Source organism: Panicum virgatum, chromosome 8N, assembly GCF_016808335.1.
Source record: "Panicum virgatum strain AP13 chromosome 8N, P.virgatum_v5, whole genome shotgun sequence".
Lineage (NCBI taxonomy): Eukaryota > Viridiplantae > Streptophyta > Magnoliopsida > Poales > Poaceae > Panicum > Panicum virgatum.
The window spans coordinates 34,869,079-34,940,302 of record NC_053152.1 but is presented as its reverse complement, the minus strand read 5'-3'; the positions used below and the strand labels follow the sequence as shown (position 1 = coordinate 34,940,302).

The 71,224-nt window shown below is 46.3% G+C and overlaps 3 protein-coding genes and 1 pseudogene across 7 annotated transcripts; 1 reads left to right on the top strand and 3 right to left on the bottom strand.

The window, feature by feature from the left end:
• Positions 1-20,256: 20,256 nt before the first annotated feature.
• Positions 20,257-24,539, top strand: LOC120685970. 2 transcript variants are annotated; one of them, XM_039968123.1, is made up of 2 exons: positions 20,257-20,925; positions 23,408-24,539. In XM_039968123.1, exons 1-2 carry the CDS (start codon positions 20,353-20,355, stop codon positions 24,083-24,085), a joined length of 1,251 nt encoding a protein of 416 aa, XP_039824057.1. In that variant the 5' UTR covers positions 20,257-20,352; the 3' UTR covers positions 24,086-24,539. The 2 variants fall into 2 exon arrangements, 1 of the variants encoding a protein (XP_039824057.1); XR_005679908.1 differs by lacking the exon at positions 20,257-20,925 and adding an exon at positions 20,932-22,814 and having other exon boundaries at positions 23,408-23,820.
• Positions 24,540-34,932: 10,393 nt separating this feature from the next.
• LOC120686935 (RNA polymerase II C-terminal domain phosphatase-like 3) lies at positions 34,933-40,599 on the bottom strand. Of its 2 annotated transcripts, none has more exons than XM_039969136.1 (11): positions 39,650-40,599; positions 39,417-39,555; positions 39,286-39,341; positions 39,143-39,203; positions 37,779-39,059; positions 37,046-37,612; positions 36,828-36,974; positions 36,469-36,737; positions 36,270-36,381; positions 35,875-36,179; positions 34,933-35,752 (listed from the first exon to the last, which is right to left on the bottom strand). In XM_039969136.1, the coding sequence occupies exons 1-11, from the start codon at positions 40,303-40,305 to the stop codon at positions 35,683-35,685; spliced, it is 3,663 nt and encodes a 1,220-aa protein (XP_039825070.1). In that variant the 5' UTR covers positions 40,306-40,599; the 3' UTR covers positions 34,933-35,682. The 2 variants fall into 2 exon arrangements, 1 of the variants encoding a protein (XP_039825070.1); XR_005680448.1 differs by having other exon boundaries at positions 34,939-35,752; positions 35,875-36,203; positions 36,293-36,381; positions 39,650-40,596.
• Positions 40,600-47,148: 6,549 nt separating this feature from the next.
• On the bottom strand, positions 47,149-47,664 carry LOC120684978 (annotated as a pseudogene).
• Positions 47,665-50,884: 3,220 nt separating this feature from the next.
• LOC120686218 (acyl carrier protein 4, chloroplastic-like) lies at positions 50,885-54,351 on the bottom strand. 3 transcript variants are annotated; one of them, XM_039968401.1, is made up of 4 exons: positions 54,182-54,351; positions 53,200-53,242; positions 51,413-51,462; positions 50,885-51,316 (listed from the first exon to the last, which is right to left on the bottom strand). In XM_039968401.1, exons 1-4 carry the CDS (start codon positions 54,254-54,256, stop codon positions 51,071-51,073), a joined length of 414 nt encoding a protein of 137 aa, XP_039824335.1. In that variant the 5' UTR covers positions 54,257-54,351; the 3' UTR covers positions 50,885-51,070. The 3 variants fall into 3 exon arrangements, with proteins under 3 accessions (XP_039824335.1, XP_039824332.1, XP_039824333.1); XM_039968398.1 differs by lacking the exons at positions 51,413-51,462; positions 53,200-53,242; positions 54,182-54,351 and adding an exon at positions 52,393-53,138; XM_039968399.1 differs by lacking the exons at positions 50,885-51,316; positions 51,413-51,462; positions 53,200-53,242; positions 54,182-54,351 and adding exons at positions 51,836-52,182; positions 52,393-53,132.
• Between the last annotated feature and the right edge of the window lie 16,873 nt (positions 54,352-71,224).

The window sequence follows — 71,224 nt, the reverse complement described above, 5'->3', positions numbered from 1 at the left end:
TCGGATGAACCGATGCCTCTGGCAGGGGTAGCGTCGGTTCATCCGGTCACTCTAAGACCCGAAGTAGCCGTTGAGCTCAGACAGCTGACAAAGTGAACATCGATTGAACCGATGCTTGCCCGTCGGTTAAACCGGTCACTCACAGCACTCAACAAGCCGTTGACCTTCTTCTCTTCTGCTGACGTCATTACACCGGTGCTTTGCTCTGATGCATCACCGGTTCATCCGGTGCTAAAGGATCTTCTCCTGGGCGCTTGACATCGTCTCTGGAACATAGTATGCCCAATGCACCGATGCCTGTCGTGATGCCGTCGGTTCAACCGGTGCCTCACAAACACCAGGGCGTCGGATCTTCTGACAACCATCGGATGCACTGATCCTTAGGCATCGGTTCAACCGGTGCTACTGATTTCTGCAGAACTCGTCCAATTCAGTGTTTCTTTGAGTTCTTTCTTCGTGTTTTACTTTGCATGGCCTTTTTACTTCATCCCTAGGATCTAGAAATATTCACTTAACAATACCATCAGTCTCATTGATTGTGTTGTCATTCGATCACCAAAATCACTCGAAATGGCATGAACAGTGCCATGTTCATTACAATCTCCCCCTTTTTGGTGATTGATGACAACACAATCAAAGCAAAGCATAATATTTGCAAAAATTGACAAATTTAACATCTTGATACCAATTGAAACCAATTGAAACCGCTTACACTTGCTTGGATGCTTACCATCATCCAATGATGACTTGGCCTCCCCCTAAAACCATGATTCCCCCTTTGATTTTCCCTCTTTTTCGCTACTTCTCCCTCATGACTTGATTCACTTGGCATGTCTCCTTCTTTGAGAATATACTTTTCCTTCTTGGGAAAACATTTCTCCCCCTTTGTTGGAAAACATGTCTTGCTTTGATCCACATTTCTCCCCCTTTGGAATCAAATCACCTAAAAGGTCTTGCAAAACAATATAGCTCAAGAGAAGATTAGTAGCCTAGGGATTAGTTCCATGACTCATGATCCATTTGTATGATATCAATGAAGATACCAATTGAAAAAATCACTACGGTGGATAACAAAATCACGAAACTAGCATGACATGAGCTAAGCTCTCCATAAATATGTGCACAAAATGATAATGTGAAAATCAAGTGCACAAATAGATGTTATAACTAGAGAGCTTAGATCATATCATGCACGGAGGTAGCTCTAAAAATTATAAGGAATTGACAATGATATCAATTGAATGAATTTAGAACCTTGCATACCTCCGGGGGTGTAATTTGTTTACCTTGCATGTACCAATTTGAAGGTGACTTGCATATGGTACCAATTGAAGTTGAATACCAATTGAAAGTCTTTGAAAGAAGAGCACTTGGTACACCAAGAATAAGTAAATGTATGAGCACATAACCTATGAACTTAGATATGAACATTTAAGTTCAATAGAGCATGGCTCAATATGCATGAAAGCACAATTTATCTAATCACTCTTATAGAGTTGTTTGTTCACATTGATCGTGAGAAACATTCTCTTAGAGTGTTAACTCCATCGTGAGACTACAAAAGATAAACTTGGAAACATGTTAGTCTCAAAATTACAAACCATAGGATGAACTCCCCCTAAATGTGTGCATTTAGTGTTTGAATCATCAAGCAAATGTATGCACATTGATTTTGACACAATTAGGAAGTTTACCCTATAACTTGTGTTCATGGTACACATATGAAATACATACCTCATGAGGTCCATATACCATGAAGAGTAAACTTGTGTAGCTTTCTACACACTTATCAAACCATGTAGGTTGCTCATGGGTTAGAATCATGACACAAGCAACCCACCATATATAACACTAGGAGATGCAATGCATGCAAACATCCTAGCCAGAGCAATGGAGCTACATGATGCTTGAATTGAAATCTAGCTACCATTACCTTATGGGGGACTTGGGCAACAAATGTCGAAGTTGTGAGCTTAGCTTGTTTTGGCTTGAACCTTCACTTCCACTTTTAAGCTAAGCCTCCAAATCCCCCGTAGCCGTCCTTGGCTTTAAGTCTCCTTTGGAACCCACACCATTTGAGGCCCCTTCATATTGGTGATGATATCTTTGGGCACCCAAATGGAGTGGTTCCAACTCCTTTCCTTCTTTCCAACCTTGTGAGAACCACCTTTCCATTGGTCTTCTTTTTGATCACATAGGAGGTGCTATTGCTTTTGTTCCTCCGGTTGGGCTTGGTGTAGATGAGAGAACTCTTGATTGTAAGCTTCTTCTTGTTCTTCTCATCCGAAAGTTTCTTTCTTGGTTGAGGACACTTGTTGGATTTGTGGCCTTCTTTGTGGCACTTTGAGCAAGTCACGGTGGACCCATTCTCAAGTTTCTTCACCATGTTTTCATGGTTATCTTGAGAAGGTTGGACATTGCTCTCTATGCCTTTGCCCTTCAATCTATACAAGTCCTTCATGAGCCTTTCCACTTCTTGCTTGAGCTCATCATTCTCCTTGGCAATGAGATCATCACATGATTCTACAACAACATTCTCATTGCATTTCTCATTGCAAGGGTTAGAGCAAGAATCATCAATTAAATCAATGCAAGAAGTTGAAGCATCTACCCTAGAGATAGGAATTACACAAGGGATAGTTTGCTTCATTTCCAAAGAGTCATTAGTATCATTAATGCTCTCAAATTTTAATTTGAGCTCTTCATGCTCTTGCTAAGCAATTTGAATTTGCACATTAAATCTTCAAAATTTATAGCAAGAGAAGCATTTAGATCTTTGAGAGCACCAAGGTTTTTAATTTCTTTTGATTGCTTCTTAATGACTTTTTGGTGCTAATAAACAAGGTCAAGAAGTTCATCAATTGAAGGAGAGTCGGAGTCATCATCACTTACATCGCTATCCATACCTTTTGCCATGAAGCAAGTGTTGGATGATGATCCCATGCGGGTGGTGAATTTCTTATTTGATTCATCACTTGAACTTGCACTTGATTCTTCACCACCGCTTACCAATTCACCAAATACGGCATATGATTCATGCTTGGGCTTCTTCTCCTTCTTTTGCTTGGTTTTTTTGAACTTCTTCTCAACCTTCATAAGTTGATGGTGAGGCCCATCTTTGAGGAAGACCACATACCCCATGGAGTTGATTTCCTTCAAGCATTTGTTCATCTTCTTTACTTGCTTGTAAAGGTAGGGGTTCAATTGGTATCAGAGGGGACTCACTCCTCTCACAAAAGAAGCCAATTCCATTGGCAATTTATATTTACCGGCTAACTTGATCAGTTAGGCTTCACCGCCTAGTGAGTTAGCTCTTTTAGGGGAAGGGATGGATTCTCTAGGACCTCCTCCACGTTTCGATGGCACGGGGCTTCCAACGATGGAAGATTTTGATGCAATCACACCTCCAAACTAAGGGCCTAAATGTTTGGAGAGTAACAAGTGAAGGAACTAAGAGTAATAGTCAACAAGAGAAGCAATATGATGTTATAGCCAAGTGTGCTATTTTAAACTCTATTGGTGAAAATGTGTTCAACCGTGTGTTTGCTTGCGAAAATGCTCAAGTTTTATGGAAAACTATTAGTGAGAACCATGAAGGCACAAAAGATGTTGCAAATGAAAGATATCATGTTCTCATTGATAAACTTAATAGCTTCAAGCAACTTACGATCATGAAAATGCCGAAACTATATACTCACGGTTGAATATTTTTGTGAATAAGATTAACTCTTTAGATGTGAAGAAAATTGAAGATTTGGAACTCATTCGCAAGATCCTTCACTCACTCCGAATGCCGGATTATGATTTGGTGACCACAATTCTATATGAGAAAGATATCAACACAATGACACCAAATCAAGTCCTCAACAAGGTGATTGCCCATGAGTTACGTCATGATATCAAGCCAAGAGCACCACCTTCTTCACCAACACATAGTGCACTTGCATGCAAGCAAGTCAAAAAGTTGAAGAAGATGGCCATCAAAGGTAGCTCAAGTGAAGAGGAAGAATAGGAGGTATGCCAAGAAATATTCACTTAACAATACCATCAGTCTCATTGATTGCGTTGTCATTCGATCACCAAAATCACTCGAAATGGCATAACGGTGCCATGTTCGTTACAAGTACTAACGATCCGTGTGTTTCTCCGTCCTTTTATTACAGCAGCTGAAAGACGCAGAGGCTGAGCTGAGAGTGATGTACAAGGTAACGACATGTCTTGTGCTGTTTTGTGGTTCATCCATTTGCATTGACATGTGACACATGATGGTGTTGGTCGTTAGTCGTTACCTGAGCGATTATAATTCTTTGCTCGCTCATGTGTTTAGGGCCTCGACGATCGACGTGTTATTGAGAGACTATTCACGCTACCGCCGGGGGTAACTATTGTGCGAGACTGAAGAGGAGGTGTCGAGGAACCTGGTGGGCACTGGAATTAAATATCAGCCGAGTAGATTAAAGGCTCAACTGACTATTGAGACCATTTCAAGGAAGCCTCAGATGTGTTATTCGTCCTATGAATACAAACCGAGTTTGTAATTTATTGTTATAAGTTTTCCCAACCCATAGTAGCTAAGTGCGGAAGTAAAATCAACCCTTGTTCATACATGGGCTTTTCGCTTTTCTGGTTCGAAATAAGCCACTTCAAATAGGTGATGTATCGCTGTTAAGATGCAAAACGTTAAATGTATATTTATTGAAAGATCAGCGTTAAACCTGTTTGTTTCATGCTCTCGACATCACATCTCTATGTGGTCGTCGCCAGGGTTAACCATTTCATTTTCCGGTCAAATCCCGGTGTTTAGCGGAAACGGAATTCCGTTCCGAAATTTCGGTAAATTTCGGCGAATTTCGTTGAATTTCGGTCGAAATTTGTTGAATTTTGAATTTGAAAACGAAATATACCGAAAAATACCGAAATTTCGAATCCCGGTAACTAGCGGAAACGAAAAATTTTCCGAAATTTCGGCGAAATTTCGCCGAAATTGTTAACCCTGGTCGTCGCTGACGATCGGTATGATTTTGCTCAGGATATTAGCTTGAATAGGTTTAACTGCTGTTCTATGAGCACTATTAAGCGCATGGAGAATATAGGCACTCATTCCTTCTAAAGGCACCCACCACGTCGTACGTGGTAAACACTATTGAGCCAGATGGTGTCCGCCTACCTGTCCCTACCAGTGTCCTTAATGTCCTTAATAGGTGTCGATACATTGCCGTCGATGAAAACTACCTTGGACTGGCAGTTTATGTTGGGAGATTAAAGAAGAAAATGTTTGAGTACATAAAGCAGAAGATTTGGATTAGAATTCAAGGGTAGCAAAAAAAAGCTTCTTTCAAAAGCGATGAAAAAGAAATTATGATGAAGGTCATGGGCTCATGGCCCAAGCCATCCCTACTTATTACATTTCTTATTTCAACTTGACTGAAGAGTTGTGTGAGATGTGTGCTGTGTGTCACAGGGATGTGGAGGACGGAGGCCATCTGTTCTTTCATTGCAAGTATGTTAAACGGGTGTGGCAGGCCCTTTGCATGGAGGAAAGGAGAGTGATGTTGGAGTTTGATTCACCACTTATGGTGATTGTTCAGATATTGCAATTGGAGGAAAGGGAAAGGCTGCAATTATTAATGGGTTATTTGGATTGGTACGATTACAGCTTTCACAAGTTGAAAATATCCTACTACAATTCACCAAATTGGAGATATAGCATCAAGATACCTTTTTCCCCTCCTTAGGCCCACTTGCAGTGTATTCATTCTATGTATTTTCCGTATGGACATTTGTACCCCCTCTCTCAATCTACCGTATACCCTCTCCCAAGCCAGGGCACACGCTGCCTTCTCTGCCGCCGCCACCCAGACCCCTTCTCTGCCGCCGCCACCCAGACCCCTTCTCTGCCGCCGCCGCCCAGGCTGAGCAGAGCAGGCGCGGGCCCAGGCCGCCGCGCAGGCTCCCTGCCGCGCGCGCAGTCTCCCTGCTGCGGGAGTACGTAATTTTTGTTACTGAGCACCATCACTTAAGTTTGTTACTGAATATTCAGATTCTCAAACTAACACAATAATCACAGCCTCAAATTGGCAGAGACATTTAATCATCTCAATCCATACTGAGCGACGGTCTCGATTCACATCAATTTACAATTTTATTCTGTTACATGTATCCATGATACGTGTACAGCTACTAGCTCTTGCATGTATGGTAGTCCTGCCAAATTGCCTGCCACTTCATGTGCATGAAAAGCTAGCAATGAGTCAGCAGCAGCTGATCATCTATCTGCTATCTGCTTGTGATGGATGAATGCCGTACAGGGAGGCTGGGCCCGCGGCAGGGAGCCAGCGCCCGCGGCAGGGAGCCTGCACAACGGCCTGGGCCTGCGCCTGCTCTGCTCAGCCTGGGCGGCGGCGGCAGAGAAGGCAGCGCGTGCCCTTGCTTGGGAGAATGTCCATAGGGAAAAATACATGGAATGAATACCGGAAAAAATACATGGAATGAATACACTGCAAGTGGGCCTAAGGAGGGGAAAGAGGTATCTTGATGGTATATTTCCAATTTGGTGACTTGTAGTAGCATATTTTCAACTTGTGAAAGTTGTAATGGTACCAATCCAAATAACTCATTAATAATTATGCTATGGCAATGGTGGTCTGAAAGAAATAGAGTAAGGGAAGGAGAGAAGATGAGATCTGTTGACCTGATATATGTGGTCGAGAAGAATGCTGCATAATTTCAGAGCATGGAGGTCGCCCCTGCTGTAAACACCAGAAGGTTGGAGCAAAAATGGAAGAGGGCAATGGGTGATTTGATCAAAATCAACGTAGATGATGGTTTCATGGCACAATTGGGTAAAGGAGGATGGGGTTACATCATCAAAGATAGCAGAGGAGATGTCATTTGTGCAGGTGCAGGCAAGCTGCAGCATTTGAGAGAAGCGATCCAATAGAGGTACGTGCATGCACTGGCCCGGGCTCCCATGAGAAGGAGCCATTAGCAGTTGAGCAGTTACAACGTTGCAGTTGAGCAGTTGCAACCTTGCAGGAACACATTTAAGCCAAAAGCAGGAGCCAATAGCAATTGAGCAAGGCACAATAAGAGCAGGCAAACAGCACGCCTTCGTTGCATATGAGTAACAAGAGATAGACCAATCAATTTGCTAGTTATAAAATCTCACGGAGCCAAACAGCTTATTAAAGTTTGTTTTACTCTTTTTTTGTCAATAGTTATGTAACGAACATGGCACCATTTATGCCATTTCGAGTGATTTTGGTGATCGAATGACAACACAACACTTGGACTAATATGATTGTTAAGATGATCATTCTCAGATTTTTAGGTTCAAGTGATGACAAAGAGAAAGAAAATATAGGCGTAGCAAGGACCGGAGGGCCGCCCCTACGGGGGTTCCGCTACCCGGTTAGCGGACGGGGGTCGAGGGGGAGCCGCCCCTCGCGGGTCTCAGGGCAGCGCCCTGAAAGCTCTTCGGATCAGGAGCACCGGAAGAACCGACGCCAAGGGCATCGGTGCATCCGATGGTAGTCGGAAGAACCGACGCTATGGAATTCTGGTGAAGAAGGGAATCGAAGCCAAGTCAGCCTATAGGCACCGGTTGAACCGACGGGTCAAAAAGGAGCATCGGTGCATTGGGCGTCCTATGTTCCAGAGACGATGTCAAGCGCCCAGGAGAAGATTCTTCAGCACCGGTTCAACCGACGGTGCATCGGAGTATTGCGTCGGTGCAATGACATCAGCGCCCAGAAGAAGATTCTTAAGCACCGGATGAACCGGTGATGCATCGGTACAAAGCATCAGTTCAACCGGTGGTCACCGCGTCAGCTGTCAGGACTTCAACGCCTACTTCGGTTTATGAGTGACCGGAAGAACCGACGCTACCCCTACCAGAGGCATCGGTTCTTCCGGTGATACGCAGATTTTCAGCTGACCGTTGGAGCAACGGCTACAAGACTTGGTGGCCTATATATACGTCTCACCCCGGCCATTTGAAGATTGCTGGAGTCCCAAGACACCTCATACACATCCAAGAACATCTCCAAGCCATACTCGCTCATAGATCATATCCTTAGCTTATAGCACTAGCTTTGTAAAGTGTGAGTGCTAGATTAGCTCTTAGTGAGTGTGATTGCAAGGCCTTGAGCCTTTGTGCTGTGGTTCTCTAGTGAACCAAAACAAGAGCTTGGTGCGCCGGCACTTTGGAGCGTGAAGCTCGCCGGCAACGTCATCGACCCTCCGACTTGGTGTGGAGCGGCGAAGACACTTTGTGCGGGGGACGTGGAGACCCCCATCCTTTGTGGAGAAGCTCCTTAGTGGAACCCGGGGCCAAGGTGACCGTGATTGTGTTCACGGAAGAGACTTGGTGGCCGAGTAGCAATACTCTTAGTGAGTGCTACAACAACGTGGATGTAGGTGTGCCTTTGTGGCTAACCGAACTACGGGATAAACACCCGCGTCAAGAGTTTGCTATCTCCTATCCCTCTCTTCAAGCTTCCGCATTTCATACTAGCAATTTGTGTGCCTTTACTTTCATAGAATAGTTTCTTGGTAGGAAAGGCTATAAGTTGCTAAACTCCTTTGGGATAGGGGTTTCACACTAGAACAACCTAGTTGCACATCTAGATAGTATGTTTTAGTTTAAGTTTTGTGCAAACTAGTTGGAGCCATAGGTCTAAGTTTTTATTAGTGCCTAATTCACTCCCTCCCCCTCTTAGGCTAGAGCACCCGATCACTTTCAAGTTATACTTAACTGATGAGATCATCCAAAAATGACTAAAGCAAGCAAATACAACTTTACCAATGTTAGTAGTCGATATGTTTGTGTAAACTTATTATCGACTATTATATGTGCCCAGGCTCTATAAAATCTCTGGGTCCGCCACTGCGTGCATGCTATGAGGGAGTGAGGGCGGCGGCTTGAGGGATCAGCAATGTGATACTCGAGACAGACTCTCTCATCTTGACACAACCTATGAAGGACAATTCATATAGGCTGGCAATGGTGGGTGGAGCAATCCTTGAACTGAAGAATTTTATCAGAGAGAACTTTAGTTTTTGTGAGATATCCTTTGTGGAGGCAGCAGGATAAAGTAAACAAAATTCATTTGGTTACGAAAAGATGACTAGATCTATGAAAAACGACAATTGGATTATAGGGGCGGCCTGTATGTTGGCTAGGCATGGAGGTTTCTGGTTTGCCATGAAATATTTCCCCACTGGAAGTATTTTGGGTGCCAAGCCAAAAGGAAGAATTTCATACAGGTGGATTGTCCTGAAAGAGGTGCAACTTTTGAAGAAGCTGATATGGAGCGTGGGACATGGAAATTCAATTAACATTTGAGTGATTCATGGGTCCCTACAGGAGCCACAAGGAGAGTCATCACTCTTAAGGGAACATCAATTATTCAAAAAGTTTCTGATTTGGTCAAACTGGCTACTAAAGATTGGAGTGAATAGCTCGTGCTAGGATGAACTGCTTCTGTCGGACACTTTCTTGGAAGTGGACGCTAACAATGGCAGACCCAGCCTTGAAAATTAAGGAGTTCTCCTTCATCTTTTCTTCTTTCCTCTCCTTGATTCATGTTAAAATTTGACTGGGAGAGGGGCTTAGGGGAGATCCATGGGCATTAGGCTAGTTGGGGTGTGGGGGGGGGGGGGGGGGGGGGGGGTTGGATCCGCACCTGGACGCAAAGGTCAAATATGCATTCTCTCATATATGCAATAAATGGCTAATGCCCATGGATCACGTGGAGCTGTGCATGGCAGGAATCCGGCGCTCCGGCCCTCGGCTAGCGCTCTAGTGGCTTAGCTCGTTGGTAACCCGCTGCCAGCTCGGCTCTTGCAGCCTGATTAGGGGACGCCCTCGCGCCTGGAAGCTGGGATCACGCGGCAGGATGGGAATCGTGAGGGGTCCTGTACGGTTGGATGGCCTGGACACAGAATAAGGTATTCCGTGGCCGGCTACAGCAATCTAAAGAAGTAAGTTTATGCTTCGAAGACACTAGTCTCTCCTCTCAGCTCCTGTAGTCCCAAAAAAACAGCAAGCAAAACACCTCATACTACACATAGCACTGAATTTTCTCACAAGAATATGGGAAAAGCTCACGCCATCTGGTGTGATTAGGTGGATTATAGGCTCTGGAGTTAAAAATGGCTATACCTTTTCTCCAATGTATGACTTCGAAGAAGAGTCTTGGTGTGCCACAACCTTTTTCCTTAAGAACTGTATGGAATCATAAAGGTTGTTATCTGCATTAGAAAATCCTAATCTTGCAATGACATTTTGAAGACCAAGACTTGTCTTGGACTTCAGTAAGTCCTCTCGTGCCTTTTTGTCATCAAAGCACCAAAACACTTCCCTAATGAAATGAATCGCTTTGTGTACACTGGCCATAGTCCTGGCTCCCAAAGCAAATTATTGTACCTACAGAGATTGTGCAACCAAATATAAGAGTAACAAATTAAACAAGCTGCTAATTCACCTTTTGGATTAGTTGCATGCATGTGTATGACTTTTCATTAATAAAACATGTGTTTAGGATTAATGGTAAGAGGATCAGACAACTAACCTCATTGTTTCATCACCCTTAGGCAATTTCCTACTCAACATGATGACTAACTGTTTTAATTCCTCATTAGGTTGAACACCAAAGCTCTTCCAAAGGCTTCTTAAGAATGCAGCAAAGGTGGCCCAGTTAGCTGACCATATCTCAATGGCTTTTGGCTCTGTTGAAATTTTGATATGAGATATGTTACAAATATATAGAAGAATTATTTGGCATGTACAGGCTCATGTTGTGTAGTAACGGACATTTATTTCCCAAAATAAAGATTTGTACTAGGAAGTCTTGGAAGTATAAACCGACATATTACCAATATATGTTACACTAGTTTTCTAACTAAATTGAATATAGGCAAATTTGTACAGCAAGATTTAAGACACAATCCTATTTTGATAAACAATTGGAGTAAATAAAAATATTTCTGACACAATCATGTTGTACTTCTTCATGTATCTAGATTGATGAATAAAAACGCCTAAGAAAGCCAAATACAGAACAATTGTTGGAGTCCATAGAATATTACAGATTTATTATTTCCTCCGAATTTGTATTCCTGAGGGAGATACCTCTTTTATACTTTTTCTACTCTTAATCTTCACTAAAGAAGTCCGCCCATAACAGAACTTTATATTGTCCATCTGCCAGTTGGTTATAGACAATTCTTCCAGGGTTAAATAATCTCAACGAGCACAGAGAGAAAGGTTCTTTTGGGGCCGGGTAGAAGTAGATTCACCACCAAGTGTACTAGCAACCTACTCATACAACTCATTTATATGCTTTACAGCACCCAAAACATCATTGTGAAATCAACTGGATGTGCACATTAGCAGGGACATCGATGTTGTGATTAGAATATAAATCAAGTAATGGATAATCAGTTTACTATGTAACATATACTCATGATAATAGTTTTTGGAGCCTTCACATGTGAGACCAAAAGCAGTAGATTGGTTGCTATCCTTCTCCACCAAAAATATATCTTCTCTTGGCACGTCAATCAGGGAACCATCAATGAGAGGAAAGGTAATGAAGGGTTCAATAACCTTCTCCTCCGTATCTCCATCACTCTTTAAATGACAATCCTTAGCAGTCTCAGCCTTCTGGTTCTCATCAACGATTCGCCCCTCAGCCTTCTCTTTCTTACCCCTTTCACTTTTGTATCAGATATCCACCGACCAAGAGGTTGCAGAATATTGGGGTGTTTACAACAACTCACTCTAGAATCGGTTAGCTTTCTCAATTTCTAGTTAATTAGTGTATAAGGTCCTTTCGATGGCAGAGCCGCTTTCTCATTTCCATGAGGCAGAGCCTTCCTATGATGAAGCTCATACCCTTTGTAATCCCGAGTGGCAGAGCCAGCCTACGATAGATCACAACTTATACACTAAGTGCTTAGAAACTGAAAGACTAACACTTAAAAGGGAACTCAAACCTTTATTCACAACTCATCTTGATACAACACGAGATGACACTTACACTCTTTATGTGGCTATCCTACCATGACACCACTACACTACATGACAACATTGTCATGTTCTACTTGAGACCTCTTATGCCATGGTATATCAAGGGGGAGGGGGACACGCCTATTTATAGGACTCCATGGTTCATATGGTGTTGCCATGTGTCCACCTTCTACACTCTTCTACATTTCTAGAGTTTTCTCTATCTTTATCCTATCATACAAATATCTTTCCTCTAGAGAATTCTACACTTCACCATGAAGCATGATAACTATTACTCATACTTGCTCTCCACTCTTCTGGAACCTTCTTACTTTGGCATGATCTTCGCAAAGTTAGTTTCTTGTGATTTCCACAATCTTCTAGAATGTTACAAGTATGCATTGCATATTTCAACATTCTTCTTTAGAAAACTAGTATGCAAAGGTGGGCCTTTTAGTAACTGCTGCTTCTTGGAGGTGGAGACGGACGCTGGGCACAAGGGCGGCGTCGAAAGAGCTTGAGGTTGATATGTCCGTGGACACACACGAGCCTGGAGACCGCACCGGACACTGGCCTGATGGCGCCGACGGACGGTGGTGAGCTCGCAGGGGGCAGCTGCTGCTTCTTGGAGGCAGAGGCGGAGACTGATGCCGGGCACGAGGGCGGCACTGAAGGAGCTGGAGCTTGCTGCGACCATGGACGCGCCCGAGCCTGGAGACCACGCTAGATGCCAGCCTGATGGAGCCGGCGGATGGTGGTGAGCTCGCGTGGGGTAGATATAGAGGCACCGGCCGCCTGGCTCTCCGACTTCCCCCACTTCCAGTGCCGGCGGAGGGAGGGGGGTGGGGGACGAGGTGGTGAAGGCGGAGGACGGTGGAGCCGCCAGGTGTGGCCGCTGGGCACCTGCCCCTCCCCTGGTATTCCACTACCCTTGGGAGGAGGCCGGCCGGAGGAGGCGTGGGTGCTTAAGAGATGGAAGGGAGTGTGTCCGTACGGCTATTTAGGTGGGTCCTAGTTGTCAAAGAGAATATCTATAGAAAAACAAGTTTCCTCATTTTTCTTTTTCCCACCCTTCACACACCCACCCATAATTGTGTTTTCTGCGCCATTTGGATCCTCTTATTTAAATTGAAATATACTTAATAAACTAGGCTATTTGGCTTACATCCTACCACTTTCCAGTTTAGATATAAACCTATCCTAAATTAATAGAGTGGTAGATGGAAATTGATTTTATACACCACCAGACAATATTTTTATTCCATAACTTATAGCACGCTCTTTGGCTCACTCCTCTATGTAAAAATGTAGCATAAAAGTATCTCCCTCGTATGACAAACAATAATATATAAATATATTTCATATATAATTATATTAGCTTAATAAATTTGTGTCTAAATTATGATTATTAGAATGGAATTAAATTCCAAACAGGGCCCTGGCACATTTGGATACGGAACACCATTCAAACATTGTTTTTGCTATAAGCCATAAAAATGATGTCTTTACTCAAAGACACTACACAAGAATGGTAATTTGTTGTAGACACGGCACACAAGAGCTCGATTTAAGCTAGAGATTTACATTGACTACAAAATCATGCCTAAAGTTGTTCTCTTTGTATTGTTAGCATTATCCAGCTAACAAAGTTTCAGCTTAACTTAATCTCACAAGCTATATATCTCGATTGGTTCAATCCAGTGGCGGATCCATGAATGGATGAAGGGGACCCACTACTAGATCCGCCTCTGGTCCAATCAGATTTATCTTTTTTTTTTCCTCTGTGTACTAGTTGATTTCTTTAATTAGTTCAAAAATATAGGGTGATATAAGTGACATGATTTCCTATGAAGAAAAAAATCATCATAATTTTCATGAATGTTTCATCTCTAACGTTGGTTTAGCTTTAGATGCACAAACCAGTGAAAGTGGTGATGAAAAATTATGTGTTTTTAGCATAATTTATGATGTCATCTTTGATCCTATAATATTTAAAGTTTGAACTCATATGTATGTACACTCTTATGCCGGAAGAAATCCAAGCAAGGGGAGCAACTCCCCGTTTTAGGCCTACCTTTACTTCACACGTGAGGTTTTCTTAGGGATTTTTGTCCACAAGACATCATGTAAGTGTGGTTTTGTGTGTAGCACATTTCACTCTTCATTTTAGATTGATGCATGGACACTGCAAAAATATAAATTTGTGCGTAGCACAACTAGCCTCCATTAAAAAACTTTTTCCTAGCTTGGGAGGAGAGAGCGCCTGGTTAGAGGACCAAAATACCCTTGGGGCAGCAGGTCCCAGCTGTCAGCCCCTCATCTCGGTCGCTGCCTCTCCCATGCATGTCTCTGCCTCACCCAGCAGGCAGCAGCTAGCGCACCATCAAACCGATGCCGAGCCTGCCTCGCCGCTTGTGCGCTACTGGCCGCATGAAAGGGGGGCGTCTATTCCTCGCATGTGCGAGGAATTGCACGTGCGTAGCCAGCGCCCCCGTCTCCCTCACCTCCCCTGGCTACTGCGGCCACCACCGCCTTCACCGCGTCCTCCACTGCCGCCGACCTTAACTAAGCATGCCGCCGCATCGTCCGTCCACCGCCTCGCCCCCGCCGCTGGCCCCCACCCACCGGGGCTTCTACCTTTCCTGGTCGGCGGCGCTCCCGCGCCACCTCGCCCTCCACCGACCAAACCATTGACGCTGCCCGTCCTCTGCCGCTGAAAGACCAGATCGGGTTCTCTAGCCTAAGAGGGGGAGGGGGTGAATTAGGCAAGTTAAAACTTTAACCTATGGCTCCAACTAAATTGCACAATATTATACTAAAACATGCTATCTATATGTGCAACTACGGCTTTTCTAGTGTGAAACCTCTATCCCAAAAGAGTTTAGCAACCTATAGCCTTTTCTATCAAGATACTACTCTACAAAAGTAAAGGCACACAAGGAATCTAGTATAAAATGCGGAAACGTAAAGAGCGGGATAGGAGGAAGCAAACTCTCGACGCGGGTGTTTATCCCGTGGTTCGGTTAGCCACAAAGGCACACCTACATCCACGTTATTGAAGCACTCACTAAGAGTATCGCTTCTCGGCAATCAAGTCTCTTCCGTGGACTCAACCACGATCACCTTGATCCCGATTTCCATTAAGGAGCTTCTCCACAAAGGATGGAAGTCTCCACGTCCCCCACACAAGGTCGTCCACGCCGCTCCACACCAAGTCGGAGGGTCGTTGATGTTGCCGGCGAGCCTCAAAGCTCTAAGGGGCCGGCGCACCAAGATATCTTGTTGGTTCACTAAAAAACCACAGCACAATGGCACAAGGCCTTGCTCTCTCACTCTCTAAAGAGCTAACCTATCACTAACACTCTCAAATATGTGCTAAGGACTAAAGATGTGATCACTAAGCTCTTGAATGGCTTGGAGATGTTTTTGGGTGTGGGTGTGATGTTCCTGAACTCCAGCAACCTTGAAATGCCCGAGGGAACCCATATATCCACTTTCTGCGAAGGGCACCGGTTAGACCGGTGGTAGGGCACCGGTGTAACCGGTCACTCACGCCTCTATACTAGCCATTGGCCTTCTAACACACTGACATATTAGTCACCGGTTAGACCGGTGGTAGGGCACCGGTGTAACCGGTCACTCACGGCTCTATACTAGCCATTGGCCTTCTAACACACTGACATATTAGTCACCGGTTAGACCGGTGCGTCGCACCAGTGGTGTACCGGTTCAACCGGTCCTGAAGGGATCTGACTTAACTTCCTTGCAGCTGACGTGGCATTGCACCGGTGCCCCATCGGTTCATCCGGTGCTGAAGACCTGCTTCACGACCATTTGACATCGTCTCTGAAGGATAGCACAGTGAATGCACCGATGCCTCAACTTGGCACCACCGGTTCAATCGGTGCTACTGTGATTTCTTGACTTGGCCTCCATACGCACTGTCCAATGCACCGGTGCCTATGCTTCAGTTTATCTGGTGACCATCGGTTAGACCGGTGCTTTGTCATCAGTTAAACCGGTGCAACTAACTTTGCATCCACTTGTCCAATTTGTCGCTGCGGTCATTTAGACACCTCAAAAAATATACTATCTCTGCTTTTTCACTACGACTTTTCATCTCAGCGGTGGATTGGACACATCTCTGCGGTGAATTGGACACATTGAATTTTATCCATGGGACCTAAAAATCCTGCAAATATGATCTCTCAAACTTGTTAGTCCCATTGATTATATTGTCACACAATCACCAAAATTGCAAACAATGGCCTAATGGGGCCATGTTCCTTACAGCCGCCCCAGGCCCTCTCCTCTTCTATATCCGGAGGCCATAGAGCCGCCCCGGACCCCGGCAACCCAGAACCTAAAGGCCGCCGCAGCCCGCCACCACCCCGGCCGCCGGCGACCTCCCCCCACCCACCACCCCCGGACCCCGGCCACCGCCTCCCCCAACCCCGCGGCCATCACCATCGCGAGATCGAGAGGAAGAAGCATAGTGCAGAACGGGCCCACCTACAGCGATGGCCAGTCCTCTTCTGCGACGCGTCCGCACTGTTTTCGTGCGCGATGAATAGAAATCGACGCATGAAAGCATCAAATTACAGCTCCCGCACTTTCAAGAGGTCGTACAACAGGCTTGGTCACAAACAACAAGCCACACTGAACCATTCCACAGACTGGGACACAAATTGTTCATCACTGGGAAAGCACTTAAAGCTTGGAGTCGAACCATCATCTCTTATGCTAGATTAAAGCTCCATATGGCCCAAGAAGTCATACTATGCCTCAACACAACCCAGGAGCACAGAGCGCTATCTAATGCGGAGTTCTAACTGCGCGCTAAACTCAAAAGAAGAATCTTGGGCTGGGCAGTTATCGAGAAAGCTAGACGAAAACAATGCTCTAGGATTGCCTATCTTAGGGAGGGGGATGCAAACACAAAATTCTTTCATCTTAAGGCAAATGCAAGAAGATGGAAAAACTACATACAAAGGCTGAAAACTGGACGTGGGTGGGCGATCAATTATGAGGATAAAATGAGGATCATCACGAACCACATCTCTACGATCACGGATACCCCACTGGCAAGAACCTCAGATCTCAACTGGGAGCAGCTACATGTGCCGGATGTTGACATGTCCTCGCTCGATGCGCCTTTCACTGAGCAAGAGATCCACACGGCCATCTCTCAGCTCCCAAGCGACAAAGCGCCAAGTCCGGACGGCTTCACGGGCCTCTTCTTTAAAACATGCTGGGAAATGGTAAAGCAGGATATCATTGCAGCTCTAAACAGCTTCCACAGCCTGCTTAACTCAGCAAGCATCATGCTCATCCCTAAGAAAGATGGAGCTGAGACAATACAGGACTTCCGACCGATCAGCCTCATACACGCTTTTGCGAAAATCATCGGCAAGATCCTGGCTACCAGACTGGGGCCCCGCATGGATGAACTAATTGCACCCTGCCAAAGTGCTTTCATCAAGGGACATAGCATCCATGATAACTTCCTTTACGTGCGCAACATAGCACGCCGTTTCCACCGGAATAAAACACCAACACTTCTTATGAGGCTCGACATCTCCAAGGCCTTCGATTTGGTGCGCTGGGACTATCTTCTCGACTTACTCCTGAGAAGAGGCTTTCCAACAAGATGGCGGGATTGGATAGCGGCCACACTGGCTTCGTCAACCTCCCGGATACTACTAAATGGTGTGCCGTCGGAGGCCATCCTGCAAGGACGGGGATTATGACAAGGGGACCCACTTTCCACTCTCCTCTTCATCCTCGCAATGGACCTGCTACATCGTCTACTCTCCAGAGCCACTGACCTTGGATTACTTAGCAAGGTGGGTGGGTGGCTTCTGCGCTTCCGGGTGTCAATGTACGCCGATGACGCGGCTGTCTTTAATAAGCCAACCAAGAAAGACATGGACAACTTGACGGAAATTCTAAAAGAGTTTGGCAATGCCACAGGCCTACACACAAACATCAACAAAACGACTGTCACTCCGATTAGTTGCGCCACCATTGACCTCGACCACTTGTTTCAAGCACTGCCAATGCCGCGTGGAAATTTCCCAATCAAGTACCTCGGTCTACCACTCTCTGTCCAGCGATTACGGAAAATCGAGTTTCGACCTCTACTGGATAAGGCGATGGCAAAAATCACTGGCTGGTATGGACGACATCTAACCCAAAGCGGGGAGGGCTTGCCTCACCAAATCGGTCCTGACTTCGCAACCGGTCTATCTACTCACCACGATTAAGATGCCCAAAGACACCCTTGAAGAACTTGACAAATTGCGCAAGGGATTCCTTTGGGCCGGTGATGAGGCACTCACAGGAGGAAAATGCAAAGTCAACTAGACCAGAACCTGCCTCTCAAAAGTGAACGGCGTAATGGGGGTGCTCAATCTTGAGCGTTTCACTAGGGCCCTACGGCTGCGGTGGCTCTTGTAGGAGTGGACAGCACCATAGAAAGCTTGGGTCGGTACAGAAGTCCCATGTGACAAAACTGACCGCCTTTTGTTTGCAACATGCACGACCATAACCTCAGAAAATGGGAGCAAAATGAAGTTTTGGAGCGATGAATGGATGCAAGGATGCCGACCTAAAGACCTTGCACCAAATCTCTTCAAAATCACTGAGGAAAAAGATAACAGTGCAAACGGCTCTCACGGAAAACTCCTGTGTCGGCGATATTCCCTTGCAACTCGGCCTTACAACAACCCACCTCGCAGAGTTTGTCATCCTCTGGACTAGACTACAAAATGTCCAATTACAACCAAATCAAGAAGATCAAATTTCATGGAAGCTTACTCCCTCTGGGCAGTACTCAACGGCTTTAGCCTACAAAGCGCAGTTTCTTGGTTGTACCAAAGTCAGACGGTCAACCTATCTCTGGAACTTATGGGCGCCCCCTAAATGCAAGTTCTTCATTTGGCTTGTCATGCAAAATCACATTTGCATATCTGATCGCCTGCAAAAAAGGGGATGGGCACATTCCCCGTCTTGCCCCCTCTGCCGCTCTGCCCTTGAAACGACGCTTCACCTTTTGGCGGAATGTAGGTACACGAGAGAAATTTGGAACCTCACGGCGGAATGGACGGCGCAACCGACCTTGAGGCCTCAAGAGTGGCAGCCTAGTGACAATGCATCTCAGTTGTGGCAAAATACCACTAGGACATCGTCTGTTCCGGCAAGGCCATGGCCACCATCGCCATGTTGATCACATGGGAGATATGGAAGGAGAGGAACTGTCATGTTTATTTTAAGACATCATGAGACTTCGGCGCCGGCCCTCATGTCGCTTATAAAACAGGAAGCTCTAGCCTAGGTCGCTGCTGGGACCAAAGACTTAGCGAACCTAATTTCGCGAGAGTAATTTTGTTTGTTGTGCCGGCTAGTCGGCTGTACTCTTTCTGCTTTATTAATGAAATAGGCACAATCTTGTGCCCGTTCGTTCAAAAAAAAAATTACAGCTCGGCAACACAGACCTCGATGTTAGCTCTAGCTGCGGGACTCCAGCAGCGCTAGAGGCATAGCCGGTCGGCGAAGTGGACAGGGAGCAGGAAGAGGCACGACGTCCGTGGTGGTGAGGAAGGGGCCGGGGCCAGGACTTGGTTCTCTCCATAGGCGGCACGTGGACCTGATCCTAGCTCATGGTGTTTTCTTGCAGTGATGGAGATGAATAAGCTCCTGAGAGGTCCATTGTGCTGGCGACTTGATAATCTCATACGCAAGAGAGGAGCACCAAGGGTACCAGCGTCCATTCACCACCATCTCAGCCCGGAAGAGACTAAAATAGCAGTAGGCGTAGTGTGCGGTGGACAAAGCCATGGACAAATCCCTCTTAAAGTAAAATATGTAGGAGTATTCACAAAAATTGCCTACATCTTTGACGCAAAAAGTAGTCACTCATTCCACTTAATTATCTTGTCATCCTAACATGCCCTTGACTAAACCAAATGAAATGCGTAGGAGTATTCACAAGAATTGCCTACATCTTGTCATCTTTAACGCAAAAAAAGATAAACACTTTTTTTTGGAACAGAGAATTATGGCCCCTTCCTTGTTAAATAGAGGGGTTTTTTTCATTGTTCTTGAGAAATCAAAGCGAAGTGCCTTGACTTTAGAAAAAAAAATAAAAGGAGAAAAAAAACAGAAAATGACCAAAACGGGATCAGCGGACATCAGCGCAGAAGCACGAATCTCCGCGCACGCTCCTGCCAGAAGGCCACAGGCCAAACCCGACACCCTCTCTCTCGCCGTCGTCCTCACTCCTCCCTCCCCAGCTCGGTCGCGTTCCCACCTCGTCAGATCTCGCGCGCCCCGCCGCGATGGGCTCCGCGCACTCGTCCCACTCTTCCGTCTCCACCGCCGGCGGCGAAGACGACGACGACGAGGAGCCCTCCGCCGCGGCTGCCCCCTCCTCCGCGGGCCCGCCGGCGCCGCGGCCGCCCGCGCCGGCGCCAGTGCGCGTGCCCCCGGCGGCGTCCGCGTTGTCCAAGGTGCTGGAGCAGGAGCCCGAGGTGCTGCCGTGCCTCGCCGCGGACTCGCCGCTCTCGCCGCAGCCGTCTGCGGCGGGGACCCCGCGCCTGCTCGCGGGCCCCGGCATTAAGGTCTGGGACCCGTGCCACGTCCTCCTCCCGCCCCCGCCCGCGGCGCACGCGGGGAGGCACGCCGACGCCGCCTCGGCGGTGGAGGTCGTGGTGGTCAGCCACGGGGAGTGCGCCGCCGCGATGCGCCCCGACCTCGTCGGCGGCCGGTGGCCGGCCGCGGCCCTCACGGCGCGCGGGGAGCGCCAGGCGCGCGCTCTCGCTGTCTTCCTGCGCTCCCGCGGCGCGAGGCTCGCCGCGGCGTTCGCGTCCCCGCTCGACCGCGCCCGCGCCACCGCGGCGCTCATCTGCAGGGTGAGCACTTCCTGGGTCTCCTCCTGATAGCACATTCTGATTGGGTTGCTGCTAATGCGCTTTTGTCTTGGAATGCGCCTCAATTGACTTAGCTTGTAGATTGTACATCGCAAGGAGTCAAGGACAAACTATGTGGAACTATGAAACCAACATTTTGTCTTTTTGCGTGTACATTGTACTTGTACCATTCTTCTCGTCTTGTCTTGGAATTTTCCTTATTGTGCTAAATCAATAATCTTATCAAGAAATATTGACCTCTTGTGATAGACTTTGATATTCTTGTGTCCTGTGTTTGTTCTCTGGGATCGTGCCTTATAATTATGCTGAAAGCCTGAAATCAGTCACTAAGACACTGTAGTAGCATACGGGCTAGTGGATATGCATCATCTTCGGTTCGTCCCTGTTATTGTACTCCCTCCTTCCTCGATTGTAAGGCGTATCAAGGAGTATCACAGATACCAAGGTGTGGAGTTAACGCTGCGGAGGTTAATGCAGTGGAGGATAAATGCTGCGGAGATTTTCTTGTGGTCAGCGTTAATGCTGAGGTTTGCATGGTGCATGGCCGCATGCAACGCTTCAATCAGAGACTGCATGGCCCCATGCGCCTGTTTTCAACTGCACTTGAAATTCTTTTCTCTCGCTTCGAGGTGGCGCGCCCTACATACGTAGAAAAGTAGAAAATCATCGCACGCCTTAGAAATGGGGAAGGAGGGAGTAGTTCAGGAGGTTCTTTTTTTTGTTTTTTTTTTAAGTTCAGGAGTGCATTAGTGTTTATCGAACTGCTGCTGAATGTACTTTATATGCAAGGGTTTGGTTCCCTTTGGACGACTTTCGCACTGATAATGCATGCTAATTCTTTGATTGCGTTTAGCAACTGATTGACATTGGTTGTTATGTGATTCTTTTTTCTTTTTTGTTTTTGAGAAAGCAGCTATGCTATCTTTCAAGCTCTGAAGGTTTCTTTCCATTTTATTTTCCCTTTTTGAATGATATTTTTTTCTTTTTATCTTATATGTGAATGTTAGTTCACTTAAATGGCAAGATAGCGATTACTGGTAACTTTGAGAGTCTTCCACGTTCCTATCGTGAAGCTGTATTTGCTTTCACGGCAAGGTCAGAACTTTTTGTTGAGAGCCTTTCAGCAAGCTGTGGTGAAACATATGCTGTTATCTGTTATATTGTTCTTAATAGTGATAAATCTATGCCTTAATTGTTACTTGTTAGACAAGTAGCAATTAAACCTGCATCTCACATTACTGTTCAACTTCGAGCTCAAAACAATATACTATGTACTTATTTCAATGCATAGCAGTTGCACATGGAGTACCAGTAGGGAGTAGGGAAAACATATAGATAGAAATATGTTATAGGAGGGACCAAGAGGGAATCCCTTGTTTTTTTATAATGCTCTAAAGCAATGAGTACTTCTAAAATATCAGAGCAGTAATTTGTTCCTTTACAGTGTATTCCCTTATTTCGGAAGCCTACAGCCATTTGGGTTAGCTGTGCTGGGGAACTGGTGACATTCCCCAACTTAGCATGCAAGCCACTGCAATCAAAATATTTTCATTTTTGGAACAGTGAACCTAAAAATCCATAAGATTTCTATCCTCTAAGAGTATCTTTCTGTCACAGATTACATTGAACAACTGGCCTGGTTCATGACAATCTATTGCAACTAATAAACTAAAAATTGACCACTTCTCCTGTAACCTTTTATGGAAACTTTTGCCTCTAAATTTGATTCGAACTGTACCACAATTTTGTAGAACAGATGATACCTTATACCTTGAAATGGCATTCCTCAAATGCAGACATACTGAAGTGTATATCGGATTCTATGATGTGTTGCTGTTTTGCTTCAAAGTTGTTCGAAACATCGGATACTGGTAATGTTGGACTCTTTAAACATCAAAACATCATTTTCAGACTTTTGACTCTGGCTTGATATGCTATGTGCTGAATATGTTGCTTATTTCATGGTTAAATCAATCTGTTACAATTTTTAATGATCTATTGTTTGTTTTCTGTGATATTTTAATAATATATTGTATCTGTGTTAGCATCTCTCTTAAACTGTCAATGATCATCCCTTTTCTTTATTAACCAATGCGTTCTGAGTGTTACACCATAAAGCCTTTCATCTTATGATAGCAACTCCTTCGATATTGGTGTAAAGTTCATTGTTTTTAGACATGTCTTAAGTCTGCGCCAGTAAATGAAAGCTTTCATGAAATAGGCTTTGTTATAATACGGAATTGAACTGGGACCTTCACAGGTTTTTTATGCAATACCCTAGTGCACTTTAATCAGCTTGTTATAATATTGTGCAAATGACAGTTGCATACTATTTCTGGGACAGCAAAGTTATTGCATATAACTTCTGCATAGGCACAGTTCCCTCCCTTAGACAACACATGTTTCTTTTTACTTTTATTTTGACTGGTTTGCAGTTTGTAATATTTTTTATGTTAAGCTGCAGGAACTTGATTTCCCAGAGGAGCAGATTCAACTATCAGATTCTCTGACTGAGATGAGCCAAGGTCATTGGGAGGGCTGCCCAAAGTCAGAAATTTATACTCCAGAAATGATCAATCTGATGGAGAGCTCCCAACCTGATTTCTCAGCACCATCTGGTGAGTCCCTCAGGCAGGTACAGTTTCGGATGATGGAATTCCTCAACCGGACCATCCTAAGGCTACCAGAAAAGATAGCAATGGGGGACACACTATCGCAACAAAATGAGCCCAAAGGGTTCTCTCGGCAGAGCTCCAGCAATTCTGTCCAAGATGGTCCTCCTTGGGATCTGCTGTACAGGCTTAACCGACATAGCCTCCAAAAAAAGAAATCTGGGAAGAGCCGACTCCAGTTTGTCACTTCAGGGGACAATGATCCTGAGGATGACTTCTCCCCTAAAGATATAAACCAGAGGCATCTGCTTCATGAAGGAAGTTTAGGGAGTTCTGTAGCCACCTCCATTGCGATTTTCAGCCATGCAACCCCCATTCGTTGTCTGATTGCAGGCCTGCTGGATTGCAATCCTATGATGTCACAGAGAATATGTATAGACGATTCCTCGGTTACAGTTCTTGAGCATTCATCAAGAACAGGGTGGCAAATAAAAAGGCTTAACGATACTGCGCATCTCAGACTTCTCTAGGTGCAAGATGCCACGCTGTTCAGTGAGAACATAACTGGCACGTGTATCAGTGCAAGAATTTATCAAAGACATTCTGCAAATCAGATGCTCATGCCCCTTGCTGCATGCATGTGCTATACCGCCATTAGAAGTGTAGTCTCATCACTGTATTGCATTTGTATCTATTGTAATATCTCTATTCCAAGAAGAGGGGTTGGCCTGTAATGGTGTTGTGCTATATTTGTTGTAATTCTTTTTTATAATTATTTATCAAGTGTAATTTCCAGCTGAATCTATCCCCATTTTTTTGGATGGGTGATTGGTGCGGGCATATTTCAATGCATTATTCTTTTTGGGTCAAATATTTCCTGAGTTTCACATATTGTGTATCCTTGAGGCTAGGATGGAATGCAAATACCAGTACATCTATTTTGTGGTGTAACTGCCAATGGCATAATAAGTTGTACTTTGCACACGAATATTACTGACAAGCTTATCATTTGCAATTTGTTTTCTACGAATTTCAACATTATACAGCTTCTCTATAGCAGAGTTTTCTTCTAATTTTGTTTTCTAATCCTTGAGTAAATATTCTTTGTAATCTGTCTTTCTTTATCTCGATCGTTCTCATGAGCAGTTATCTGACAAAACTTGTTTGTTCATATCAATCATCGATTAATCAAGACTTCTGTGTCAGCTTGGCTGCCGACTGCCGTGTGAGCTTGTTCTCCAATATTTGATTTTTTTTTGTTGGTGTAGTTTAGTTCAACATGAGCGATCGATACCACTTGTCAAAACTATGCAATTTCTTGCTAACGATTCCCAATTTCGCAAGTGATGCTACTATTTCTTTTCTCAAATAGTACATTTCTAGCCTCGCTATAAGGAATATCATGGTGTCTGTTCATTTTAGACACACGCACCCACCCACGCACACATATTGCATGGTCCAGTTTACACCCTCAATCTATCTCAAAACTTGATTTTCATCCTTTACTTACAAAACGGGTTACAAAGGCCATCCAACTGTCCAAACCTGACAAATTTGGCCTTTTGAGTGGTTTCAGAGAAGATTTTTCATTTTGAAAAATTAAATTATTCAAGCAAATAAAAACATTTCTCTTCTAAAAATGTAACCTATCTTTTGTTGCTCTATTCGAATCTTATTTATTAAAAATAATAGGCATAACTACAAGTAGACAGATACTAGGAAAATTAGATCCGAATAACTAACAAGGAGAGTGTCAATAGCTAGGTTATATTTTTAGTAAAACACTGGCACCCGTTTCGTATTTTATTGTTTAAAATAAATTACTTATAATTTCTTGCTTAAACTTGAAATTTTTAATTTTATAAAATGAAAACTATCTTTGAAAATCATCCAAAGATCAAACTTGTCTGGTTTTAGCAGTTGGATGACATGTATTATCCGGTCTTATAATTAAAGATTGAAAATTTGACTTTGTGATAGTTTGAGGTGTAAATTGGAACTTTTCCTATTGCTTGATGTAGTTCCCCTCATTTATTTTGTCAATTTTGCAACCTTGTAGATGGTCTTCTTGGCCGATGATATGATCTCACAGGGCAATGGCTCATTATCTTCTGCTTGATATAGGAAGAGCTAGTTTGACGACTATGATGCCACTGTCGAACTTCACCAAGCCAACGCCGATCAACGACATGGATGTTGCCACGCTTCCTGCAACGCATCAACCCGTCACAGCGCGCCTCTCTGCTACCTCGCCTTCTTCTTCTCGAGCCACCAGTGAGTGCTGCTGCCATCGCCATCACCCTCATGCTACCACTGAGCTACGGGCACCGATGAACCCTCCTTAAAGCAACCCTAGGACCTTCCCGTCATGTATGCCCGGCCGTTGAGCCGTTTTTCCTATGTACTCCATCTATTCTTAAATATATGATATCATTGACTTTTTTTTCTTTGTTTGACTATTCGTCTTTTCTACAAATATTTATGCAAATAGTCAAATCTTCAAGTTAGATTCAAGAGACTCTTGATAATAGACGTAAAGATACTCATTTCACTTCATTTAACTAACTGGTTAATTAAATAATATTGATCAAAATTGAAGGAAAAAGTCAACGGTGTCATATAAAAAAAACAGAGGGAGTAGGAGCTATGCCGTCGCCCCGCTCCACCTCCAGCAGCAAGGCGCCGCCATGTTGATCCAGCTCCGCTGGAGTGCCACGGCCTTGCTGGTTACGCTTACGCTCGCGCTCGCCTAAATAAGCCCCTGGCCACGCTTTTGGCCTTTCCAAATGCCTCGCCACTACCATCTCGCTCGCCGAGCCACTCCACCATCGCGCCGCGGCCCTGGAATCCAAGGGACTCGTGTGCGTGCCCGCACCCGCAAGGCCACGCCTTTTGCCCCTGCTCGCTCGGATCACGTCACCCTCGTCGTCGCCGTGCCAGCCTCGCCGTGGCGCGGTCACCAAGGGTCCAAGGGGAGGGTTATATGTCACTTGAGGTGATAGATTTTCCAACCATCATCCGATGGGCCATCAATCCACCAATATGCACGCATGCATGTATATTTCCGACAAAAGAGGATAGAGATCATGCATGCAGAGAGGACAACGACCATGACGTCATCCAAATACATGCAATTTTGAAACAAAAAAACTATAACTATTAAACCGAGCATCTAAATTAAATTTAGATTACACCATTGTCTTCCTTATGACATCTTCAGAACAATACCATACTTGCCTATGTTTGCATAAAATTTTATAAAAAAAAAATTAATACTAAATAACTAGTTTAGGTTACTAGGAACAAAAATTTTAACAACATGAACAAATAACTATTTTTATGAGCAAAAAATTAAACATAAAAAGAATACAAATAGTGTACAACGCAACAAAACATTAAGCAACACGAACATTTGATTGTATAAATTGAATAATAGAAAATAAAGATCACAAACAAATAAGCTAACATGGCCGAACAATTCAATCTGCAAAGCGAACAAATAAATTATACACCTAGAACACTTATATTGTGAATTATATTATAAATATAGAATAAAATATTACTATCTATAAAAATATTAATGGGTAGATTGAACAATAAGAAGTAGCAAAAGAATATAAAAGTATAAAAATCAGATAGGTATATAAAAATTAGGTAAAAAAGTGTAATAAGAATTTAAAGAATAAAACAAAAATATTAGATTTTTAATTAAAAAATTAGGTAAAAAGAGTGTAATAACTTGAATCAGACTGCTATGTGATAGTGACAGCATTGAATAGGGACAACATGCACCAGACAGATTCCTTTTTATTTTATTTGCACATGCACATGATAACCACACTCTTTATATCATGTGCATGTTATTCCTATCCAATGTTGTCACAATCACATAGCAGGCTAATTCAAGTTATTGAGCCGAATAGGCTAACAAATAGCCCAACAACGGACGCATGCTCCTTCAGACAATGGATCCGCATTTTATAGCCTAAGCGATGTACAGCCTCCCGAGCGTCCCCCCCCCCCCCTCCTCCTCACCACCGTTTCTTCCTCACCTTGCCGTGGCCGCGGCACTCACAAGCGCCACTACAACATTTCGTCCGCCTTACGGGCAGCTAGCAAGCACACGAATACCCGCACACTGTCGCACACACGCATACACGTACTACACCGCCCCAAATCCAGCTACGCTATATCAGATCTACCAAGGTTGCTGATAGGCGGACCCTGCCTGTCAGTGGGAGAGGAATGGGCAAGTCGAGCCACAAACCGGCCCAGTTAGCCAAGCCGGCCTGATGAGCCCTTGCCCAGCCTTAGCCAAGCCGCCTACGAGGCCCTAGCCAAACCATCCAGCCATGAGCCGCGCTGATCCGCGAAACCAAGTCGGCCTTCGTAGCCAAGCCAAGTCGTGTTGGGACGGACTGAGCCGGCTCAACACTTCTGTTAACCGAACCAATACCCTACCCTATTTTCCTTTTGTGTGCTGACATGTAGGGCCCTCTCGTCGGTGAGAGCTTGAGACTGACTGGCGGGTCCGCTTACCTAGTTTACCCTTTTACCATTAAATGGTCAATGATAACGTCAGCAGGGCCCATTGCTAACATCATCTGAGCCATGACCCCTGCTGACATCAGCACATAAGGTGGCATGCCCTGATGCTTCCATGTGTCACTACTGTGTGTTTTCAATTATCAAAATCCTTTATCATTTTTAGAAATAGATTTAAGCTTAGAAAATTCATCATAATTCATCAAGACCTCCAAAATTATGAAACTAGTATGATAATTCTTTTAATATCATGATGTACCCGTTAGAGTTGGTTTATTGTAGTTTGCATCTTATTTGGATACTTTTGGTGTTATTTGCATTTGTCCCTCATACTTATTCATAATTCTGATTAGGACCTATCAATGACGAGTTGACCGACGCTCGAGACTACCGGAAGGCCTGAGAGGACTTTGAAGAGCCGCAAGATTCATGCCTGTCTGCGATCTGAATACCAATTAGGCATTGCTTATAGTTATTCTATCACTATACTTTATGTTATGATGAGAGGAACATGTATGGCCTATTTGTATCCAGAATTCCTTGCAATCCTCTCACACTTGAATAATATGTGAGATGCCTTTGTTATGCTTTGCATGTGTATGTGTAGATGGGATGGATAGTAGTCTTGGTGTGTGTGGAGATCCTTTTGAGGAGTCGGTGAATAGGATTTTAGTGAGGTGGGCATAACTTAACCCGATCCCTTGGAGTGTGTATTTTGAGCACACTCTATGGAGTACCTATGGTGGGTACATTTGGTGGATACTTTGGTTGAGAAGTTGGTGGCACCATAATGTGTGCAATTGCGAACCATTGCAATAGATACGCATTTCGATGATGATGCTCGCTTCAGCCAGTAAGGACCGAGTGGCAGTACTCTATGATTCATGAAACTATGATAAGCGTGCACACCACTTACCCTTTATGCGAGTAGGTCCAGCAGGAGGCTAGCAAGTGCGGTACCAAGCTTATAGGAGGATAGAGTACCGGTGCAGGAGGAGGAGGTGATGTTAAAACTATATGTATAGTCGCGTCCGCGGTCATGGACAATCCTAGATTCTGTTACTCTTAATATTATAGTATTACTTGATTTCTACCTCCCTTTAGTGATTACTTCCTACCTGGGCAGCAGAGGTGCAAGCAGCGGGAGTTCTCGCACCGACTTAGTGGTTTGGAAGGTGTGTGTAGATCAGAAACCCGAGATGTCAGGATTGCCCGAGTCTGGAGATTGGACAATGACTATACTTATTTTGCTGCTTGTGCGTAGAAAATCCCAGTTTTATTCCTTGAAATTATTGAACTACTAGAATAGTCCGTTTAGGTTGCATATGGATGGTGATGCGAACCTATTCCATTTGGGATAGTATGCAGGATTCGATCCGGAGTTCGACTCCAACGATGATGGATGATACGACTGAGACCCACATTGTCGGTACCCTGCAACTGGGGTACCCACTCCTACTGTGCCAAGACTCGTCTAGTTATCCGTAACTACGCCCTAAGGAGCTGAGCAGTCGGACCCCTGGGGTCCGACTCCATCTCACCGGACCAACGGTCCCGGACCCACTTCCCGCTCAGGGACGGGTCCGGTGTCACCACGTGTCCCAGAGGTGGAAATGCTCAGCACCTGTGGCCGCGGACCCGGACCCCCCGCAGGTGGGTCCAGGACCTCCACGTGCCATTCGGACTCCCACAGATGGGTCCGGGACCTCCACGTGCCTATCCGGACCCCCGTGAGCTCTCGGTTCAGCTAGCTGCTCGGGAGGGGTCCGGAGCCACCACGTGTCACGCAGACGCGGGCGCGGGCGTGAGCCTTCCGCTGGAAGCTCCCTCACCCACCCGCATTAAGTGCGAGTGGTTGAGGCGGGCTCTGCTGCCTCTGGGCACGGGGCAGCTTTTGTCAGTCCACCCTGTGGATCGCCAGTTACCGAGGCGGCTCGTCAGTTACCAAGGCAAGCATTAAAGACTCAGCGCCGCGGGCATGGACGACGAGTCATGATGACCAGCTACTGACTGGAGCAACAGTGCACGCTGCTACAGTGACTGAGTCAGTAGTTCGACGCTTCATCATGACCTCGACGCGCAGCTGCAGAGGCTAGACTCTACTCTGACAGGACAGCTCAAGACCATCCCTGGTCAGAAGCTACACACGGAAGCCGGCGACAAGATCTCCGGATCTGAGGCATTGAAGGCCAAAGTGTAGTTTATAATACATCACCGGGTCCACATGTCGGGGCCCCGCTCAGTGTACGTGCTCCCCTTGGACATATAATAGGGAGAGCACGCCCGCTAGAACACATAGACACACAGGCCGGGGCTCTCTCAGACACACGCTGGACTCAGCACTAGACACAAGCTCTTCCAGACAATCTCGAGACTGAAGGGAACACAAGCAATATAACACACAGTGCACGTAGGGTATTACGCTCCAGCGGCCCGAACCACTCGAAACCTGCTGTGTTCATCGTGTTCTTCCAGCGAGATCGAACTAGTCCTAGCTAACCCCCGAGTACAAACCCTCTGGGCTTAGGCGGGTGCACTACGCCACCCGGCTATGGGTTTGCACACCACGACATTTGGCGCGCCAGGTAGGGGCATTTAGCTGGTTTTAGTTCATCTTTTGCTCGTCTCCATGGTTCGGGTGGCTGAGCACTCCCACCACGACGACGACGTAGAGATGACGGAGGGTGTGGCATCATCCAGGCCACGCGCCTCTAGCCTTCCTGCGTCAGGGGCAACCGTGCTTGTGGAGCAGCCACCGTCGGCGGCAGCGCGCGCTGCACGTTGACGAGAGTCGGGGCGCCTGTCAAGGGCCCCCTCACAAGCTGCGAGCGGCGGAGCGACAAATCCCAGCTCGCAGCATACCTCACTCATGTGAGGAAGCCCGCTCCGGCGGAAAGCCGACTCCGGTCGCACCAAGCCCGCTCCGGCGGAAAGCCGACTCCGGTCGCACCAAAGCCGCTCCGGCGGAAAGCCGACTCCGGTCGCACCAAGACCGCTCTAGCGGAAAGCCCACTTCGATCGCACTAAGCCGACTCTGGTGGCTCTCTCCGATGATAAGCCGACTCCGGTCGCACCCCCGACTCTACATCTCTGTAAGTCCTACCCTTAGAGGCCCAGCAGGGAATAAAACATTTTCCTTTGTAACTAGGTAGTACTTCCGTGTGGTCCAGTCCGGTGAGCCTCCCCCGTGGAGGGGTCCGGACCTCTGCGAACCAGGTTCAGGGAAGTGTACTCACCCTCCGGGGAGGTCCGGAGCCGTGTAGCCTCTTAGCCTGGTTCCGTACCCTAAGCCTGCATGCTCTACCTCCCTAGGGCGAGTACCGTAGTACCTAAGACTGGGGCCCGGAGGTCCGGACAGCTCCGGCCTCATAAACCCGTGTTCTGGCTTACATCACATATCTCATGTACATCTAGTTATAAAGGAAAAGTTTATTCTCAGTTCGCCTCTAAGGATGTTACATTCCAATTTCAATCTACGCATTCTGTTTGCGCTAACCCCCACATGGCTTCTTACTCTTGTGCGGTGATTGTGGTCCGAATTGAGTTGGCTAGTTAGTGACTTAGCTTGAGACCCCTCATGGAAGAGAGGGGTTCGGACCCCTGGGAACCTGCAGGTTCAGGGAAGCGCACTCATTCTCTGGGGAGGTCCGGAGCCGTGTAGCCGCTTAGCCTGGTTCCGTACCCTAAGCCTGCACGCACCACCTCCTGTGAATGAGTGCCGTAGTACCTAGGACTGGAAACCTGGAGGTCCGGACTTTCTCTTAACCTAAAGTAGTGGCCCCACCTGCAGGTTCGTTGCCTCTCCCGAGGCGGGCCCGGGGGCCTCTGTCGGTACCCTGCAACTGGGGTACCCACTCCTACTGTGTCAAGACTCGCGTAGTTATCCGTAACTACGCCCTAAGGAGCTGAGCAGCCGGACCCCTGGGGTCCGACTCCATCTCACCGGACCAACGGTCCCGGACCCACTTCCCACTCGGGGACGGGTCCGGTGTCACCACGTGTCTCAGAGGTGGAAATGCTCAGCACCTGTGGCCGCGGACCCGGACCCCCGCAGGTGGGTCCGGGACCTCCACGTGCCTATCCGGACCCCCGTGAGCTCTCGGCTCAGCTAGCTGCTCGGCAGGGGTCCTGAGCCGCCACGTGTCACGCAGACGCGGTCGCGCGCACGAGCCTTCCGCTGGAAACTCCCTCACCCACCCGCATTAAGTGCGAGTGGTTGAGGCGGGCTCTGCTGCCTCTGGGCACGAGGCAGCTTTTGTCAGTCCACACTGTGGATCGCCAGTTACCGATGCGGCTCGTCAGTTACCAAGGCAAGCATTAAAGACTCAGCGCCGCGCGCATGGGCGACGAGTCATGATGACCAGCTACTGACTGGAGCAACAGTGCACGCTGCTACAGTGGACTGAGTCAATAGTTCAGCGCTTCATCATGACCTCAACGCGCGGCTGCAGAGGCTAGACTCTACTCTGACAGGACAGCTCAAGACCATCCCTGGTCAGAAGCTACGCACGGAAGCCGACGACAAGATCTCCGGATCTGAGGCATTGAAGGCCAAAGTGTAGTTTATAATACATCGCCGGATCCACATGTCGGGGCTCCGCTCAGTGTACGTGCTCCCCTTGGACATATAAAAGGGAGAGCACCGCTAGAACACATAGTCACACAGGCCGGGGCTCTCTCAGATACACGCTGGACTCAGCACTAGACACAAGCTCTTCCAGACTCTCTCGAGACTGAAGGGAACACAAGCAATACAACACACAGTGGACGTAGGGTATTACGCTCCGATGGCCCGAACCACTCTAAACCTGCTGTGTTCGTTATGTTCTTCCAGTGAGATCGAACTAGTCCTAGCTAACCCCCGAGTACTCACCCTCTGGGCTTAGTCGGGTGCACTACGCCATCCGGCTATGGGTTTGCACACCAAGACACACATAGTTTACTTAAGTCTGCTTGACAAGAAGTATCCCCAAGACGAACGATGGCCCTGAAGCCTAATTATCGCTTCCATTTTCTTCGTGTTCGATTTAGCCCAAGGGACTTAATGTGACCGTACTGCAATCCTCGGAATAATATATTAATTAAACTCCTGTATTGACTTAATGTGTCGTACGACTGTGATATGTGTCTGAAATGAGTTATGTACGTGGTAACGACGGATTATAAACTATCACGAAGGTACAGAGTCGGATTCTCGTTTCAAAAATCCAGTTCGTTTCAGACAGAGTACAAGTTCATATGATGGTAGCCTAAAAAACTTTTCTTGTTATCATGTGAAAATGGTACCAAATTTAATGACATGTTTTATAGAAAATGATTTTACTCTTTCTGTCAGCTATCTAGACGAAAACAGATCAGATATGAATGGATATATACATGCACAAATACAAATAATTATTTTTTTTGTTATCTCGGATCCAATTCGAGATCGACAAATAGTGTTAGCTGCATTGGATATCAAATATACGACTCTAAATGATACTGTACGAAAATTGAATATCCAGACTCTGATATGAACTATCCATTTAGTGTCTAAACCCCTTGAATTGGATCAAGATACGAATAATATCCATATATTTTCACCCCTAATTTCATTCAATCGTAGAATCTCGTGTTTTCTTTCTCTTAAAGTTAAGAAGGGCTCGAATCAAGATACAAATAATATTCATATATTTTCATCCCTAAATTATTCGTATATTTTCATCCCAAATTTCATCCAACGGTAAAATCTCATGTTTTCTTTGTCTTAAAGTTTGAAAGGGCGTATCTTTTCTTACGTAATTTTAGCTCTTCCTCAAAACGTGCTCTCACAAAACATAAAAGACAAAAGTTCAATTTACTCCCTTCAAATATAGCCAAAATCTGAATAACCCTTTAAACTATAACTTGATTAAATTTACCTCTTAAACTATGCAATTTAGTTCTTTTTGCCCCATATACAATTTATCTCCGTATACAAGTTGAATTTTAATTTTAAATTTTGAAGGCATTAGCAGACATCACAATGCATAGTACAAAAATTTATTCTATTTTTTCATCGTTATTTTTCCAAATAATTTTTAGCTCCAATGAATAATTTATTATTAATTATTAAATAATTTCTAACATGTGTTATGATGTGTATTATCATCTCGTAAAATTTGAACTTAAAACTCCACCTATGTATAGAGAAATTAAAATAAAAAAAGATAAATTGAGGTAATTTGAAACAAAGAGCATAGTTTGGGAGGTAAAATGAACTAAACAATACTCCCTCCGTCATGAAAAGACTATTTGTTTAGCCTACAAATTTTGTCCCACAAAAATTGTTCATCTAGATTGTAGTAAAGTCTATCTAATTAAAGCAATATCAAATACCAAGAAAGGATTGCATTGGGAAGGACATGGAGCCAATCAATTGTATAAGTAGATGTTACTTTTTTAGTTCCAATGCATTTGCATTTATTGAGAATCTAGAGAACCAAATAAACAACGCGTTCTTCAATCACAACTGCTATAGTTAATTAGAAGTAACATGATCATTTTCTAGTACTAGTAACATGTCTGAAAATTACTAAAGGAACAGTCTTTCTGGGACGGAGGGAATAGTTTAGAGGGTCTGAAAATGTCATAATTTTTCTATCAACGTTCAAAGAGTCCCTAGTGTCTTCTTTTCTATATCTACATAACGTTTATGACTTTTCAAAACGTCATCAATGCTCTTTTCCACATATAAAGCTTAAGAAATTTTTTTAAAAGTGTGCATACGTGTAAGTAAGCATCTACACTTATACTTACGTGGACTCCTAGACCGGCAGCACTTTCACCCGGAAGAAAAAAAAAACTAGCCAGGTACGGAGAAATCTTAACGGTTTTTTGGTTTTTCATGCGGGGACCCTAAGATTGCATACACTTTGGGTAAAACGCGGTCGCGCGTTTCTTTTTTTTTTCCCAATAATCTTTCACATGCAATAACCAGTAACCAACCGATAATATCATTCGCAGCCACCATTGGCTCCCAATTCTACATGCCCTTTATCCGGACCGACTAAACCAGCCAACGAGCGCCCCCAGTTGTCCTGTCCTTGTGCCTTTTCAGCGTTTACCCCAAGAGTTTACCCTATAAGACATACATGCAAACTTCCTTGTTCAAAATTGGTGCCGCCCTGATCAGTTCAACTGCCACTTCTATGGGTGGCCCACGGCAGCTACCCAAAACACCCCATTTCTGTGGTGGCATCTGGACCTACGATTCCTACCAAAATTGCACAAATTTTACATGTTACAAAGAGCACGTTGTGAGCGCACAATGGACTTCGCTTTGGCACACATTCGGCTCTTATCTGAGATACTTCTGAACCAAGTGACTCACCACCTCTGATAATGACATCGGCTGCTTGTCCCAGACCCCTCTTTTCCAGCTTTTTATAAATTGTTTTTTGTTGCCCGTTGTATTAAAGGCTGGATTTCTGTTGGAGGTAGCGATTCTTAGATGGATCCGGTTTTAATTAGTGTGTTTGTTAGTTTTTTTTTATCATGTTATGTTTGCATGACCGGATCCCATCCCGAGAAGAATAATTCTTCCCGGGGCCTATGGGGCCTCTCATAAGGTCGTTTGGACGGCAAAGTCAAGCTCATTTGCGCGCCGGTACAGCAGAGCTGAAGCTTCTACCCTGTTGATGGCAAACATGAAACAGAATTTCAATCAAGTGATGGGTCATCTCGACAAGTTAGAAAATAAGGTTATGTAATAGAAAAAATGGCTTAAGCAAATGAAAGTAGTAATATTCCTCACCATCCTGGGTGCACCACGAATCTGCCAGTGGATAGTGCCCAGTTCACCTTGTCTGTCCCGAGGGAGTTGGCAACAACATGAGTGACACGATCATCAATCTGGTTCGTGCAGACTGCACCAAACTGCTCTGCAGTCTGCCACAGAGGATGCACGTGGGGTTTGGTATCCCCAATGGGGAAAACCCGGCTAAAGAGAATACGACAGCCAGCAAGGATCCTCTGCTGCTCAGCTGCTAGTATGCTTCGCACATCAGCCTCATTGAGGTTAGGATGAGAAAAGAAGTTGCGGTGAATTCGCTCAATGACCTACTCCCAGAGAGCACAATAATTCTGTTAGAACAATCAAAGATGGACTTCAGCCCACGTAAGCTCGATTGTGGAGAAACAAGTGCGTACTGCCAGTGAAGAAGCAAGGGTACCATCCTCTGGCCTCTCATCTCTGTCTATCTCGAGAAGCGATGGTCCAGGAAGGCCAAATTGACGTCTGCTGCAGGGGAAATAGGTGTATCTGCAGAAAATCTCATGGAAAGGGTTCAGTCAGATGTATCTACCATCAGTTCGTGCAGGAAGAATAAAAATAAACAGTGACACAAACCTCTCTACAACTATCAAATTATGTCTGTTGTGAGGCCACACTCTCACAGAATCATCTATGATTACCACTGCAGATTCCATCCCCAACACACCATCCAGATCTTTACTCTTGGGCACTCGATCATCGCTGTCAAATGGATCACCATCATCACCTCTTGAGATGACTCGCCCAGCAAACAAGGTCCCAGTAGGGTCAAGAACCTTGGCCATCTCAGTAGCATAGAGTTTGTTTCCCATGGTATACAGATGCAACTCAAAGAGCTTACTCGCCTATAGCAAGGCAACAAACATGTCTAAAAATAACAGCAGAGCAGAGACACTAAATTCACCATCTTTTTCCTTAAAAAATACACAACAAACCTTCTCAAGGAAGTTCCATATTCCTGGTCGCAGTTTCGTCCACATATTCATATGATGAAGACGATAGAGATGGCGTTCTGGCAATGACCTGTCCTGTTCCTCTTTCTGCCGTAAGATCTCTTCATGTATAGAGTCCACTTCTATAAACTGAACAAGTATGCAAAACATTAATGGGAAAACAATTAAACTTAGAACTCATAGACTAAAGCGTATAATACCTTTGCAGAATTAAGTAGTGTGTGATCCAGATCAAGCACCAGGCATAGCTTCCGCGCTGAAAACATTTTTTGCTGTTCTGTGATCCGTCTTGCCCTTTCCTTCTGTATGAGAGCTTTTTGTTGGTCATCGTAACCATCAAGGAGATGATCAACATCACCCCATGGGATAACTGGCTGCACAGCTTCAAGTGGTATTACAGGAGCATTTGCTGCATCAGCATTATGACCATTTTGTTCAACTGCTAGCCTCGGATCTGCCCTTTTTATGCTGACTGAAGTTTGTGCCATGGGAGCCATAAGAGCTGTAGCAGCTAACTGTGAATTTGAGACAGGATCAACATGCTTTGTGCTCAAGGAGAACGGCCGTGCAATGCTAGGCAGCAATGCTGGTTGAGAAACAATTGAAGCAGTCTGATCTTTGGTGCCCTGAGAATCTGGCTGAGCAGTTCCATTAGATTTGACTTGTTCCAAGCCCACTGCATCGGTTTTCTGGGCTACGTTATTATGAAGGATCCTCCTGGGATCACGGGGCTTCATGCGTAGTACACCAGCATCGTTTTGTGAGTTCTACATAAATAAACTTAATGTTAGTAAAATATCCTAACAGAGCAAAGAGTTGGCATTAAATGAACATACAGTACACCTACAACTAATAACATATAATACAAGTAAATCAAGGTAAGCAGTATGTACAGAAGATGAGAAGACCATAATAAAGTATAACGAGCTTTACCAAAGGTGGTGTCTGCATTGGAACCTGTGGCCTAATGGAGAGAACTTGTGCAGCTTCTGTAGTCTTTGGAGCGTTGCCAGGTGGTAAAACTGTGCCAGCATTTTCAATATTGGTCATACCACTAGAGATGGCATTGGCAGTAGCTACCTGCCGAGGTTCTGATGCTGACATCTTCTGCTGTTCCATTTTAATCCAATTCATCAGCACTGTTGGGTTCACAGCAATGTCCTTTAATAGAGAAGGCGGCAATGAAACAGCAGGAGGTGCACTGATTTGTGCAGCAGAACTTTTATAGGGTTGCAAAAATGGTGTATTTGTTCCGCTGCTATTTGGCAGAGCCCTCATGTTGGTCATAAGCTGATTGGGATTCCCTGTTGGCACCAGCACATTTCTTGGATCCCCAGAACCATTCCTAAATCTTTTTAACAAGTTTTCATCCACCTGAGGTTCGTCCACTGCCTTGTGTTTACGGTTAATAATTGGAACTCCAACACCCAAATTCCCATCTTTCGGATTCACACGCTGATTCGCATCTGTAGCACCAGCAGAATCACGGTTCAAAAACCTGAGCCTTGGATCTCTATTTTTGGATGTAGTCTTTAGTGCATTATTTGGACCCACAGCCGACTGCTCAGCTTGTTTACCATAGCCAGGTGGACCACCTGCATAACTAATATTGCTGCTGCTGACTGTGTTAGGTTGGGAGGCAGGCATCTGACTTTTACTTGGCACAGTCTTCTTTGGAATTGGGATGCTGGAAACTTCACCAAATATATCACCACCTTTGTCTGCAGATTTACCCTCATCACCAGAAGGAGTTGGACTTGGCAGATCATCACTTGGAAAGACAGATTTATGCCCGTATTTCTGCTGATATGACGAAACAGCTTTCAGAGGATCATTTAAGGATGGATATATCGAATTCCTTCCAGGTTCAGCTCTCTCTGGGAAAGATGGATGCTTAGGTACCATTGGAAATGATCCAAAAGGCTTTGGCACAGGAAAAGGAGGTGCATTATCCCTTGTGGGCGAAGGTAAGCTGTTCTCGTCATAGTCTGCATGAAGATCCAACAAGGGACTAATCCTTTTTGCAGGTACTTCCAACCTCTGCAAGCTAGAGGCACTGAATGGATTTGCTGCTCCTGATTCAAATGGCAATCTCCCTGATGAAATCTGCCCAGATGTATCCGGTACATTTGTCACTTTTGTGCCACCACTGGTACTTGGGTCACTGACGTTGTCTTTTTCCTCAAAAACTAACTGCCTCACACGGCTGTCCAGCTGATGCACAGGAACAGGACAGAAAATTGAGGTTGCAACTTCAGAATTCAGCTCGCAAGTAGCAAAACAGAAAAATTACTGACCTCATCTCTCTGGTCGGGTGACAGCATGTATGAATATCTGTTCTTGATGTGGAACAACAACCTACATCATTCAGAGGAGATCATTTCAGTCACACAAAAAGTGGCAGTTTTCTTCTGTAATTAGCAGAGGATGAATCGCGTACTTCAAAAGCATTGTCTTATTCTGCTCCCTCCTCGGCAAGTTGAACGACTTCGCCACCTGCAGCAATGCAATGCGAAGGGTCAGCCTTGAAGTCAAGGAAGGGAACCAACCCACACTTGGTCCAGGCCTTACAGTGGTGAGTGTGTCAATGCCGATGAACGCTTGGTGCACTAGGGGATCAAGAATTTGCACTGGGCTCCCATTCTCAGGGTACAGCGGCTTCAGGTTCTCAAAGCATGTACGCAGACGTGCGCACGTGCCCTCGAACGACCTGCAACACGGCAGCACGAAAACTAGTTTTTCTCAGCGTCCAAAATCGAAGCCGAAGCCACCCTTCAACAAAAACATGAAGCATCCATCCATACTTCTCAGCTTCCTCAATGGAGATCATCTCGAGCTCCTCCAGGATACTCCCCACGCGCTGGTCATAGTCCACCTCCACCTCCTGGAAGGCCGCAGAAGGTGCCGCGCCGCCACTCCTCTCTGCAAACACCGACTCCGACTTCTCGGGCGCATCGGAGTCCAAATCGATGGTCTCGGGAGGCGGTCGAGGGGGCGAGGACGAGCCCTCCACAGCCTCCCCCTCCTCAATCTCACCCTCCTCCTTCTCCCCGTCGGAGGCGTCGTCCACGGCGTGCTCCACCTCGTCCTCGTCCACCTCCTCTGGCGCCGGGCACGCCACGAGCGGCTTCTTCTGCACGGCCTGCAGCCACGCGAAGCTGTGGAACGCCTGCCCGTAGCTCCGCGCCATGTACCCCATGGCCGGGGGGCCCGTCCAAGACCTAGATCTCGGCGGCGCCGAAGCACCGAACCCCAACGCGCCGCCGGACGACGAGTCCTTCCTGAAGTCGTCGGCGGTGATCTCCTGTATCGACCCCGACGAGTCCCCGTCCGACCCCTCGCCGCCGCCGGGAGCGGTCACCAAATCCCCGCCCGCCGTCACCACCGCCGACCGCGGCCGCTCCCGCGCCATCAAGCCGACCAGCCTCTCCTCGTCCTTTGGCGTGACCGTCACGCGCATATGCAACCCCGCCTCCTGCTACTACTCCCGCCACCAACCGCCCAAACCTCCGTCACAAACTCCGGCGTAGGTCTCGTCCGCGGCGCCCGAATCCGCCGACCCGGGCCTCGATCCGCAGCCCGCGCCGGCGCCGAGCGCTCCCGCACCGCAGAAGCGGCGCCAATCGACGGCCGCGCCGGCTGATTCCGCCGGATCGGGGGCGCACGCTCGCGCGCGGGGGCGGAGCAGGGCGGGGGCAGCACGCGAGATTTGGGGGAAAAAAGGCTTCGAGCAAGAGAGACGGGGGAAGGGGAGGCGGAATCCATTGACGGGACACGGATATGTAGAGCACGCCGGGAGGGATCGGACCGTTGGGGTTTGAGTTGGACGGTGCGCGATGCGGACACGTCTGCTACGGCCGGGAGGTAGCAAGATGGCGGCGCGGCCACGCTGACGTCACGCGCAGGATTGTTCCTTCTGCTGCTCCCGCGGCTTGGATTCTGTACCCGCGCTACTGATCTGCATTTACTGGCCGGTTTTAGCTGTTCTCAAAATTGTTATTTCGGAAAAAAAATCTTTGTCGGATTTTTTTTGAGAAAATGTTGGGTAAAATTATCGTACTACCATCTGTTGTTCTAGGTGTATAAGACAGTCTTTGATATATGCCTTTGAAAGTTAAGTTTTACTCTCAGCTAAAATTATAGCGGTCCAGATAAAACTACTCTTTAATTCTCTGATAAAACTAGGCAGCATTGTGAACTACTAAAGCAGTGGCGTACATAGGGATAGATTAGAGCCTGGGTGTCGGTGTTTTTATACCACTGGCCAGTGATTCTTGTGGATGCTAGTTTAGTGATGGATGGTAATGCATGAAGATACAAGGATTCATACTAGTTCGGGCCGCTCTGGTTTGGAACGCTCGGAAGTGTAATACTCTACGCCCAGTTCGTGGTGCTTGCGTATCTTGTACTAGTTTGTAGCAGGGAGTTACAAACGAGCGAGAGAGGGACGAGTATCCCAAGTCACTGAGATCGGTGGGAAGAAAGTGTTTGTGGGTGTGGGTGGTTGGATCGCTCTTGTCTGGTTAGGGCAGTCGTCGGCGAGAACTTCCCGGAGTTCTGCCTGTCTCATTCCCAGCCGAGAGAGAGAGTCTACGTGCTCTACGGAGGCGGTGTGGTCGGTTGGGAGTTCGATCGTCCATTGATCGTCTCTCGAACCCTCGACCCCCCCTGTGCAGAAGCCTGTTCTACCCCCTTCATACGACAGAGAGGAGGACAAAGTACGAGAGAGACAGAGGGGGAGGGAGTCCACTCGTCCTCCGCCGTTCCAGTCGTCAGGGGCAGCATACTCCTGTCATCGCCGCCCTCCTCCTCCTCCTCCTCTGCAGCTGGGTTCGTCTAACCATGCGATCTGCGTAGCGGGAGACATGGATGTGTCTTGGTTAAGGTGCGGCATGCCCCTACCCTATGCCTACGTGGCTGTAGGCCATGATGGGGAGTGGTGTTCCACTGTTTGCTGTGTCAGCCCATGCCGTGTTAGTGCATGTCCGGTCATCTGTCGACCCACGCCGCTATTAGTCCCGGGTAGCGCGGGTCGTGGTGGGCCCTTCTCCTAGGTCGGGCACGTCCTCCTCATGTAGCCGTCTGTCTAACGAGGTGGGTGTCGGTGTTTAGCCGCCAAGCTTGCTCAGTGATACCCTTAGCAGTAGGATTGTAGGCAAGGGATTGACTAGCTCTGGAGCTCGATGGTGCAAGGAACATAAGGATTTAGACAGGTTCGGGCCGCGAAGTGCATAATACCTTACGTCCTGTGTGGTTGTTTGTATTGCCTTAGGTGTTGATATGTTTTCAGGGGGGTCCCTGCCCGCTCTTATATATTCTGGGGGGACAGGGTTACATGGAAAGTCCTAGCCGAGTACTGTTGGAATCCTACTACAACCCAGTCGGGTTGTTTCTTTGTACTTCAGCTAGCTCTACGTCTATTCGGGTAGTTACAAAAGAGGTAAGGTACATCCATGCGCTATCCCTTACTCTAAAACATTCTATGCATATTAGCAGTCCCGCTGCCCCCGGTCTGACAGTGGGACCCCATCCGTAGGTCGGGCGAGGGTTAGCTCCCTCCTTTGGTCAGGCGGGACGGAGCCCTTCCACGTAGGTCGTGCCGTCCGGTACCACCGCGATTGTCAGTCGTCCTGATCGAGTGGTTTAGTCGTTTAATCCCTCGTCTTTGAGTATTCGGGATATTTATACCCGACACTGGGCGACTTCTTCCTAGGCACAAGTACATTATGAACAGAGACGGTCATGTTTGAATGCCTAGCCTAGCTCCCATTAACATCAACGCCGGAGCCTAGGCCGGTGCCCAGGATCCTAGGCCCTGGACCGACCATGTACTAAAGCAAGGAGGTCCCTTTCTGACCCCTGGTGTAACTGTCATTGCTTGCCAATAATTTGCCAGGCTGTGCAATGAACTAAGCAAATCTTTAATACTTGGTATGCATATCATCCAGCTCTTGGACATGTATTCTAGCTCTTGGATATGTGTTTTCAAAATACTTTTATTGTTCACCAAAACATCAACTCAAGGCATTCGTACATCTCCGCCCAGAGGCGGAGCCACCACTAGGGCGAGCTAGGGCGGCCGCCCTAGGTCCCTCAAGGCGAGCTCCAGAGTATATCTATTAATAGCAAAGGTAGCAGGGATGAAAAAGAAGGATGGATCTGACATAGAGGAACATAGGAAGAACAGATGAGAACATGGAATTGGTTTCCAAAGGACAAGTTACTTGAGAAAGGAGTAAGAGTTCATACAAGTTGTTTGATACCCTTTCTCCTCGCACACACTCAGTATTTAACTAGCGACTCTCTTGCGTTTACATGGACTAAGTTCGATATGTGCGCGCAGGCACATCTAGCGAACCCATTCGCTGCCGCAAAAATGGACACTAGGCTTCCTGGTGCGGCGGCCCATAGTAGTACATGCTTCCTCCGGTTCATGGGCGATGACAATATCTCCCCGTTCTCAATTCCGGCAGGGGTTCATGACGGCGCACGATGCCTCCGAACGCGAGGACGACGGTCCTCTGCTGCCGAGAGTCGTGAGACTCAGATTGGGCCATTGGGCGAGAGGACTTCTTGGCCTCAAGGGCTGCCCAGTCGAGTTGGCTGCGGACTCTTAAGCAGTTCAGCCTAGCGCCCCAACCCAGTGCTGCGTCTTCTTGCCACCAGAGCGCCGCTGCTGATTTCTGTAGTTCATCATCCAACCCCCCTGCAGTCTCGCTTAGGCGCTCACACCGGCGTGTTGTTGCCGTTGCGCGATAGGCGGCCGCGATGGCGCCCCGCGCCCATCCGTCCTACAGCCTTGCCTCAGTACCCGCCGGTCGTGCCAATAGATTTTGTGCGCCGCCTCCGCGGGCGCCTGCAACCAAGCATGCTGCCTCGGCGCCTCTCGCTCCAGCAGTGCATAAGTTCCTGAGTTGGCTTCGCCACTGTCTCTACCCTTGGATATGTTATGTTCTTCACCGAACCATGCATCGGCACGTGGCATTCATGCATTTCCGATGTTGGACATGTACCTTATTGTTCACCAAAGTATCGATACACTCTTTAATATGTGTTCTATTGTTGAACAAAAGCATTAGCACGCGTCATTCATGCATTCCCACTATTGGATATGTATCTATTGTTCACCAAAGTACTGATTCGTGGTATTCATGCATTCCTAGTTTCCTACACTTAGACATGTGTTATGTTATTCTCCAATGCATCAACATGTGTTGCTACTAGAGCAACCCTTATCACTGCCGGCTCAAATGAGCATGACCGCCCGTTCCATTGTCTGTTGGATTTAAGTCGACAGTGAAAGACTATCACCATCGGATCTAGAACTGGTGGTGATGCCATTCGAAAAAAAAATCAAGCCAGCCCTAGCCAACTCTGCTCCATCCGCGCCGCTGCATACTTCCCTTCGTTGCGCCCCTCTGCCTGCGCGCCTGTAGGCCACGCTGCCTGCCGGTTGCCATTGCACCCCCTCCTCCAGCCGCGCTGCTAGCGCAGCGCGCCCATGCTGCATCGCGTGCTTACTTGCGAAGATAAGGGGGCTGGGAGAGGCGGCCAAAGGGAGATCTAGTAGTGGGGAGGGGCGGCGGGGGAGAGGAGCAGGAGGACGTGGGCAGGTAGCGGTGGGGGAGAGGAGCCAACCAAAGAGCATGTCAGGCTTCGGCCAGATGAGCCTCAATCCTTCAGAAGGCTGCTATGTCTTTTGCTAAAACCCCTAAGTCGTTGAGGTTGACTTCAAGTTATCCATCCGCTACGCCCTCTAATGAAACATCTTCTTTGGCGGAGTTGCCTAGCAGCTGCTGCACGACAGTGAGTTCTTGAGCTGTCAGTTCTGCCGCTGAAATGCTACCAGCCTTCTTCTTCAATGCCAAGTGATGTATTAGGATGAACCATGGTGTGTACCAAAACTGTTGGTGGAAAGTACCCTTCGGAGCAAAGAAGCACTAAAACGGCCCCCATTAAGACAATAAACCCAACAAAACACATAACGACCTCGGAACCGTCACTTGTATTCAATTCACTTCGGACCGAGCCTTGGATCAGTTACAATTATAGAGGTATTTATAGGGATTCCTTGCCTAACCTAATCGAAGATTACACCTTTTTGCCCCTCAACTACTACATTCTCCGAATATCCTAGGGTACACCGTAATTTCCTACTAAGCCTTCCCTTTATAGCTTAGACTACTCTTCACCTTGACCCTTCATCTCTAACCCTTCAGACTTGAACCTCCGGTAATCATCAAGCGGTGGCTTGTTCTCGGAGCCCCCACCCCCTCGGGCCTATCAGACTTGAATCTTCGGTCCCGGGCCTTCAGTCCTAAGCCTTTGGCATCAAACCTTCAGTCTTGGTCCCTCGGTGTTGGGCCTCTGGCCTTCGTTTTCGGACCTTCGGTCTTGGGCCTTCGTTTCTGGACCTTCGGGAGTCTGAAAGTGGCATCCCCAACAGTCATATAGATGTAGGCGTCGGGGGGGGGGATGGTGGCATATATGATGGAGATCGGAGGGGAGATGTGGTGTTCAAGGCGACTATTGTAGGTTGGGGATGCGAGAGAGACAAGTGGACCATTGTTTTATAAAAATATGCCCCTGCCAAACTATAACAAACACCGGCACAAACAGGAAAAGTACCATTACAGGTCCTTTCGAAAACCAACACAGATATGTATACACTCACACAGCTCACAAAGCAGGGGCAGGGATATGTCATCCCTATGGGATCTTTGGTCTAGCCGGTGTGAAATGTCTTTTCTTTACAATTGACAGTGATACTCAATCCTGCTAGCTCCATTTCGACCAGATATAGATGTCATGAGGTGCTTCTGTAGTTGTGCATGAGGCCATGAAATCCCATATGGCTACATTGGTGTTCTGGTTTGCCTTTTTTTTTCTTTGAACTAGCATTGTTTGCTGCACTGTCATGTTGAAAGTTTGATTTTGGCTGAATCCTTCATGAAGTTGAGTTGAAAGTTGTTTCATAGGTTTTGGCTGAATCGTTTTTGGATGTTGAAAGTTTGATAGCTGAGAGGCTATGGATTCAACTAGGAAGAGCAGGGACTCAATTGAACTTCTCATGTGCCACAATACAACATATTCTTTTTTTAGTTCTTTGTGATAATTTCAGGTCAAAGATTTATTCTTCAAGTTAAAAGGGTTGGATAATGGTGTCCAAATAGTTATGTGCTCACAATTATGTTTTGGAAGTAAAAATACAGTCATACTTCTGAAATTTTAGTATAAGTTGAAATATATAGGGTCAGTACATGAAATTATGTTTGCAAGTTGACAGAAGTTTTTGCATATTTAGATCCTGTTTGGATCTTCTAGGACAAAACCTTACCGAACTAAACTTTTTTTTTTGATCCAGGGGCTAAACTTTAGCCCATATCACATCAAAGAGAATTTGGGAATTTAGGAGTATTAAATAAATTCTAATTACAGAACTAAAACTCCCGAGCTAAACTGTGAGACAAATCTAATGTGGTATATTAATCCATGATTAGCGGATGGTTATTGTAGCATCACTGTAGCGAATCATGGATTAATTAGGCTCATTAGATTCATCTTGTGAATTAGCACTCATCTGTGTAAAAAAGTTTTATAAATATATTTTATTTGATACTCCTAAATGATAATACTTTTTTATGTGACAGGGGCTAAAGTTTAGCACCTGAAAAATAGAGTCCCATGGACTAAACTTTAGGTAGGACATGTGTAGAATTATAGAAATGTCATTTTTGCCGTTGGATTATCCTGTTGTTGTGACTATATGCGCATAGTGAGGGACAATTTGGTCTTTTCGTAGTTGGTTGGTTTAATCCAAATTAAACGGGTTTTGATGACAAATGGACTAAACATCAATTTTTTAGATTACACATAACAACTCAAACACTCACAATGCACGCACACACTACTAGAAAAAGGACCATAGGTGCCGGTTAAAAATGAGCATGGGTACCGGTTTTACAACTGGTACCCTAAAACAGGGACCAATGGTGATCGTCTAGGACACCGGGTGAATCACCCGGTGCCTAAGGACTTTTTGGTACCGGTTGCTGCCCTGCCCGTTCGCTAGCCTCTCTCCCGTTCCCTGTATCCTCTCCCGTTCTAATGCAACAATAATTTCAAATCAACCACAAAATATTAAATCGACCGATACAAATTTCACAAATCTCACAAATCATTCAAAGAATCGATTACAAGATTGATACATTCAATACAATCCCACATGCTATCTCTATTTCAGAAAAATTTCAAAAAATAAGAAAAAATTCAATTCAATACAATACAAGCCAGGAAGGAGAAGTCAGGCACCGTACGACGGCGTGGGCAGCGAGGCGGTCGTGCCGTCGCCGCCGTCGGCGTCGGCCAGAGGCTGGAGTGCGCGGATCCTGATGTCGTAGCATGGGGACTTGCTGCCGTCGGCGCCGCGGCCGCGGTCGTCGTAGCCGAAGCCGAGGGTGGCACCGCACTTGTGGCAGAAGAGCCTGCGCGCGCACGTCGACGCAGCGGAACTCGTCAGCGTGGCTGAACCGCGCATCGTCGATGGCGTCGAAGGCCGCCACCACCCCGCGCCGCGCCGCGCGCCCGTACCCGCCGCCCACGATGCCCGCCGTGTTCTGGTCCGACGAGCGCAGGCGCAGGTCGTACCCGCACGCGCCGCAGCTGCCACGACGAGCACGGCCGCGGTTGTCAGCCGGAGAACCCAACCAGCCACGATCGTCGTAGCAGAAACCATGAGAGGAGCAGGCACTGACCAATAGGTGATGGTGGAGAGGCTCCTCTAGAGCACCGACGACGCGTCCTTCTTCTCCATCTCCATTCCATCGGTTGATCCATCGGCGAACCGAGCTAGCTTGATTCAGGCAGCTACCTCGCTCCTCATGGCCATGGCGACCAGAGACGCGCGAGCGTGGCCAGCAGCGCGCGGCATCGTGGCCAGCACCAGCGGCCCGCGGCCAGGCCAGCAACCAGTGGCGGCCGAAGCAGAGAGGACGGGGCGCAAGGGAGGTGCAGAGGCGCCGCCGGGGAGAGATCCACCGCCCTGCCGGGCCTGCGCGCCCAGCCTCCACCGGATCCGCGCCTCTGCCGACGCGCAGCCACGCTGGGCCGCTGCTCCTCCCGCGCCGACGCGCCAGGTCGCCGCTCCACCAGCGCGGCCACGCCGGGCCGCCGCTAGAGCTAGAGAAACGAGAGAGATGAGAGAGGGGTAGAGAGATGAGAGCTAGAGATCGAAATGAGAGGGGTAGAGAGACGAGAGAGAGAGAGGGGACGGCCAGCACTTAGAAATATCAGACGCGAGAGGCATTGGTATCGGGTGGTTTCTTCAACCGGTGCTCAATCTCAACATTTAGTACCGGTTTGTTTTATCACCCGGAACTAAAAGAGGTCTCTTTTATTAGTTCCGGGTTATGGCACTAGACGGTGCCAATTCTTGATCATTGGCACTAGGTTGTGCCATAACCCGGTGCCAAAGGCTCCCCTGAACACTTGGTCCAAATCAAAAGTACCAGCTGCCGTTGCACCCGGTACTGATGCTCGCATTAGTACCGGGTGCAATTGCTGGTGGTACTTTTGGTCTGGACCGATGACCTGTTTTCTAGTAGTGACACTCAACTCAGACACTCACAACGCACGCACACTCATCCCAAAGAACACATGTAAGCAAACCCTACTCCTATTAGCATCTTCGAAGACTGAGCCAGGCAAATCCTTGAGATTGACGAAGTCATCATTGGCACCTCATTGTTGACGGAATGCCGCCTACCACTAAAAGCACAATGTCGTTGAGTCTTAGAATATTCACTCCTACGGGAAGTCGAACCCAGGACTTAAGGTGCTACTAAGCCTCTTGTAACCACTAGGCTACAAGCTCTTTTCGCACTAAACATTAGTTAAGGTGAAACTAGACTTTAATCCATATTTTAGTCACATGTTTGGATAATCTAATGGGCTAAACTTTAGGCCTAAAGTTTAGCAGCCCACAAAAAATGTGGTGCAGTGAGTTTGTTGGCAGTTAAATTATTAGTGATTTGGCAAAACTGTTGGGGGATATAAATTATAGAACTCGTCTGTAAACTACAGACGAATCTAATGAGCCTGATTAATTTATCATTAGAGCATGTGCACTGTAGTAATTAAATGTCAAATTATAGTCTTATTAGGCTTATTAGATTCATCTCGCAATTTACAAGCAAACTATACAATTTATTTTTTTATTTCATCTAGATTTAATATTCCATGCATGTAAGATTCTCTTTTGATGTGATAGATTTGGAATTTTTAATTTCGCAACTAAACAAGACCCTAGTTTTCACCCTTCCAGTAAGGGTGTGTCTAGTTGGTGAAAAAATTTAGATTTTGGTACTGTAGCACATTTCGGTATTACGTAACAAATAATGTCTAGTTATGGACTAATTAGGCTTCAAAGATTTAGCTCGTGCTAATCAGTTAGACTTTAAAATTAATTATTTTTTCAACTGTATTTAATACTCCATGCATGTGTTTGAAGATTTAATATGACAGGTACTGTGTAAATTTTTTTGGAACTGTGAACAGGGCCTAAGCGTTCCTCTGCTTCTGCTAGATCTCTGCAGCACCCAAGGCAAGGTAGATGGCAGTTTCCACATTTGGTATGCCGTACAAGGCATGATTTTTTTTTTTAAAATGTGGGCTTTTGCCGTACCGTGTGCGGATGCAGAACCTCGTACCTGCCCAGAACAGGAAGCAAGCTACCATGATTACCACTGGATAAACGTGCTGAACGAATGAAGGCAAGGCGCATCCAGTGACGTCGGTTCCTTTTAGAGTACTAAAATCTGACGTTTTGCAGGTTGGGCTGTGTTTAATTCCTCCTAACTCCTCCAAATTTTCCATCACATCAAAATCACATCGAAACATTAAATATATCAAATGACCCATGCATAGAATACTAAATGTAGATAAATAAAAAAACTAATTGCATAGTTTTGATGTACGTTGCGAGACGAATCTTTTGAGCCTAGTTAGCCTATGGTAGGACAATATTTACCACATACAAATGAAAGTGCTACAGTACTTTTCGCAAATACTTTTCGCAACTAAACACAGCCTTGGTTGCTCTGCACTTCTGCAGCAGCAACGACAGCGACAGCTGATGAACAGGTAGAGAAATGGCGATGAACACCTAGGGTGTGTTTAGATCACTTTACATTTTGTATTTTTACATTTTTAGAAGGAAATCATCAATATCTAAAATATTAAATGTAGACTAATCGCAAAACTAATTACAGATCTCGTCTGTAAACTATCATTAGAGTATGTTTACTGTAGCATTAGTGTAGCAATTTAGTGTCTAATCACGCTATAATTAGGCTCATTAGATTCGTCTCACGATTTACCGTCCATTTGTGTAATGCGATTTATTTTTTTGACTATATTTAGTATACCATGCAAGCGATTTACAAAAATTTTGTAATTTTCGTTTTGCGATCTAAACAAGGCCCTTATGGAATTCCACTTGGGTACAAATTAAATTAAAAGGGTGTCAACCATATGCGTCGTTGCAGGAGCATGCATGGTGATGAATCCTAACAAGAACCCTTCAAAAAGACGCACTCACACATCACCTCCAGCTAAAAGTTGGCGGAAACAAGAGCTGGGATGGATCGGAGGCCAAACGGGGTGTGTGTTAGTTGGTGAAATGAAATATTTGGGTGTCACATCGAATATTTGACCAGATCTCGGTAGAAATTTTCGGACACTAATTAAAAAACTAATTTCAGAACTCACCTGGAAACCGCGAGACGAATTTGAGGCCTTTGACCGTATCATTAGCACATACGTGTTACTGTAGCATTTATGGCTAATCACGCACTAATTAGGCTCAAAAGATTCGTCTCGTCTTGTATATCCAAACTGTGTAATTAGTTTTGTTTTTTAACTATATTTAGTGCTCCATGCAATCATGCGCGGAGCCAGGAATTTGTTTTTTTCATTATTAGGGGAGCCAACCATGCTAATTTGTACAAAAATTTAATCAAAATTCAAATATTCAATGTAAATGTAGTAACCGTGGGGTCAGGCCCCTGGCCCCCCCTGTCTACGCCACTGCATGCAATGTGTCCAAAGGAGAGAGAAAAGACGTACGCTAGGCTGGAAAGGAGCAAAGGAACAAGAAGAAAATCAGTCCTGCTGGCAACAACATTCATTCATTCTTCTAATGAAAAAGTAAAAATAAAATGATCGAATCAGCCGACGAGCTTATCGATGAGGTCTGCTGCATCCTGGATGGTGGTGATGTTCTGGGGGTTGTCCTCCTCGACGGTGATCTTGAACTCCTCCTCGAGCGCCATGACGATCTCCACGGTGTCCAGCGAGTCGGCGCCGAGGTCCGTGAACTTGGACTCGGGCGTCAGCGCCGCCGCCGCGTCCGCGCCCAGCGCCAGCTGCTGCTTCACGATGTCCATCACCTTGCTCACCGTCTCCGCCTTGGCCTGCAGCAGCAGCAGGTGTCAGCATCCCAGTTCAGATAGATCGAAGCTGTTGGGAAAATAAGATAAAAATTTGCAAGCAAAGCCGCTGGACGTTACCGCGTAGACGCGGAAGCGAGGTGTTCGTAGGGAGACGAGGCGGCTTCTCGCTACTAGAAAATGAGTCTTCAGAACCGGTTAAAGAAGTGCTTAGACACCGGTTTTACAACCGGTACTCCCAAACCGAGACCATTGGCCTCAGTCTAGGACACCAGGTTTTTCACCCGATGTCTAAGACATTCATTGGTACCGGTTGGAAAGACCAACCGGTACCAAAAAAGCTGCCACGTTGACGCAAACTGGCAGCCCCTTTGGTACCGGTTGGTCTTTCCAACCGGTACCAATGAGTTCATGGCATTTCTAGCATCATTTCCCATTTCCCTCGCATCCTTCACTAGTAGCTTTCAAAGAATCGTTCACAAATATTAAATCCATCGATATAAAATACTCCAATCAACCACATGCTCCAAAGAATTGTTCACAAGATATTAAATCGATCGACAAAATACTCATAGATTCCACAAATCATCCAAAGAATTGTTTACAAGATAGATCCAATCCATACAATCTCACATGCATATCTATTTCTGAAAAATAAGAAAAAAAAGAGAAAAAATCACCCACGGCTAGCTCCCGTCCGGCGGCGGTAAGCTTGAACGAGTTCTTCACGCGGGTCAGCTTCCCCGTGGCCGCGAGCTTCTTGAGCTGCCCGGCCAGCAGCTTGCGGAAGTTGGCCGGCGTAGCGTGCACTACCGCGCGAGCTGCTGGCCGACGCGCCGCGCGTGCTTTGCCTCGGGCCACGTGTGCTCCTGCTCGCTCGGCTGTCTTCCCAACCCAAGAACCGAAGGAAGAAAAGGGGAAAACGAGAGGAGCCACGAAACTTCAAATCCAAATTGCTTCCTCAACTCACAACGATTCGAAACAAAACTCCAGCTACAAATACGTAACCTTAAGGATTAACAGATCCAAAAAAAATTTGCCAAAAAATTAAGTATAGCTCGTGAATAAAAAATCACATGAAAAAAAAATCACATGCTCACCTCGCCGGGCTCATACTCCCGCTCCTCGCCTTGGCTCTGCTTGGTGCGGCCCCTTGCTTGGCATCCAGTGGCTGCCTGGCGTTGTTGGATGGCCACGGTTTCGCTGGGACGGCTTGACCCGCGCCGTCGCCGCGGCCCCAGGCTTGATGCAGACGCCGTAGTGGATCTCCAAAGGCCCCAGGCTGACGCCCCTGCGCCGCGGCGCCGGAGCCTGCTTGATCGGCTTGAGGCCCTGCGCGGCGCGCGGCGGCGGCAGCTGCTTCCCAGGCTGAGCCCCCGCGTCCGCGTCCGCGCCCGCGCCGCCGCCTTCGCCGCTGGAGCGGGCGCTGCGTCCCCACGCCGAGGATAAGGTAGAGAGAGATGAGAGAGGTAGAGAAATGAGGGGCAGAGAGATGAGAGCTCAGGTGCCGACGGCCAGGGACTTAATAATATCGCGATGACTGCTCCAAAGGCACCGGGTGGTTGTTTGAACCGGTACCTAAGGCCTATCACCTTCATTGGCCCCGTGTTGTGGTATGACCCGGTGTCGATGTTTGCTTCAAAGGCACCGGGTCGTGCCATTACCCGGTGCCATTAATGCATGGGCTAATTGGAACTGGCTCATGGTTTTAACCGGTGTTTTTGATATTCAATTGATACCGGTTTCTGACGCGGCGTAACTTTTCGGCGCTTGGTACATGCCAAAAGTACCGACTGCTGTTGCAACTGGTACCAATGTCTAGTATTATTGTCTAGTATTAGTACCGGTTACAATATGAACCGGTACTTTTGGCCTGGACATTTGGCTCGTTTTCCAGTAGTGTCTCGTCGCCCCCATGGAGATGAGGCTCCGGCCTGAAACCCTGCTTCCCTGCAAGTTTCAGTGAATGGCGGCACAAGACAGATTCAGAGGAGAGGTGAAAACGTAGGGTAGTTTTTATTGACACATAAAAAACATTTATGGAGTATAGTTGGCTCTGCAACACAATGCCTTGGGATCGGAGGTGAAATCTTGAAGCAGGCAGAGTTAGTGTAACATACTGTATATAGGAGGATTTTACAATTACTTTCTTTATCCAAAACATGTTCAACTCAAATCAAGAAATTCCGTTTTGGCCTAGCTAGCGCACCCCCAAATGAGAAAATAAATAAAAGAAAAATATTTCTCATCCCTCAAGTATTGGAAAAATATAACATTCATTCGTCATATTTCATCGGTGCTAATCAAACACTTAAATAGGTAACTAAGATGTTTCATTTGACACAACACTAGACGTGGCTAACTAATGATTACAAAGATAATTACATTTCAATATTAAGTGACACAAACTAAGGTGGGGATGATAAATGCGCCAGTTTAGTTGGTTAAAGATTTGATTTGCGCCGAATGAAACACGATGGATGAACATAACACTTTTGTAATACTTGAGGGATGCTATAAAAAAAATAAAAAAGGTTGCATCGCACGTTGACCCTGTTGAGTGGCCGGCACCGTGGGCCCTGCGCACCAGATTACCCGCCATTACTCTGAATTTGCATGTGGCAACACGTACTCTACTCTAGAAAAACAATTGAGAAAAAAAATTGAAAAGGCAGGCAGAGTAGCATACTGTAGTATGCCACGAACCATCGAGGACAAAGAAAGAATGAGCTGAGACACGCTACTATTTATTTGTGAATCACTGAATTGTGGAGTAATCACTAAGCACAAACTAGGAAAACAAATGGGGGGAAGAAATAAATAAATGCTACCGAGCAACAGATAGAGCCGCCATCCGTATCCACACATGCATCCGCATCCGGTGCTTACCTTCCAGCTCGGGGTGGTCACCGTCGCCGTGGCGAAGCCGCCGGGCTTGGCGGAGACGGCGGACAAGGTGGCCATTGGAGCGCCGCCGCCGGGATGGGGGAGCAGGGGAAGCAAGCTAGCTGCAGACTGGGTCGGACTCGGAGCGCGGCCGGGCAACCGAGGAGTAGCTAGGGGGTATAGTTGGCTAAATGGGCCAGGCCCGATGGGCTAGCACGGACACGATCCGAAAAAGCACAACACTAGCACGGTACGGGCACGACACTATAGTGCCAGTGCCGGCTCGAGGCACGGTCTATATAGTGCCTGGGCCGCATGTCCGGCCCGCGGCACTAGCACGGGCACGGCACGACTAATGGGTTGGCACGATGCCGGCCCGATAACACCAACAGAGATGGTCTTTTAATGGCCCATCTTGAATGGGCTGGCCCGATGCAGTCCAATTGTTTCCATGATTGGATCGTTTGAGATGAATTGTCACCATTGGATCAGAAGGAGCTAACATAAATGAAGACCAAACCCTATCTTTTTTCCCATCTCAGCCGCCGCAAGCCATCGCATTCGCGCTCCCCGTCTCCCGTCGTCTCGCTTCCTCCCTCCCGCCCGCTTCCTCCCGTGGCCTTCTCTCTATCTCTCTCTCGATGCACAAGAGCACAAGATGCAAACTCAAGGGCTCCTCCGTTGCGCGCCCCAGATCGAGTGACCTCGGCCGCCGCGGCGCTCCGGCGACCTCGTCCGCAGCGGCGGCCTCCGGCGACATCACCTGCGGTTGCGCTCCTCCGACCTCGGCCGCGGCTGCGATCCTCCAATTTCGGCCGCGGCGGCGCTCCAGCGACCTCGCCCACGGCTGCTCTCTCCCGACCTCACTCAAAGCGACCTCGCCCGCGACGGCCTCCCGCAGCGTCGCCCGCGGCGGCGCTCGCCCGACCTTGCCCGCGGCGGCCCGCCGTGCCCATCGGCACAGCACGGCACGCCGGCGGCCTCGTAGGGCCGTGCCTGGGCCGAGATGCCGGCACGGCGGCACTACACGGCATGGCACGGCGGCGCCGCCGTGCCCTGGCGTGCCGTGCCTCGCCGTGCCCGTGCTCGGGCCGTGCCGTGCCCGGGCGGCCCGTTTGGCCACCTATACTAGGTGGGTGGGGGGGCTTTGTGGATTGGATTAGGCCCTGGGGGCTCCGACGTGGCGCCGTGCTGGCCACCCGCTCCGGGGTTTTTGGTTGCTTAGTGGCTCCACCTCCGTGTTGCGTTATCGCTGCGCGGTGGGCCCAGCGGCCAGCATTTCTTGCTGTTGTTTTTTTTCTTGAGGAAAGGTCCTCACCGCAGCGGGCATGCACCGTGGCAGCAAAGATCTGTCGAGAAACAAACGATACGCAGGGGCCCGTCGACGACAGCGAGGGACGGGGGAGGAAAGGACGTCGGAGATGGTGGCCGTGGATCCGCCGCCGCCTGTCGCCGTCCTCATGTCGCGAAGAGTCTAGATGAGGAGGGTGAGCCGCCGGACCGATTGCGGAACAGGCCCGTCCCGAGGCACGTGCGGCCTGTGCGGCTGCACACAGGGCCCCCACGTGCCAGGAGCCCCCAAATTAGCCCAACTATGTATATACAGGTCTATGGTTAGATACGGGTCGCAAAGTCAGTAAAACTGTAAGAATCATTTCCAAATTACATCATGCGGCCCTTCTCAGCAGACTATTTACCGCTTCACATTTTGATTCATCGGGTGGCCCAGCCTTTCAGGATAACTCTAGCCTCAAAATCCCCCACTCCCCACTCCCTGACTCCCGTGCCCTAGCCCCCAGCGGCAGCCGTGTGACCCGTTGCCTGCCGGTGCTCTCCCCTCTCCAGTCTCCACGGCTCCACCATCCGGCGCCGCCCCTTCTCCACGACTCCACCGTTTGATATGTTTATCATTTTTTAAAATATTTGCATAATGTGTCAAGTCATATAGTTAATGTAATGCTCTATTGTTTGATATGTTTATCGTTTTTTAAATACCGTTTTGATGGATTTCGACCGTTATCAATGTGTTCTCGACCATATATTTCCGTTTTCAAAATTACCGGAATACCGGCGTCGTTTTTGTTTCCCGAAAATACCGTACCGCTTTCGTTTCCGATAAAAAAATGTGAAAGTGAAAGTGGTGGAGTCTTTCGCCAATCGTTACCGACCGTTTTCATCCCTACCACAGCCTATCTGCTCCTGCTACCCTATTCGGCCCTCTTGGCTCTTGCCATCTTGCAAGTCCAGATCATTCACATGAATTTTGTTTTCTTTCATGCTTTTTGTTTGGTTATTGAATATTAATTATTGCATCATTTACTTCTGTAACAAATTTTAAGGGACACTAAAAGAATATGATGCTTTTTCAAGTGAAAATTATGCACGCATTCAAGCAATAGGTACAATTCTCCTTCTGTATTATGATGCTATAAACTTATAGTATGTAATGTTATTATTTTATTTTAGCACTTAAGTTTAGGCCTCAATTAGAATTTGGCACGGGGCCTCATGATTCTCCGGGACGGCTCTGCTGCGGAAGAGGATGGGGCGGACCGGCTGTGGCCGGGAGGGCAGTGGCGAGACGCCGCACGCGTGCACGAAGGCGCGAGAGAGAAAGAGGAGAGTGTGTGTGTGCAGGAGGACGGTGGCGGACCGGCGGGGTAGGGAGGGCGTGTGCTCGGTGCACACGTGACGGCGCGCGAGAGAGAAAGTATGGAGGTGAGAGATGGGAAGTATGTATAAGAGATTATGGACCATTAACGGGCACGGCTCCACGCACCGTGCTGGCCATCAGCTATTTGGGCTGGGGCGTGCTAGTGTTGTGTTTTTTTAGTGCTGGTCCACATACTGTCCATCGGGCCTAGCCTATCTGCCATCTATATGCGAGAAGAGTGTGATGGCATGAAACCCAAAATGGGACTAGCCAGTTGAGCTACACAAGAGAGGTGACACCCACAGTGCTATTTAATAAGAGCAAAGGAGAAAAAATACCTGTTAATTAATGACTCATTGGTAAGCATAATCATGTTCTAAACCACAATTAAGACCTTATTTAGTTCTTTACGTGTAAATTTTTTGAAGCATTTGGACACACATTTGAAGTAGTAAACATATACTAATAACAAAACAAATTACAGATTCCGCCTGTAAACTGCGAGACGAATTTATAAGGCTAAGTAATCCATCATTAGCAAATGTTTACTGTAGCACAACATTATCAAATCATAGCGTAATTAGGCTCAAAAGATTTGTCTCGCAATTTACACGCAAATTGTGCAATTGGGTTTCTATTGTCAATATTTAATGCTCTATGCATGTGTCCAAACATTCAATGTGACGTTTTTGGCCAAAAAAATTTTTGGGATCTAAACAAGGTCTAATTCAGGTAACCTAACCTTAGCTATGTGATGTGTGACCGACTAAAGTCCCTTGTATTTCAGAAGGAACGGAGTAGTTGATTATTCGTGCCTGCATGGCCTGCATGGTGCACATCAAAACCATATTCAGGCAACCAAGGCCCGGGTAATGTTGTTCTTGCGACATGTAAAACAACAAAGGACTCGATCAGCAACTAAACTAAAGCACTAGGTCTTGCTACAAAAATAAGTACTACCAATCTCCTGAGTCCTGGCTGACAGTGGCGAAGCTAGATTAAATTGGAGGGGGGTGCACTTGCCTCGTGGGTGCATAAGGTTGAGTCATAGGGGGTGCAAATATGGTGAAAATTTGAGCATGATTACTGTTTTTCTATTTTTTTAGGGGGTGCATTAGCACCCCTAATCATAACGTAGCTTCGCCCCTTCTGGCTGATGAATAGCTAGCTACTGCTTTAAGTTGTCCACGAATACTCTTCTATATCATCACCTTTCTAATAGTTAACAACGAAATGTGGAAGAGTAACATATGCAACAAAAGTTACACAAGTACAGATTCTTAAGAGGCATCGTGCCAAGGCTACTACTATATTACCGATGATCGCGAATAAAAATATACAAAGCAGTTCCATGATATTGTCATTGCATCGTTCACTACTGAAGTTTAGAACGAACCATAGTGAAGTGTCAGCTTCTTGAACAAACTACACAGCAGGTAGTCAGGAAAGATGTACACTAAACCTGTCACTTCTTCCAGATCGCAAAGAGCTCGAGTCCAGACTCACAAATCTCTAAACTTCCGATGTATACAAGTGCTATCACTCATACAAATTTCTCTGGTGTTGGAAAACTACTCGACAAGTGCATCATATATCTGTGAAATTTCATCCGACACAGCCATGTAGCTAAGTGACAGCGCAAACCCATAGAAGGCGTATTTATTGATTGTTACTGCTCTTCGATAAAAGCGCCTACAGGTCAGATCAGATAAAAGGAATCATAAACCAATACCAAAAATGGAACGAAAAGATTGAGCATATATATGTGTGTGTGTGCCTTTGGGGTTGTTATACCATTGGGGGTCATCGGGTTTAGGCTGGACAAGTATAGAAAGATGCATGAGCAACTGTCTATTATCTCTGCCACAGTGAGAAGGGAGTTCCCTATCCATCTTGGCAATCAGGTGGAACAGCTCTTCTGTCTTACTCTCTATCTCCTTTTGCTGAGTACTTGCAAGGTACTCTTTATTTTTCTGAGCAAGAGGTTCCTCAGTAGATTTTGCACAAGCATGCTGGCCACAAGATGAAGTTGTTATCATTTGAGAATATAATCCTCAGAAAACAAAGTTAATTTGATCTACTTCATCCATTTTTAAATATATGATGCTTGGGGCAAGCTCATCAGTTCAAAGACGAAATAATTAGCTTGTCCTAAGAGCCATGTGTTCAGAAACAGAGTGAGTAGCATAATAGCAACTAGTAACAGATTAATGAATGTCACAACAGATTCATGGATGTGACTTAGGAGCGGAGCTAGCCATCTGAGGACCATTGAGGTTATCAGCATTACCATTACATGATGGTTCAGTAACAATGGTGAACTTTTTCTACAAGATTCACTAATGAAACTTAATCGGGGCTGATTAACAAACATGGGTCACTAATCTATATGGATCAGTAACATTAACTAAAGCTAGTTTCAGCCTTGTTGTGCCCCTATGATCAGCTAAGGGGATGATTTAGTACATACAACACTTTAAAAATAGTATGCTTTACTTTGATCATGGTCGAAATTGTTAAGAATGTGCTTGCTTGGGCTGGACAGCCAGTGCTCAGTATGCTTACCAATGTCATGAGTATCATCATTAAGTGCAGAAAACAGCAAAGTAGCTGTTGGTATTTGGTAAAGAGATGGATCTATCTATCCTCCTCAAATTGTGTTTACGGCCTAAAAAATACTTATCCTAGAGATTAGTTGCTTCTAAAAGATAGTGTTTCCTTAAAGACAGTATATCGCATCATGTTGGTTACAACATACATAGATGGAGAAAGAAACGTCCTTTATTATTTATTTACTCTAAAACTGGATAATTCAAATTATTTAGAGCCTGGATTGAGCTAATTGTCAATCGAGGTACGGGGAAGCAATGGAGTGAAATATCTTGGTGCTGCTGATCTGAGCGCCATGGGATATTATCAGCGGCCGCCGTGTAATTCCGCTGTGGCCGCTGGAGCGCACAGCTGCCAAGCCTCTTCACCACATATCGAAGCACTGCCGCCGCCATCGCCGATCTCCCTGCTTCGGATTGATTTGGGTTCCCCTCTCCTGCCAGGTTTAGAGCAAGGGCCTGTTTGGCAGAGCTACGGCTCCTCTAAAAACAGCTCCGGCTCCGGCTCCTCTGGTGGAGCAGCTTCTCTGGTGAAGTTGGAGCCGTTTTGAAAAATGTTTGGCAAAACTGCTTCTCCAGATTGTTTAAAATACACCGGAAAGATAAAATATCCATAATACCCTTCCTTTTATATTTCCTTTTTTTATTTCTTTTTATTTTTCTCTCCCTCTTTCTCTGTCCTCCTTATCTCCCTCCCATCGCTTCTTCCTCCAAAGCACCCTCTGGCGCCTCACCCGATCCTCCTTGCGACCCTTGCCCACGGCCGCCGGCCGGCACTTCCTCCTTGTGGCCCCTGCAGCGGCTGCTGCCGGCCACCTCCTCCCCATGGCCCGCTGCCGGCCACCTCCTCCCCATGGCCACCGCCGGCCTCTCGCCGGAGCCCGCCGCCGTGACCGGCCGCCTCAACCTCCTCCCTGCGGCCCCTGCCAGCGGCCGCTGCCGTGCATCTCCTCCCCAGCGCCGCTTGCCCTTGGGTGCCATCCGCCCCTGCCTCGTACAGGGACCCTCCGCCGGAGCAGATCCGCCGATTCCAGTGACCGGGCTGCCCTCCCTGTGCGTCGCCGCCGGTGGTCACCGGAGAGGATTCATGGGCTCCCCTCTTCTGTATCGTTGGGAGGGAGGGGAACGGGAGGATGATTCTATTTTTTTTCCCTTCCCGTCGGGCCTTCGAGAGGTGGGGGAGTGGAAAAATCGTTGTTATTACAGTGAAGTTCAGGGGCAATCATGGGAGGGAAGAGATGGCCTGCTGTCGGAGCTGCACGGAGCCTCATTTTCATGGCTTCACTTCGCCTGTGTAAGCCGTGAATGGCTCCAGCGCGGGCTTCAGACGTGGAGCCGGTTCAAAAACCTCCGTTTGGTAGGGCTCTAGCCGGAGCCGCTCGTGGAGCCCTGCCAAACCGGGCCCAAGTATTATGATGGGCTACTAGTTGGCTCATATCCTACGTGGAGGAGAGAGAAGTGAAGATAGAGAAGGGGATGGGCATGTCACGAAGCGTCGGCTCCAGCGGGCGAAGAGAGGCTGTGACTGCTGGGATTGCCCGAGTAACTAGTTGTGCATTGAATTGTGGTAGGACCCACCACCACCACGCGCGGGCAGCGGGCGAGCAGCCACCGAAACTTTTAGCCTTGCTCTTAGAAGGGTTAGTTTCCGCCCAACTTTTCCTCCTATATATCATATAGGAAGAAAGAGACTCTGCCACGCCAATGCTTGGGTCTCCGACAGCGAAACCAATCCTGCCTCGTAAGGGCTGCCGCCCTCCAGAGAAATCCCTCCACCGGCGTGGTCGAGAAAGATTCGTAAATTTTGGTGGGCGTACCTTGTGGATAGTAATTCATGAAAACGAATCCTGTTTTAACATGACCGATTTTAGAAAGGCAACGTATGCTATGCAAACCAGTATCATGTGCAAACTATAGAAACTCACTACTACAAAACATCAAATTTGTCCCGGTTGAGAAACCCCTGTTGTCCTGGTTTCCCAACCGGGATCGCCAGGCTGGGACAAAAGGGGGTGCCCTTTTTTCCCGGGTCTGGCAACCGGGATAAAACGCACCCTTTTGTCCCGGTTGGTAACACCGTAAGGTCCATTTTTTTCGGTCCTCATTTCTTTTTTATTTTAATTATACTTTCATTTCAAATATACTTTCATTTCAATTACACTAATAAATTTAAATATATATTAATTCACATAATATTGGTCCCAAATAGTTTGCATATATAAAGTAATTCACAAATATATGCCTACACATAAATAGCAATGCATTGACATATACATATATTTACATACGCGTCATGTTATCATATTACAAATTCACAAAGTGCCTCACAAGTTTACACAATGTTATCATATTTGCTTTTATTGTTGATGTATGACTCTCCGTCGTAGTAGAATTCTCCATGTACGTCGAGGATCTCATCATTAATAAATCCGCACAAGGCTTCTTGAACCGCCAGAATCCTTTCCTCTGGTATAATTTCATCGTACATACCTACAGAAAAGTAGGAATATTTAATATAACTTTTTACAATAAGAGTTGAAATATTGACAAGTTTTCTACTTACTTCTTGCTGCCATTCTGCTAAGCTCTTCCGAGGACCAACTTGGTTGTGTATGTTTTCGCAAACATAGTATGCACATAAATTGTTTCCTTGTGTCTGCCTCATTCACTTTAAGAGAAAATAAATTATTAGGTATCTATATGAATATATACTAAAAGATCTTTAAATGAGCAAAGAATATTCGAGTACGTAACGGAAAATCTGTCTTAATTGTTAATGTCTGGTTGTAATTACCTTTATGATTTTGAATGAATTTTTTCCAAACTTTGTGCATGACTGAGAACAATTAGAGTGAAGTACAAAATTATTTGAAAGTGAGTAGTGCTAGAATTACATTTTCAACATGTCCGTAAGGTCTTTGTATTGTTGTGGATCTCGCCTCAATGAGTCCATAACAAGCACTACGCTGTAGTCGAGAATTATGACTAGTAGTATCCAGTGATGACTGCAAGATTATAAGGAGGAAGTGCATGGTAGGGTTTAAAGAATTGAATTATATAGAATTAGAAAGTGTTAGCTGGTAGGAAACACTCACGCAAAGTTCTAAGGAAACAATATCTTGAACTTGTCGTGCTGGACGGCAAAGTACTTGTACAAGTTTTGGAATGTCTCGTCGGGGTTGTCTCGTAAAATCTTACAATTACAAGTAATTGGGTCCACAAAGCCGAGGTAGGAGTACCCTTTCCTCCTGCAAATTTGAATCTCCATTCTACATTGTACAAAACAAAATAAGGGATCAGCTGCTTGAGGTTATGCAGTACAATACATAACGATTATATAACGAACACTACTTACAGAACCCACAAGCCGACCATAGAGACGTCGAGGGCATCCTGATGGTATAGTTGGTAAACTTCTTCCCAATTAATCCATATGATGGCCTCGCCCCGAAAGAAGTCATCATCTTTAATCTTCGCGCCACTCATGAAGACACACTGGGACATCATGATCATGTATCGGTCGTGTACCTTCGCATTTCCGTTGGCATCAAAGACACAACCTCGGGGGGGGGGGGGGGACAAGAGATGTGCCCAACTGAAACTGCCATCTGGCGATCACTTGGGCCTTTGGAATATCCTGTCCCCCAGCAACTTGAGCCGCCGTGAGGTTTGCTTCTTTAAAAAATGCAATCAAGTCTGTTTGTTTCGTCGTCTGTTCCACAATGAGAGGCTCTACTGTTTGGTTCTTTTGGGCTCCGAGCTGTGGAACGTCGGATGACGATGACCTTGATTGTTTCTGCTTCTTCGCGTAACTCTTCATAATTTGGCGGTCGTAGTCAGAAGGCGGTTCTTTCGGAATAAATTTTCTCTTATTTGCTTCGCACATTCCAATAAAAAATTTCAATTGTCCCGGATTTATTACTTTCTCCGGCTCCTTTTTCGGCTTCGGCTTGAAGCGCTATTTAACTCTTTCTTGAGTTATCCGGTCACATTCTTCAAGACTCATGTCCCAGGGTTTAATAGGAGCCTCCTTGGTTTTTTTCCTCTGTTCCTTCTTCTTAGGAGGCTGCTTAGCCGGTGCAGCTACCTTCTTTGCCGGCGGCTATTTCTGTTTCTTTGCCGGCGGTGGAGGGTGTGACCATGGAGGTGAGGGTGACGCTTGAGTGTTCATCGGTGCATGAGATGATGGTGATGGAGAATGTGCCGGTGAACCTTGCCGAGACAGTGCTGCCCTTTGGGAGTTTTGCGGAGATGACGGCCTTGAAGAGGCATGCTGAGATGCCGGTCTTGGTGTTCGATCATCCGACTTTAGGACGATGTAGCGCTTATCCCATAGGATGTAGTCATGAATGGCTTCTGCTAGTGTTCTCTCCCCATCGCCTCCAGGAATATCAAGCTCTAGCGTCTCCCGACCCTGGCACACCTGCTTCACGCCAACTCTTGTGTATCCTGCCAGAATTTACTGCCCGTGGTACACGTCGCCTGGTTGGGTTGGCATGGCGATACCATACGCAATAGTGAACATTAAGTTCTTGATGGCAGTCTGCAGGTCACAAGGTGTCCGCTGGGTGATCTCATCCACTGGAAATCGCTGCGGGGCTATCGCTTCAACTGCGGCCTGGATTCCCGTTATCTCGACAGGGACGTCTGTGGAAGCGCAACTGCTTTTCCGCTGAGACAGATGATCGGCTGAGACATTAGGCTCTAGAGGCACCGGTTGCGCTTGCTGTTGCTAGCTCATTGCTATGGCCATTTGGCGTTGAACCTCTTCCTCCAGTCTTTGATCGTGTGAGATGAGTTGTTCCTCTAGCCTTCGCAAGTGCTCCCGCTCATCATTCTTTCTTTTTTGCCAACTTCTATATGATTCAATGTAATCACCGAACCCATACTTCGACGGAACCATGCCTTTGCCTCTTGTGCGGCCCAGATGTTCTGGATTCCCAAGGGCGTAAGTCAACTCGTCCCACTCTCTATCCAGCTGGAATGTTCCCTCGGCCACTGCTTGTATGGCCTCCTGTAGTCTCTGGGTTGATAGCTGGATTTTTGGCCCATAGATGCAGGCCCCAGTCAATGGGTCCAAGCTTCCCCCGTGACCATAAAACTAGGTCCTTGACTTTTCAGGCCAGTTCATGGTTGCAGGTTGGATACCTCTATCAAGCAGATCCTGCTCCATCTTGTCCCATTTGGGTATTGCAAGCTTGTAGCCTCCTTGCCCTAGAGTGTGATGGTACACTTTCTTCGAGGCATTTTCTTTGGCCTTCTGCACCTTCTAAAGCCCAAGCTCTGAAGACTTGTTTTGCACAAATGCATCCCAGTGACCCCTTAGCTTTTCGAGCTCGCCGGTAAACACAGGCGTCGTCCTGGTCTTGATATATTTCTTCGTCAAAGTTTTCTTGAATGACTGTAGCTGTTCGGCCATCTTGCTCAAGGTCCAGCGCTTGCATATCTCTTTTGACTCAGCTGGAACTGTGAAGTTCTTCTTAAGCTCCCGCCAGCACCATTCTTTTTCTCTTTTGGGTACAACATCCCTTTCCTCGCTTGAATTGTAAGCTTTCCATAGGCTGAAGCTGATCGGGATGTGGTCCCTGACAATACATCCGAATTGTCTTACGAATTTTTTGGTTGCAGCTTCTGGAGCGATCGGTTCACCATCTGGACCAACTTCCGTTATAATGTACCGCCCTTCAAGTTTCTTTGTCGGGCCTCGCTTCGGCTTTTTCTGCTGCGACGATATGTACAAGTAAGTATAGTTATGATATGTACATTAGCACTTTGTTAACCAACAGCGTCATCCTGAATGGATGGTGCCTCAATTCCGTCAACGGACATATTCAAATATATGTCGGTATTGCTGCCATCATTAGCTTGTTTGGGGCCATCTCCTTGTGGACCACCACCTTCGGCAATCATATTCAACAGGAACTGTTCATCTTCTGCGTCTGTTTGTTGTCGCGGGTCCATTGTAACTAAAATATGAATAATTTCAATAATTACCGATCGATGGACGAGGTCGAGAAATATTCTCAAAGTAATTCAAGAAATATACCTGAAATATTCCATCAATAATTTAACTAAGTACCGATCGATGGACGAGGTCGAGAAATATTATCTAAGTAATTCAAGAAATATACATGAAATATTCTATCAATATTTCACTAAGTACTGATCGATGGACGAGGTCGAGTAATACACTCTAAGTAATTCAAGAAATAAACTTGAAATATTCTATATATGAAATATTCTAGATGGTTTTTTCACTAAGTACCGATCGATGGACGAGGTCGAGAAATATTCTTTTTGTAATTCAAGAAATATACATGAAATATTCTATCGATAATTTCACTAAGTACCGATCGATGGACGAGGTCGAGTAATATTTACATTCATACATTTAAAAATTAAATATACCTTAATTTAAACTCACTTTACACACACATACATACATACATTTAAAAATTAAATATACCTTAATTTACATTCACATTCATACATCAATATTAAATTTACATATAATTTAATATTGATGTATGAATGTATGTATGTATGTATGACGACGGAGTCGCGCGGTGGACGACGGCGGCGCTCGGGGCGGGGGTCGGGGAGGACGACGGCGCTAGCTCGGGGTAGTGCTCAAAGACGACGACGCTCGGGGACGACAGCGCGATGGGGTGGTGGAGCTCGGGCGGCGTGTCCTCTGGTGGCGGTGGTCGGCGGTGCTCGAGGACGACGACGGTGGCGAGCAGGAGGCGGTTGGGAGCAGGGGACGACGGCGCACCGGCGCAGATCAAGAAAAGCACCAAGTGTTGGGGGAACAGGGGGCGAGGAAGAAGGTGAGTTACATGGGGGGGGGGGGGGCTTTTGTCCCGGGTGAAGCCACGACCCGGGACAAAAGGCCCTTTTCATCCCGGGTGGTGGCTGCACCCGGGACAAAAAGGGGGCCTTTTGTCCTGGGTGAAGCCACCCCCTGGGATGAAAGGGCCTTTTGTCCCGGGTCGTGGCTTCACCCGAGACAAAAGGTATTTTTTGGCGGGTCGGGAAAATTCCCAGCCCGCGGCCCACCTTTAGTCCCGGGTGGATCTACCACCCGGGACAAAAGGGGCCTGTTTTCCCTCATTCCCGCAAAATCTTTCTCTTTTTCATTTGTTTCTTTTTTACTTCTCTTTTAAAATATTATTTTATTTGTTAATTGAGTAAAAAAATTATGGTTCCAAAAATTATGGAACAAAATTTCTTATTGTATATAGACTTTATGCACGCAACAAAAATGTTTAATTTTCATTCAAGTGATTGGGTCAACGAAATATATAACTTTTTTCATATCATATTTTTTATTTTGACCATGCAAAAATATATTAGGTGAATAAATTTTTTCAAACTTTTGCTTTTTGACAGAAAGTGGGTTCTATCACGATATTAACGTTTAAAAAGTGAGTTTTACATAAAATTAAGCAATTTCATGACATTAATGAGTAGTGTGTGAGTTTGTGAGATAGTGTGTGTGTGTTAGTGAGATTGTGTGTGTTAGTGAGAGAGTATAGTGTGTTAATGTAAATGTAATTTCATGAAATAAATAAAATTAGTTGAGTAATCTATATTATTGCATGAAAATTATACTTGAGTTTGATGATTAAGTGAAAAATATAAAAAATGATATATATATAACATATAAATGATAATGGTACAATACATATATAATAAAAGTATTCAAATAATATAAAATAATTCAAGTACATGAAAGATTAACGGTAACAGACTTTCTCTTGACAAATGTCCCTTGATTATGATCACGGCGCAAGTATGGAGCATCATCATTGGCTAGCAGGATGCATGGATCAGCATTTACTTTGAAAGGTGGAATGTCAACAAAGTTATTATATTCTTCTGACAAGTCTGTCTTGTCTTGCACTCGAACAATGTTTCTCTTCCCTGATAGAACTATGTGTCGCTTAGGCTCATCCTTTTGCTTGTTTATCATCTTATTTGGCTTGCTGGACATGTCCTTAATGTAGAAAACCTGAGCGACATCCTAGGCTAGGACAAACGGATCGTCTCTATACCCAAGATTGTTGAGATCAACTATTGTCATCCCATACTCGTCTTTTGTTACCCCTCCTCCAGATAGCTTAACCCATTGACAATGAAAAAGAGGCACCTTGAAATTGGGACCGTAATCCAGCTCACATATCTCTCCAATGTAGCTATAATATGTGTCCTTTTTTCCATTATTGTCTATGGCATCCATACGAACACTACTGTTTTGGTTGGTAATCTTTTTATCTTGGGGTATCGTATAAAATGTATTTCCATTTATCTCATTCTATCTATTTTTCGCCACTGCGACCCATCAGTGGGGTGTCTCAACATCGAGTCTTGCTTGTGTTCCTCTTTGTGCCATTGCATCAACTTAGCATTATCTTTATTTCTAAACAGACGCTTCAAACGTGGTATTATAGGTGAATATCACATGACCTTGGCAGGAACTCTCTTCCGGTGACGCTCCCCCTCGACATCGCTAGGATCATCTTTTCTGATCTTGTAACGCAATGCACTGCATAAAGGGCATGCATACAAATTCTCGTACACGCCTCGGTAGAGGATGCAGTCATTGGGGCATGCATGTATCTTCTGCACTTCCAATCCTAGAGGGAAAACAAGTTGCTTGGCTTCATACGTTGTGGTAGGCAATTCGTTGTCCTTAGGAAGCATTTTTTAACAAGTTTCAGTAATTCACCAAATCCCTTGTCGGATAAACCATTTGTCGCTTTCCATTGCAGCAACTCCAGGGTGGAGCCAAGCTTCTTCAATCCATTTTCACAGCCTAGGTACAACAACTTACGGTGGTTCTCTAACAACTTCTGGAACTTCAACCTCTCTGTTTCACTCTCTGAAGCGTCCCCTCATAAGAGGTGACTCAAATGTGATACAAATATCAGTCCCAGGAGGCTAATAACACATTTATTATATCAGATGGTACATCACCGTACAACTCTATGCGGTAATGGGCAATGAAGCGTCACTATCGCGAGGACAAGAACTAAAACCCAAACAAGAACGTGAACCACGAAGAGGTCATCAGAGTCTTGCACCATACGAAGCTTCCTGCAGGTGACCCTATCCACAGGCAAGGTTGGGTGCAGAACGGAACCCCTACTCAACGTCCTTGGGAATAAAGTTTGGATCTTCCTCTGTAAAAATTAAGCAAGGGTGAGTACAAAAGTACTGTTGGCGCTCCTTAAGTACCCATTTTATCCCTTGTTTATCCTTGATAATGGCATGAATTTAATATCAAAATCACTAACCGTCCTAACCCCGGCCTAATTATTGGTCATTTTCACATTTGCACATATATTTTGGAGGAACTTCATTTTTGCAGGTTTTTGGCCTATTTTGGAGCATGAAATGACGAGGCCCGTGATCGAGCGCTAACACGGAGAAAGACGAAGGCCAAAGCCCAAAGGAAGGACCAAAGCCCATGTTGATTCGAAGCCCATTCATCCTCCAAGAGAGCCCAAAGGACCAAGCCCACGAAGATGAGATCAAGATACTTCGGGATTAAGCAAAGCAAATGAAGATTTAAGGAAGGATTCCCAATCCTATCCTTTCCTCGAAGATATCTCCAAGATAACGACGTCCAAAGGGGTGCAATCGTGAAGGACATAAACTCTAGAAAATGCGAGGAGTCTATACGCGAAAGAGGAGACCGAGGCGGTCCCGAAAGAGGGTAGGCTGGCTGGCCTAGGCCCATGAGGCCGACCGGCCTAGCCCGTTTCCGAGGCGGTTCGGCCTCCCCTTCGACCGGTGGCTTCCTCGGCTTATAAATAGCTCGCACCTTATTCAACTCGGGGAATAAATCCACCCAGAACTCGACGAAAACCTAGGGCCAAGGCCGGAGGGAGACGACGGCCACCGCAAGTCTTCGAAGGTACCTAGGAGATGGCTAAGGCCATCCCTAGCCGCCATGGCTCCCTGCGAGGTTGTGCCATGGTGGAGTTCGGGAGTCATCCCCAACATTCGTCGGGGTATGTACACACATGATGGTGATATCAATCTACTCTTTATTTTAGTTGTCTCGACTTTGGTCTACTTCAATGCATGCTTTCTTTCTCATATGTGATGCATCCATATGTTCGTAGTAAGATTAGATCTATTCTTGGTGATTAGTCTATATCTTGCGGATACGTTGAGGTAGCGTGTTTTAGCCAGTTGGTTGATTACCCCGGTGTGGTGACAGCATGGCGGAGGGAAAAATTCTAGCGACAACATGATGTGGAATAGGATCAATGGCGAGTACCATGGGAGTCATTGCACGGTCACCAAAAGGAGGAGCTTCGAGTAAGAGCACTTGGTGGGCATTTGGGGTAAAGCTTTGGGAAACCTTAGGCATCGACACGCACCTCGCATCGGCGACCTTGGGAAAGTAGGCCACTTGCGAGCCGCCTTTCTGAGAGACGATTTTGTGTACCTTTAGTTGAGATGCAATCTATGTTTTGATCACCTTTTTGACTAGAACTGTACCTAGAGACGATAGGCCCTAGCTCCTTGGTTGTGTTATCTCATCTACGGTTGTGGGAGTGATGAACACTTATGCTTCATTCATATCTATCAAGTGTTCAGTTTATATGCAATCTTCACTTCATGTTTATGATAGGTTCGATAGATTAGATGGTAAACTCTAGTCGGTTCGCTTCCGATCCACGGATTGATAAACCTTGGGGGAGTACTCTAAGGGAAAAGCTACCATGATCCGTGCGCTTGCGGTACGTAAATTGGGGCTCTAAGGAGCGTCAACAAGCTTTTCTGGCGCCGTTGCCGGGGATCGACAACTCGAACCCTAGGGAGATCTATCTATCTTTTTGGACTAACCCTAATTTTATTATTGCATATATCCTATGTTTTTTGTTTGTGTCCATGAATGCAGGTAAAACCCTAGACACAAAGCGATTGAGAAGTTCTCAACGTCCGTACTTTGACAAGTCCAATCTCACTCAAGCAAGTTGATGGCTACGTGAAGACCCGCTCTTTAGTGGTAGGTGCTAACTTTTGTTAGTGGCCCAGCATCCACTATCGAGCCCACACTCAAAACAAGTAAAGATGAAAAAGGTATGTCACCGTGTCAATTTTGGCTAATGTCTCTTGGAGATTTCTTTATTCAAGCCATAGGTGATGAAGCATGCCCAAAAAGAAAATCGTACGATCGGATCATCATCATCCCCAAAGTGCTACTGTTGTGATGAGATTTTTGTCCATGATCAGAGAAGTACCATGAGAGAAAATTGTATATTGTAAAGCTCCATCAAGCCTTCTTTCCAACACATCAAGAATCGTGAATTTTGGAGATCGGTGTGAAGAGTTATGGTAAAATCTTTCAACGCTGCGCGTTCTGAATTGTCTCGGGACAGAGCACAGTGCCAGAGTAAAACGACCATAACTTCTTCATTATGGTAAAATCTTTCAACGCTGCGCGTTTTGAAATGTCTCGGGACATAGCGCAGTGCTGGAGTAAAACGACCATAACTTCTTCATCCGGAGTCCGTTTGGGATCAATGACCACTCGTTGAAAAGGTAATTTCATAAAGCTTTCCATGGAGTAGAATTTTGATACATGTTCTGTGCAGGATGATCAAGGAATTCAATGAAGAAGAGTCAGCAACAAACAATGGAGAAAGTGATGACGATGTCGCAAGATGTTTGGAGGACCTTGTGCACAAAAGTTGATGATTTGAAGTTGACCAACGCTGGAGGTAACAAGATTAGAGGAACCATGATGCCACCCATCTTCTCCAT

Coding starts and splice junctions, on each gene's coding strand:
- LOC120685970 (XM_039968123.1), top strand. CDS start 20,353: ATGGGCTCCGCGCACTCGTCCCACTCTTCCGTCTCCACCGCCGGCGGC. Junction 20,926..23,407: donor CCGCGGCGCTCATCTGCAGG/GTGAGCACTTCC, acceptor GTTAAGCTGCAG/GAACTTGATTTCCCAGAGGA.
- LOC120686935 (XM_039969136.1), bottom strand. CDS start 40,305: ATGCGCGTGACGGTCACGCCAAAGGACGAGGAGAGGCTGGTCGGCTTG. Junction 36,382..36,468: donor AATTTGATAGTTGTAGAGAG/GTTTGTGTCACT, acceptor GATTTTCTGCAG/ATACACCTATTTCCCCTGCA. Junction 36,180..36,269: donor CCCTTGCTTCTTCACTGGCA/GTACGCACTTGT, acceptor CTCTGGGAGTAG/GTCATTGAGCGAATTCACCG.
- LOC120686218 (XM_039968398.1), bottom strand. CDS start 52,953: ATGGCACGACCCGGTGCCTTTGAAGCAAACATCGACACCGGGTCATAC. Junction 51,317..52,392: donor GGGAGTATGAGCCCGGCGAG/GTGAGCATGTGA, acceptor CTGCTGCTGCAG/GCCAAGGCGGAGACGGTGAG.